The sequence below is a fragment of the Lepus europaeus genome, chromosome 9, assembly GCF_033115175.1.
Source record: "Lepus europaeus isolate LE1 chromosome 9, mLepTim1.pri, whole genome shotgun sequence".
Lineage (NCBI taxonomy): Eukaryota > Metazoa > Chordata > Mammalia > Lagomorpha > Leporidae > Lepus > Lepus europaeus.
Window position 1 is genome coordinate 24,525,515 of NC_084835.1, and position 63,992 is coordinate 24,589,506.

General features: G+C 61.0%; 7 protein-coding genes across 19 annotated transcripts; 3 read left to right on the top strand and 4 right to left on the bottom strand.

Annotated features, from left to right (window-relative positions):
* The first annotated feature begins 1,347 nt into the window (after positions 1-1,347).
* Positions 1,348-23,267, top strand: GNAI2 (G protein subunit alpha i2). Of its 3 annotated transcripts, none has more exons than XM_062200929.1 (9): positions 1,348-1,494; positions 13,994-14,036; positions 14,277-14,418; positions 14,601-14,761; positions 17,005-17,133; positions 17,546-17,675; positions 17,766-17,919; positions 18,509-18,719; positions 23,115-23,267. In XM_062200929.1, the coding sequence occupies exons 1-8, from the start codon at positions 1,377-1,379 to the stop codon at positions 18,697-18,699; spliced, it is 1,068 nt and encodes a 355-aa protein (XP_062056913.1). In that variant the 5' UTR covers positions 1,348-1,376; the 3' UTR covers positions 18,700-18,719; positions 23,115-23,267. The 3 variants fall into 3 exon arrangements, with proteins under 3 accessions (XP_062056913.1, XP_062056912.1, XP_062056911.1); XM_062200928.1 differs by lacking the exon at positions 23,115-23,267 and adding an exon at positions 19,315-20,257 and having other exon boundaries at positions 18,509-18,722; XM_062200927.1 differs by lacking the exon at positions 23,115-23,267 and adding an exon at positions 19,315-20,257.
* A 1,566-nt stretch (positions 23,268-24,833) lies between these two features.
* SEMA3B (semaphorin 3B) lies at positions 24,834-36,346 on the top strand. Of its 7 annotated transcripts, none has more exons than XM_062200932.1 (20): positions 24,834-24,918; positions 26,702-26,820; positions 27,006-28,746; positions 29,016-29,202; positions 29,857-30,014; positions 30,174-30,236; positions 30,574-30,693; positions 30,774-30,867; positions 31,030-31,149; positions 32,551-32,696; positions 32,796-32,907; positions 33,006-33,075; positions 33,149-33,293; positions 33,535-33,754; positions 33,868-33,959; positions 34,033-34,074; positions 34,295-34,452; positions 34,569-34,624; positions 34,716-34,855; positions 35,286-36,340. In XM_062200932.1, the coding sequence occupies exons 4-20, from the start codon at positions 29,094-29,096 to the stop codon at positions 35,697-35,699; spliced, it is 2,259 nt and encodes a 752-aa protein (XP_062056916.1). In that variant the 5' UTR covers positions 24,834-24,918; positions 26,702-26,820; positions 27,006-28,746; positions 29,016-29,093; the 3' UTR covers positions 35,700-36,340. The 7 variants fall into 7 exon arrangements, with proteins under 7 accessions (XP_062056916.1, XP_062056917.1, XP_062056918.1 ...); XM_062200933.1 differs by having other exon boundaries at positions 27,006-28,093; XM_062200934.1 differs by having other exon boundaries at positions 27,006-27,085.
* Positions 36,347-36,511: 165 nt separating this feature from the next.
* Positions 36,512-40,866, top strand: LSMEM2 (leucine rich single-pass membrane protein 2). Of its 2 annotated transcripts, none has more exons than XM_062200940.1 (4): positions 36,512-37,364; positions 39,800-39,910; positions 40,001-40,186; positions 40,314-40,866. In XM_062200940.1, exons 1-4 carry the CDS (start codon positions 37,343-37,345, stop codon positions 40,445-40,447), a joined length of 453 nt encoding a protein of 150 aa, XP_062056924.1. In that variant the 5' UTR covers positions 36,512-37,342; the 3' UTR covers positions 40,448-40,866. The 2 variants fall into 2 exon arrangements, with proteins under 2 accessions (XP_062056924.1, XP_062056923.1); XM_062200939.1 differs by having other exon boundaries at positions 37,294-37,364; positions 39,104-39,910.
* Positions 40,867-40,919: 53 nt separating this feature from the next.
* Positions 40,920-45,736, bottom strand: IFRD2 (interferon related developmental regulator 2). Of its 2 annotated transcripts, XM_062200937.1 has the most exons (12): positions 45,516-45,727; positions 43,586-43,705; positions 43,423-43,507; positions 43,188-43,312; positions 42,950-43,107; positions 42,748-42,798; positions 42,483-42,661; positions 42,286-42,391; positions 41,858-41,995; positions 41,642-41,770; positions 41,470-41,565; positions 40,920-41,345 (listed from the first exon to the last, which is right to left on the bottom strand). In XM_062200937.1, the coding sequence occupies exons 1-12, from the start codon at positions 45,571-45,573 to the stop codon at positions 41,265-41,267; spliced, it is 1,326 nt and encodes a 441-aa protein (XP_062056921.1). In that variant the 5' UTR covers positions 45,574-45,727; the 3' UTR covers positions 40,920-41,264. The 2 variants fall into 2 exon arrangements, with proteins under 2 accessions (XP_062056921.1, XP_062056922.1); XM_062200938.1 differs by lacking the exon at positions 42,286-42,391 and having other exon boundaries at positions 41,256-41,345; positions 45,516-45,736.
* Positions 45,737-46,135: 399 nt separating this feature from the next.
* HYAL3 (hyaluronidase 3) lies at positions 46,136-51,676 on the bottom strand. 2 transcript variants are annotated; one of them, XM_062200944.1, is made up of 4 exons: positions 51,608-51,676; positions 47,338-48,248; positions 46,904-46,993; positions 46,136-46,789 (listed from the first exon to the last, which is right to left on the bottom strand). In XM_062200944.1, the coding sequence occupies exons 2-4, from the start codon at positions 48,229-48,231 to the stop codon at positions 46,514-46,516; spliced, it is 1,260 nt and encodes a 419-aa protein (XP_062056928.1). In that variant the 5' UTR covers positions 48,232-48,248; positions 51,608-51,676; the 3' UTR covers positions 46,136-46,513. The 2 variants fall into 2 exon arrangements, with proteins under 2 accessions (XP_062056928.1, XP_062056927.1); XM_062200943.1 differs by having other exon boundaries at positions 51,272-51,616.
* On the bottom strand, positions 48,443-51,708 carry NAA80 (N-alpha-acetyltransferase 80, NatH catalytic subunit). The gene is made up of 2 exons (XM_062200945.1): positions 51,608-51,708; positions 48,443-50,042 (listed from the first exon to the last, which is right to left on the bottom strand). Exon 2 carries the CDS (start codon positions 50,040-50,042, stop codon positions 49,095-49,097), a length of 948 nt encoding a protein of 315 aa, XP_062056929.1. The 5' UTR covers positions 51,608-51,708; the 3' UTR covers positions 48,443-49,094.
* Positions 51,709-52,251: 543 nt separating this feature from the next.
* Positions 52,252-55,125, bottom strand: HYAL1 (hyaluronidase 1). 2 transcript variants are annotated; one of them, XM_062200942.1, is made up of 4 exons: positions 55,059-55,125; positions 53,605-54,632; positions 53,244-53,333; positions 52,252-53,070 (listed from the first exon to the last, which is right to left on the bottom strand). In XM_062200942.1, exons 2-4 carry the CDS (start codon positions 54,595-54,597, stop codon positions 52,756-52,758), a joined length of 1,398 nt encoding a protein of 465 aa, XP_062056926.1. In that variant the 5' UTR covers positions 54,598-54,632; positions 55,059-55,125; the 3' UTR covers positions 52,252-52,755. The 2 variants fall into 2 exon arrangements, with proteins under 2 accessions (XP_062056926.1, XP_062056925.1); XM_062200941.1 differs by having other exon boundaries at positions 54,973-55,109.
* Positions 55,126-63,992: the final 8,867 nt, after the last annotated feature.

A 63,992-nucleotide genomic window follows, 5' to 3' on the forward strand; every position in this document is an offset into this window, starting at 1 on the left:
GCGGGGGAACACTGGGAGACTTACAGGCCAGGGACTTGACAACAAGGGAGACATTCAGAGGGAGACACACAGACAACTCCCGGGAGAGCGGACAGACTCAGAACTGGGAGCCCGCTAGTGAGGAGGGGACGGGGGTGTGGGTGTGGGTGGCCACACACGCACCCTGCCTGGCATCAGCGATGTTCCCTGCCTCTGGGCCGGGCTCTCCCAGGCTCACAGCGCTAGGGCCGCTCAGGACGCCGTTCTAGGTGAAGTCTTTGGCAAGTGGCAACCCTTCCCACGTTCACCGGAGGTTGGGGCTGTGGGTTCCCCCAGAAAGCAGGATTGGAAAGACTTGAAAGATTCAGCTGGAAACAGTACTGCCGGCACCCCACCTTTGCCCAGCCAGAGGGGACATGGGAGGTGGTACTGACCGTGGAAGGAACAGGTCATAAGATACAAGACCACAGTCACTTTTGTTTCCAGAAGCCCGGTGGTAACGTCTCTCTCGTGTCTCTCTCTCTCTCTCCCTTTTTCCCGGTTGCTCGGCCCAGGCTGCAGTCCTAGGTGGCTGCTGCAGGACACCGTCTCCCAGCAGATCAGGGAAGTGTGCGTGAACTCTGATGTCTCAGAAAGACCGCTCAGGTCAAGGTGTGGAGCTGGCAATCGACTTATTTTTGTTTTTGATTTTGTTACTACCCAGAGAAAGAAAGGGAGGAAACCCGCTTAAGATTGAAAAGAGAAAAAACAAAACAAAACAAAACAAAACCAAAACCGCAGTCCAGAAAGGCTCTCGGGTTCTGCAGATCCCGAAACGAGTTTATTGGGTACATTAACTAACAAGTGAGGAAGACACGCCTCCTCCCCTCTCGCCCTACTTGAAGCGGCTCCGAGGGCGGGCTCGTGCTCGGCCCTCGGGGCACCGGCTCCCCACCCTCGGGTTACTCTACCCGCCCGCCGCCGACTCCGGGCGCCCGGTACCCAATGGGAGCCCGGCCCCGCCTGCAGCCCGCCCAGTGCCGGGTCTCCCCGTTGGACTCCACCGCTATCGCGGTCCCTCCGCGTGGCCCCGCCTCCACGGCCGCAGCCGGGGCTGCGCCTCACTTTGCCTCTCGCTCCTCCCTCGAGCCAATCGCCAGCCCCGAATCTCTTACGGTGCCGCCCCCCAGGCCCGCCCCGGCCCAGTCCCGGGCTGCGCTCACCGGGGCCCCACCCCTAGCCCGCCCCGCCGTCGGTGCGCGGCCACGGGGAAGGCGCCTCCCGCAGACGCTCGGAACTGCCGACCCGAGAGCTAACCCGCGGAGGGCCGGCGGCGGGAGCGGAGTGGGTCGGGCGGGGCCGAGCCGGGCCGTGGGCCGTGTGGGGGCCGGGCGGCGGCCGGGCCGGCGGACGGCGGGATGGGCTGCACCGTGAGCGCCGAGGACAAGGCGGCGGCCGAGCGCTCAAAGATGATCGACAAGAACTTGCGGGAGGATGGCGAGAAGGCGGCGCGGGAGGTGAAGTTGCTGTTGTTGGGTGAGGCCGCGCCCCGCGCTGGGACCCTTGACTTCCCAGACAAGACAGGGGCTTCAGACTCACCAGTCTGGATCCCATCTGGGCTTGAACCCTTAACAGCCTGGCCGAGACCCGCAAATAATGGTGGGCGATTCTGGGTTGGTCTAGACCTGTGGTCCTACCCAGAGACCTGGGTAGCTCATCCCAGACTCAGCAACCCCTAACCCAGCCAGCAGTGCCCCAACATCGCTGCCCAGACCCCTGCTTGATTGTCTCTCCCTACTGACCAGCCTCACATAGCTTTTCCATCCTCCGATAGCCGCTACCCAGACCCCGGCACCCCACTCTGCCTCCACCCTTGGGCTTCACCTGTTTCCCCTGTCTGTTCCCCGGATTCCTGTTGGACAGGAGCATCCGCAGGGCCCCACCAGCTCCCTGCCCCAATCTGTGTCCCATCCATCCTCTGAACCTGTGCCCTACACCTGTGCACCCCGACCCTCAGGGTGGGAGCCAACTGCTCCTGAGCCCTGTCTCCAGCCAGAACCTCTAGAGACCCACCTCTGCAGGCCTCCCTCGCCACACCTGTGCCCTTCCTCCCCTAAGTGCTGCCCCCTGATCCTCCACTCCCCCTGCACCAGGTGGGCCTGGCTCTGAGAAGACCCCCCGCCCCGGGGGGAGGGGACGTTTAGGCAAATCCTCCAAAGGGGCTGGACTGAGGCTCCACTGGTCCCTCTGGGGGAGGGGGCCAGGCTCAACTTTCCAGGGAGACTCCGCTCCCTGGGAATTTGTTTTCCCGTCTCCAAGGCCTGGCTGGGCTGCCGAGAGGGAAGTGTTCGAGGTGGGAGGGCATGTGGAGGAGGCTGGGGTTGTGGCTGCTTCCAAGGCCAGGGAAGATGGTGGCTGCTGGAGTGGTGGGGGAAGTGGAAGTGGTGAGACAGCCGACATGTTGCTGCCCCTGCGGGCGGGCCGAGGAGATCCGCTGACGGGGCCTGGGCTGTGGGCTCCGCGAGGGGGTGGGCCTGTCGGATCTTGGGGCTGTGTGAGGGGGGTGGTGGAGCTGAACGAGGGGTTGGGGGGCCAGCTGTGGTGGGTCAGGGTGCCCCCAGGCATCTGAGCTGGCCTTTTACAAAGATGTTGGGTCTGCTGGTTGTCCCCGGCCAGCCTCCTCTGGGAGCAGGGGTGGTGCCCAGTGGAAGCCTGGTTTGGGGGGGTTTCGGGTGGGGGCAGGCCCTCGGAACAGCGGTACAGGCTGGATAGTATGTGTGTGGGGGTGTGGCCCCTCTGCCTCGGAGCGGCCCGGGAGCCTCCAGGCTGTGAAAAGCTGGGCTTTTCACGCTGGGCCTGTGGCCCGGGAACAGCATGTAGCTCTATTATGGGCCCATCTGTTGACTGTCCCTGCGGGCCCGGCCTCAGGGGCACAGCCCCGGAGGTTTCAAAATGGCATCCGTTCCGCTGCTGCCGCGGGGAGGAAGAGAAGGGGCGGGAAGGGGCGGCGGCCCAGCCTCCTGGGCTGCCTTGCGTTGGGCGCTTGCCTCTTCCTGTCTGCAGCGAGTGCAGCGGCGGTGAGTGGGTGTCGACGCGGCGGAATGCCCGTCGCTGCCGGGCCTGGGAGGGCACTTCCGGTACCCGCTGCCTCCCCGCGCCCAGCCAGGAGCCTCTGGCCAGCCCTCCCTAGGCTGATCACAGCCCTTCTGGTGGCTGAGGGGACAGGGGAGTGGGCCGCAGGGTCAGGGGACACGGGATGCTTGGCCTGTTCTTTGCCCCGACTCTGAAGTGTCCCCGAGTCCCACCAGGCATGCCCCTGGGAGCCCAGCGAAGCTTTGGGGCCAGACCAGGTGGGCCCTGGCAGCCCCTCCCCCGCTGGGCCCATAGCAGCCAGGGTGCAGTGTCTGGCTCAGCACTTTCTGGCCTGAGGCGTCCATCCCGGTGTTAGGCCTCTCTGGCCTTTGTTGCCTCTGTAAAATGGGCTTCCTGGGTTTGGGCCAGACAAGTGCTGCCTCAGGCAGGACAGAGAGAGCAGGAGTTTGGTAGCTGTGCGAGCTAGGGACTGAGACCCTGCAGAGTGTGAGCTGCACGAGGCTAGGAAACCAAGCTCTGCCTGGACCGCAGGACCCTGTCCGCTGTGGCTGCCGGAGAAGGGTCCTGGCTTGAGCCATCCCTTCCCCTCCAGTTAGAAGGTGGCGGTGGGAGCCCGGCTGTGGCTGGTTCTGAGTTCTGGGCGCCTGTCTCACGTAGCGGGAGACTGTCCAGGCAACGGGCCTCAGGCTGGGTAACTGCCAGCCTTCTCTGGCTGCCAGAACCACGCCTGCTGCCCCACCCGCACGCTGGCTCCCTCCCGTCCCTGGTAGCCCTGCCAGGAGGCGGGCACAGTCGCTGTCACCAGGGCAGGGGCAGATGTAGTACACACTGGCAAGAGGGTTTTTCCTGGCAGCTTGATGCAGAGGAGCCGCTACCACTCCTGCTTCAGGGACGCCCCCCACCCCTGCCCAGTTCAGCTGAACTGACCAGCAAGACCCATATGGAATCTGGGGCCTGAGGACTGGCGCTTAAGGGGAAGGAAGTCAGAGTTGCTGGGGGAGGCTCAGCTGTAAGATGGGATTGTGTGTGTGGCCAAATGTGTGGAGACGTGGAAGTAATGAACAGCAGTTCCCTTTCTGCACCCAGGACTTTGCGTCTGGTGAGCCCCGCAGCCTTACTCAGGGTCTCTCGCAGCAGCCTTCCCCCGCCAGGGCAGGTCAAGCATCTCCCTGGCTCCTGGTTGCCTCCCTCATGGCTGCAGGGTAGGGCTGTGTCCCCTTCATTCCTGTGCCCAGTATGCAGCCTGGCACCTGTTGGGTGCTTCTCACCTGTTTGTTGCACGAAGAAAGTGTCCTCTTGGTGTGAGGACAGACCGGAGGAAGAGTAAGATGGGAATCGCTGGGCCACAGTGTGGCATGCCGTGGTGTGGGCAGGTGGCAGGGGCCCAGGGGACATTGAGAGCAAAGCTCTTCAGGCTTTTCCTCCTAGCCCACCACACGCTCTGTGGGTCCCTCCGAGTCAGCCATGTCCCCTGCAGAACTAAGTGCCGCCCAGCCTCAGCCTAGCCCAGTGCACAGTGCACAACAGGGAGGACCCCAGCTGTCCATGTGGGAGAGCGACTGCGTTTTTCCTTCCAATTCAGGCTGCTTGCTGGCTGCTGTGGAGCTGCTGTCTCTCTGTCTCTCACCCTCCAGTAGCTCCCCTACAGCCTGAGCTGGCTGGTCCTGCTGGTGGGGACTGGGCCTGCCCTCGGCCGTGGGGCACAGAGCTGCTGGGCCTGGCCAGCACAGAGCCTGCATGGAGAAAGGGCCTGCCAGGTGAAGTTCACGTGAGGAGTCGTGGCCGCTGTGCTGTGTCTGTAGCCCAGGGCTGTGCATACTAAGTGTGTGTGGAAAGAACAAAGCTGCTGAATATATCCAGGGATCCTGGGTAGTGGGCAGACTCTGTTGGTGCCTGTGAAGGGGGCTTCCTGGAGGAGAGGTCCTCTGAGTGGCCTTGAAAAATGAGTGCCATTTGCCACGGCTGGGCACTGAGGAGCCAGCTCAGCAAGGACCTGAGGCAGAAAGACCTTGCCTACACGGACTCCCAAGGCCTTAAATGAGTGCTGCCTGGCCTGGGGGAGGAGGCCCACCCTCCCTGGGCCAGTGCTTGGGGTCACACAGACCTGAGAAGCCCGTGCAGGTGAACCCCTGGCAGGAGTTTTGCTCTCCACCCCTAACCTGAGGCCAGGAGTGCCTGCTTGTAGCCACGGGCCTTGTGGAGAGGGTGCAGCAAAGCCTGGTGGTGGGAGAATGGGGAGCACCTTGTGCTGGCTTCTGCAGAGCCGAGAGAGTTCCCTGTGAAGGGGTTACCCCATCTTAGAGGCTGCCTGGCCCCAGTATGGTGACCCTGGGGAACCCCTTCCCCTGGCCTCTGGCAGCTGCTCAGGGCAAGTGGGGAGAGCACAGCATGCAAATAGTGCCAGCTGGAGCGATAGACTATCCTGGGGAGCTCAGGCCTGGGGCTGGGGGTATGTGTCAGAGCCCTCAGTGCCAGGTGGGCTGGTACCCAGCCGGGCCTCCAGCCCTGACACCCCCCCAAACCTGCTCCACCCCAGCTGGAGTTCATTAGCACTTGAATGGGAGGCGGGGCAGCTCTGGTCTCCAAGCCTCTTCTTCCCACCCCTCCCCCAGGCTTTGTCTTCAGGAGCGGTGGGGGACTGAGCTCCCACGACGGGACTGAGCTGGGGTCCAGGCCATTTCTGACTTCTGCCTGCGCTCCGCCCCTGCCCGTCACTCCAGTGTTGGTATGGAGTGGAAAGTTGCATCTCCAGAGTCAGAGTCAGCGATCTGGGAGACCAGGTGAACTAGGGTAGCCGTGGAGGAGGAAGTGATGCTGAGGCTCAGCGGGGCGTCCCACGCTGGCTGGGGGTGGGGAGAGGGAGTGGGCCAGGCTGGGGGCCGGGCTTCCAAGCCAGAGGCCCTAAAGCAGCATTGAGCCTCCCACTGTTTGAGTTGGAGATCAGGCTCCCAGTGAGGGCTGGCCTGCTCAGGGGCCCCTTTGGGCCTGGGCAGTCTATCAGAGCTTGGCCCTGGGCTAGCCTGAGGAGCAGGGTCACCGGCGGGCACCACTGGTGTCCCAGGCCTGTGAATATTTATTTGCCTAGGAAGTGGCAGCAAGTAGTGCTGGGAGCAGGGCGTGATCAGGGCCCAGTGAAGGCCCCAGGACTCCAGCATTGTGGCCAGAGGCTGGCACAGGCAAACCCTTTGGTCCTGTGTGTCTGGCCCTCTGTCTTAGTCCCTGGCTGCCCCAGCGGTCTCTAAAGCCCCCTATTCACCAGACAGGAATAGAGTGGAGAAAGCTTTGTCCACCCTTCTCCTAACCACTGAGGGACCAGGGCTTCCCGGCACTTTGTCCACACCCCTTTGGGCCGTTTCTTCCTGGTGGCTTGGGGCAGGGGGCAACAGGGTCTGGCCAGGTCATGGCTGATGGGCCAGGCCCAAGAATGCTCTTCAGGGTGCCCTGGAGAGGACGAAGAATTGGGTGCTTAGTGGTGGCCCTGATACCTGCCGCTCCTCTCCACTCCAGGTGCAGGGCGGGGTCCCCTGTGCTCAGCCCCACCCTGTTCCTCTAGCCTGGAACTCCTGTTCTTACTGTCTGCCCTCAACCTCGTTCCTGTTCTTGGTGATTTGGGAGGAATGATCCAGGGCTAGTGGAACCCTCGCCGGGCTGGGCCCTTGGTGCTGGCCTTCCGAGGATACTTTCAGGTTGGGAAGGGAGCGGCAGGCCCATCTGAGCGAGGGCCTCAAGGTGAGCTCCCATGGGGGAGGCATCCTGTGGCTCGTAGGATTCCAGGGGCTCCCAGACAGCCTCGAGCCCTGTGGAGGGGGTGTTGATGGCAGCACCTCTGTCTCAGGGAAGTGGCGTCCACAGCAGAGGAAAAGGAGGAAGCAGCTGGGGGAGGAGGAGCTCAAAAGAGGAAGAGGCCAGGGGGCTGCCTGATGCTAGGGCACGGGTGTGAACCCCAGGACTTTGCCACCTCGGGAGTCAAGGCGATGAACGGCTGCCCGGCTTGTCTGTGTGCTGTGGGCCGCCCTGCTGGCGGTCACTGGTTTCGGACCAGTCCAGGTAGCTCTGTCCCGTGTCCTGTCCCAGCAACTGCTGGACCCAAGGTCCCAGAGAAGGTGGCGCCTCTGAGAAGAATTCCAGGCCCCTCCTTAGGCCACAGGAAGTGGTGGCTGGGAGAGGGACGCCAGCAGGAGGGCTGGCAGGAAGGCAGAGGCTGCTCTTAGATTCCCGAGCGGCCATTGCCTTCCAAAGCCGGAAGGCCATCACAGGCTGAGATGAATGCCTGGAAATGGAGCAGCGGCCCCAGGATTAGCTCACTCTGGGTTTCCCCTGCTTGGGGGTAGACAGGGGGACCCTTGGCCCAGCATAAGGCTTCCCAGAGACCACCGTCTGGGCCTCAGTGTCCCCTTTGATGATAACAGCAGCTGCCTCTGATTGAGCCTTGACTGTTGGGTGCATAGTCTTATTCAATCTTGTGCAGCTGAGTCATTGTACCCATTTCATTGTTGGAGAAATTGAGGCTCATGGACATGACATGACTTAACTAATAAGTGGAGATGCCAGGAGCTGACCCTGTATGTGCTCCAACTGCTGTGGCCCCTCGGACCTGGCTGGCAGGAATTGGTCCGTCAGGAGGATGGGCGGATGCCGGGAACACCTGTGTTCTGCATCTACCTGGAAGGCCTGCCTGCCTTGGGGGCTTCAGCTCCTTTTTCAGAGTTTGTAAGGGGCTGAAAGGTGGGACACAGACCATGCACGAATCTCCGTGCTGATCGAAACCAGAAGCCTGCTGTGTGGCTGGGAATGACTGTCTGTCATGGGTGGCAGCTTAGCCCTGCACTGCGCCTGTTACGTGCTGGTGCCTCCCACAACCCCCAGCCTTTGGGGCACCGAGTCCAGGCCCGAGCAAACTTGGAGGCTGGCGAAGTCTGGGGTTTGGGGGCTCCCTGAGACTGGGAGTTGTCTGGACAAGTGGGATTGGGGGCAGAGTTCCTGAGGGGCTCCCATGGTGAGTGGGGCTCTGTGGTGGCCATGGCTGTGGTATGGGCTGGGGGCAGCTGTGACAGCTGCTGGGGCCACCAAATCTGAGTTTTGTGGCCTGGAGGTGCCCAGGGGTTCTTCGCTGTGTCTGCAGGCCAAGGCCAGGCCCTGGGACTAAGGCCCAAGAGAGGCTTGACACTTGCAGCAGCCAGAGCAGGAAATACGCACGCTTCTGTGCACCATGAGGCCCCGTCTTTTGCCTCCCATGCTGTGTGACCTATGGCCTCTTCCCTCTCTGGGCCCGGTTCTGGGCCCAGTGATGTCATGACTTAGCATGGACTCGCCAACAAGTGATGGCTTGTGTTGGGCAGGTGAGGGTGAGGACCCCACAGGGGCTGCTCAGGGCAGGCCTTGGGTCACCGTTTTCCCATGGCGGGGTGCATTGTGCAGTTGGGTCCACTGAGGCCCTTGTACCAGCCATCTCACCCACAGTCCACCACAATGAAACAGAAGAGAGGTGAGGGTTACTCGGGGGCCTTGAGAACAGCGAAGGGGTTCCTTAAACGAAGAAACTTCAGGAAGGAGGGTGTGCTGAGTGGCCCAGCTCCTTCTGTGACCCGCAGCTTGTCCGGCATCTCCTGGCTCCTGTCCAGGGTAAGAGCCAGGGCCTGAGGGGCCAGTGATGGACGGGAGCCAGCCTCCTTCACCCCAGACTGCCATCTGTCCTCACCCGGGGTCTAAGCCTCCCTCTGAGCCCTGGGCAGGACCCTGTTGAGAGAGGCACGCTCCACCCCACGCCTCAGTTTCCTTTGTAGAGAGATCACTACCTGTTAGTAGCAAGCCAGACTGTGGGTTGGAAGCCTCTGGAGGCAGCCCAGGTGGCCGAGGCTGGGGGGCGGGGGGGGGCTATTGGGGCATCCGGTGGAAGGGCAGGCCACATGCACCAGTGGCAGTGTTGCAGGCCCCACCCAAGACCCCATGTCCCTGCCCCCCACAGTGCCCAACCTGGACTGGGCCTCCTTGGAGGTATTGAGGGGCCAAAGAGCAGCACCTGGAGGAAGGAAGAGACGCCAGGGGTGGGGCTTAGAAGGCCTTTGTCTGGCGGGGGCCCTCTCCCCCGCCTCCCGCTCCCATTGTTCTGTGCATGCAGTCTTGAGGCTGGGGCTTCCCACGGTGGGGTGGTGCGTGAGGGTCCCAGCCACCTCCCCTGGCCGCCCCTAGCTGAGGCCGCTCTTCTGAAACAAAACATAACCGGACGCTGCCCAGGCCTTCCGTCCTCCCCTGTGTCCCTGGCTGCTGGGCTCCCCCTGGTGGTGGCTGGGCTGAAACCCTGGGGAGGCGCCAGCGCCAGCCCGCATGACAGCATCTGGAGCCGAGCTGGGAATGTGGCACTTTCTGGGGAGGAAAATAGGAGGTGGTGTCTGGGAAGCGTTTGGGGTGGGCTTCCCAGGGCTTACCCCACCTTCTCCACAGTGCCCCTGGGGCGGTAGGCCTGGGGTTTGTGGCAGGGTGGGCGGGCCCGGCGTTGTGGGTTAGAGCTGGGCGCTGCCCAAGTCTCCCCTGTGGTCCCAGGCGCTGCTTCCCTCAGGCCCGCCACGTCAGCTGGCTGTTCTCCCTGCCCCCTGTGTGCCAGGGGAGCCCACCGGCGTGGGAGCTGTCTCCAGGGAGGCCCCATACCCAGCCTGCCCAGCTTTCTGAGTGTGTGCAGTGAGGCTGCTGGGCACGAGGGCGTGTCCAGTGGTGCAGGAGTGCCAGGTTGTGTGGAAGGGAGGCGAGGAAGCCAGCAGCGGAGTGAGTGGCAGTGACTCCTGTCTGCTCCACGCGCCGAGTCCCAGCAGGGAGCCACCACGCTTCTGAGTCAGCCTGGGAGCCGCTGTTCACGGCTCTTCCTCTGGTCTGTATCTGAAAGCCTTCAGAAGCACTCCTTCAAATGTGCTGGCCACGGCGGCCACTCTGCAGGTTGCCATCGCAGTGACCAGCACAGCATGGTCATTGTGGGCTGCAGGAAGTGAGAGGTTCGGGGAAGTCTGTGTTCTTGAAGAGGACAGAAAAATAGCGATAACTGTGATCAGAACGCTCATCGTGAGCCGGGCACCAGGAGAACTTTGCATTTAATCCCCACCCGTTTCACAGATGCTGTTCCAGGACAAGGCAGCAGGGGAGCTAAAACTTCTGGGGATCTCAAGGGATCAGGGTGGGCGTCGGGACTGCGGTAGGCCTGGACTTCCCTCTGGGAGAAGATCTAAAGGCAAGAGATGGACAGGCTGGCCTCTCGGGGCCCAGCCACCTCTGCTGGAGAAGACAGCAGTCAGTGTGTCAGCCTCCCAGCGGACCTAAGCCTTTAGAAGGCCGAGGGCTGAGATGAACACACACCAGTGACTTGAATGCTGGGGCCTGGGAATAGCATCGCGCGACTCTCCTGTGGGCTTGTCCCACGGGCAGGAGCCTGCCGGCTGTGTTCCAGCAGGTGGGGTGGTGCCGTCATCCATCCCTCCCCTCCCCTCCCCTCCCCTCCTCCACGGGGACTCAGCACTCCTAGAGTGGAAGCAGCCGCTGTGATTACCACCCACCTGCTGCGGGCCCAGCAGCTGCACCACAGGAGGAGGGCTGTGGCCCAGTGGGAATGTCATGGCCACCCCAGGGAAGCTCGGTGGGCCCCTTTGGTCTCATCCAGCTGGAGGCGGAGGGCCAGGAGGGGCCGACTCCTGCCCCCTTCTGTTGGCTCAGCTCCCCGCCTAGCACTATTGCAGCAGTCTGGAGTCAGGTGGTGAAGATGCCCCCGGAAGGCAGGGTGCAAGCGAACTGGGCCACATGGCAGCATGCCTGCTAGGAGAGACCCGTCTGGCCCTGACGGAAAAGGGGACAAGCCAGAGTAGTGATGGGTGAGGCTACCGGCTGTGTGCCAGAGCCAGGGTCTTGGCGTCACCCACCCCTGTTCCTGGCCACCTTGTCTGCTCTCTCTGCTCCTGGGCCATGCCCCTCACTGTCCTGGTGTCCCCGTGCTTCCTGCCTGGCTACAGCACCACGCCCTTGTCCTGCCACTCACTGCTTCCCGCCTGAGTCACGCTGCTGGAAGGACAGAGGGACCGGCCGCAGCCCCGGGACACAGGCTCCCAGGCCGTGTCACCCACCTGTCCGATGGGGCTCCTTGCAGTGACCCCTGCTGACAGCAGAGAATGGCTTCCTAACTCAGCATCTGAGAGGCCTTAGGAGGGAAACCCGGTGGAAGGGGACAGAGAGGTGGGCCTTCAGCTGGCTTGGGTAGGCTGCAAGTGTCCTGGCTCACAGCCCAGCTTGCTCAGGTGCTGCCTGCCATGGTCTCTGCTAACCCTGCTAGGGAAAGTGGATGCAAAGCAGATTTACCCTGTCATCCCCACCGCTGGCCAGGGTCTCAAGGGGCCTACACAGCTGCCAAGAGAGGCATCAAAGGGCCAGACGCCCCCTCCACTCCCAGGGCCTGGCCAGGTGGGGAAATTGATGCCTCGGGTGGTCCGGGGTCCCATAGTCACACAGGCAGGGGCAACCTTTGCACTGGAGTTCAGGCCCCCTGTGCCCCAGACAGCTGCCCTCTGAGTCTCAGGTCACGTGGCTGGGGACAGCATGACTATCTGACCCCTGACCACATATTGGCCTCTGCTCCACAAGAGGGGGCAACTGGTAAGGAGAGCTGGGGCCACTGCTGCCCTCCCCGCCCTGATGGATGTTTGGGGCCCTGGGGGATCGGGCTCCACTGCCAGGCTTTCCCAGGCCCTGGGCTGACACTCGCACTTGGCTGACCAAGGAGCACCCACCTTGCCCAGGGGAATACGCTGGGCTCAGTGCCTCTAGTGCCAGAGTAGAGGCATCATGGCCCCAGCCGCTGCCCAAAGCCTGCCCAGCCCTCGCCTCCGTCCTGGGACCACTAGAAGCCCAGGGATTGTGGAGCTTGTGAGGCGAGCTCAGACCCTGCCACTGAGGGCAGCTGCTGGGACGTGGACTCCTCCTACGCCTCGTGCTCACTACCCCCCCCCCACTGTTGTGGGGGCCACAGCTGTGCCTTAGTTTCCCCCAGTAAAATTGGGTCTGAGGTCAGGAAGCGAAGATGGGAAGGCCTCAGTGCTGCTGCGCAGACTGGGCCAGGCTGGGAGGAGGGAGCAGTGGCACTGGGGAGGCTCTGGGAGGTGCCCCGTGGGGGGTGAGGTGAGCCACCTCCGGTCTCCATGTCGGGTGGGGGCGAGCACAGAAGCCACTGGTCAGGACTGCGCTGGAGACTTGAAGGACCCGTGGGGGTATCAGGAAAGGGGAGCCTCCGGCACGGGCGCTCCTCACTGCCTTGCCGCTACTATTACTGTTGCCGTCGTCGTTGCTGGTGTTACCACCGCTGCCTGCATTGAGTTGTCTGTGAGTGCCCTGGTCCTCAGAGGTTGTTCTGACCAGCCCCGTGAGGACAAAGTCCCCAGGCTTTACCTCCCACACACCCAGCCCGCAGGGCCACCCAGAGGGACAGTCCTGCCACGGTGCTCAGGAGAATCAGGATCCTGACAGGAGCCGAGGGAAGTCTGCGAAGGCCAGGAAGGGGCCAGGGCCCAGCTGAGCTCAGGCCCGGTAGCAGAGAGGCCCTGCCTCTGGTCCCTGTATCCCCCAGCCTGGTTCTTACTTCCCTGCGCAGACTCCCTGGGGACTGCAGGTTCCTGCGCCGCTGCTGCACTCCCCAGGAGCTGGCTCTGTGTGTTTGAGGTGGGGCCTGGGGATTTGCTTTTGTAAATGCCCTCCCAGGCCATTGTCCTGCAAAGTCTGCAAGGAGTTGTTGTTTTCCAAAGTTGTTGTTTTCCAAAAAGCTTTTATTTACTGGTTCACTCTAAATGCACTCAGTAGCCAGGACTGGGGTATACCGGAGCTAGGAGCCAGAAACTCCATCCAGGTCTCCCATGTAGGTGGCAGGGACCCAACTACTTAAGCCATCACTGGCTGTCTTCCTGCATTAGCAGGAAGCTGGAGTTGTGAGCAAAGCCTGGACTCAAACCCAGGCACTCTCATATGGGACACAGGGGTCCTAAGGGATGCCTTCCCTGCTGTGCCAAATGCCTGCCCTGGCCCTTACTTTGAAGGATTCTGGGTTCTGTGTAATACCTAGAAACATCTCCCTCAATAGAAGATGAATATTTATCATCTAATTTTTATTTTTAAATTTATCTTAAAGCACTATTTTTTGAAATATGTTCCTCCGGCCGGCACTGTGGCTTAACAGGCTAATCCTCTGCCTTGCGGCACCGGCACACCGGGTTCTAGTCCCAGATGGGGCACCGGATTCTGTCCCAGTTGCCCCTCTTCCAGGCCAGCTCTCTGCTGTGGCCCAGGAGTGCAGTGGAGGATGGCCCAAGTGCTTGGGCCCTGCACCCACGTGGGAGACCAGGAGAAGCACCTGGCTCCTGGCTTCGGATCAGCGTGGTGCACCGGTCGCAGCGCGCCGGCCGCGGCGGCCATTGGAGAGTGAACCAACGGCAAAAAGGAAGACCTTTCTCTCTGTTTTTCTCTCTCGCTCACTATCCACTCTGCCTGTAAAAAAAAGAAATATGTTCCTCCACATTTTTAACATTTTTTAAAAAAATTATTTGTTTATAAAAGATGGGGTTGCAGGAGGCACTTGCCTGCCAGGTCGGCCTGAGGGCTGTGTTGGTTCACAACAGCTTTGCAGCGAGGCAGGCCCGCGTGTTCGAGATCACCAGGGAATGCAGGCGGCCGCTATGGCTCCAGCCAGTGTAGTCAGGAGCTGTAGTGGACAGTGGAGCTTGTGGGAGGCAAAGCCTCCAGGGTCTGCTGGGGACCTGTGTGCTCTCTGTTGCACTGTGGCACTGCCAGCTGCAGCCCCGCTAGCTTAGCTCCCCGCCGGGCCCAGCTGCCTCCATCTCACTATGCATCTGCTGGGGAGTGAGTTCTGCCCCCAGGGCTACAGGCAGCTGGGCCGGCTCCTGACCGCCTGTGCCCTCTGTTGCAGGTGCTGGGGAGTCCGGAAAGAGTACCATCGTCAAGCAGATGAAGTAAGCGTGTGCGTGGGAGGCGGCCCCCGTGCCTTGATTTCCTCTCTCCTCTGTCTGGGCCTGGCCCATCCTAGCCAGGCCCAGGACCTTCTCTGAGATGGTTGTCCATCCGCAGATCGTGACGGGTCAGGGTCAGGTTCCCCATCTCTGCAGCAGGTCCCTGCAGGCCCATACAGCCCTGGGCAGCCTGGTGAGCCCCCAGTGCTCTACAGTCCCTAACCCCTGACCTCTGGCCTTCAGGATCATCCACGAGGATGGCTACTCGGAGGAGGAATGCCGGCAGTACCGGGCAGTGGTCTACAGCAACACCATCCAGTCCATCATGGCCATTGTCAAGGCCATGGGCAACCTGCAGATTGACTTTGCCGATACCTCCCGCAATGTATGAGCGCTCTCCCCGTCCCCCCACCCACCTCCCCAAAGCCTTCAGGGCAAGTCTTGTCCTGGGGAGCCCGAGACTGTCCCAGCCTGGGCCCCATTCCCTCTCCAGAGGTCTCCCTGCCTCTGACATTCAGGGTGCGGGTCCGCTCCTTCACCTGGCTGACCACCCACTGCTGTGTCCAGGACGATGCCAGGCAGCTGTTTGCGCTGTCAGCTGCTGCCGAGGAGCAGGGAGTGCTCCCTGAGGACCTGTCTGGCGTCATCCGGAGGCTCTGGGCTGACCAAGGGGTGCAGGCCTGCTTTGGCCGCTCGCGGGAGTACCAGCTCAACGACTCAGCCGCCTAGTGAGTGTCCCCAGCAGGGTCCCTGGTTCTCTGTGCAGCTGACTGCTGTTGGCCAAGGCCTTGGTGTTTTCTGGCGCGGGGCGGGGCGGGGCGGCACCACGCTCTTCAGTCTCTCTTCCTGTCCAACTGAGTCTTAGGTGTGTGTCTTCAAACGTTTCCGGAGAGCATTTGCTGCAGCCTGCTCTGGGCAAGGCTTTCCTGGACACTGATGAGTGGAGGAGACCGGTCCCCAAGCAGTGACAGCTTAGGGTGCCCGTGTAATGGTGGGAGCTGGGGGAAGCCCACGAGAGGAGCTGCTTCCGCTGAGCTCTGGGCGGGAGCTACACAGAGAGGAAAGGGAAGTGGGTTGCAGGCAGGAGCAGGACTTGTGCAGAATCCTAGAGCTGCACCTGCGACAAAGGATGTCCAGGCTGCTGGGAGAGGCTGCCCCAAGGAGGGAAGGTGACAAGTGAGTGTGCAGGCTGCAGCCCAGACCTCAGCATCACCCTCAATGGCCATGAAGCCCAGGACTCAGCTGGGGAGTCACGGGGAGTCCTGAGGGTCCCAGAGATGTGACAGACAAACTCCTTCCCGGCCACTCCACCAGATGCCAGGACTGGAGAGGGGTGCTGAGGACCCCATAGGGAACAGGACACGAGGCTGGCAGACAGTGACGCTGTGCAAGGCTCAGGGAACACCCACAGGCTTCAGTTGGTGCCGCCAGATAGACTGTGCTGCCGCTCCCTAAGCCCTGCTCCACACCGCGCTGCAGCCCGCCCTCCGTGTGGATCAGCCTCTGGCTCCTGCTGCCATCGCTCCCCAGCCTGTCCTGGAGGGCTGCACCCCAGTGAGGGGGCAGGGGAGGAGGGTCTTTCCTGGCCATGTCCCTGAGCCCTGCTCAATCCCAAGGACAGTCTCTCCCCACCCTCCTTGTGTGTCCCGAATGGCTGTGTGTCCCTTCCACAGGAACTGCAGAGTCACAGCCCGCAGTGTGGGGCCTCCAGGCCCCCCCTACCCCCACCCCCGAGATCATGGGCTCAGTCACAACAGAGTTTCTGGGCCCCAGGGACAGGGAGGGGTGAACCGGTCAACCATTGCTGCTTCAGTGCCCACAGCACAGGGCGGAAGTGGGGGATAGGCGCCCTCCGGGCCACTTCCCACTTTGCAGTCACCCTGTTTTCTCCTTTGCCCAGATAGTAAACACCCACTGTATGCCCAGCACTGTTTTGGGAGTGGGGTTTCGCTCTCCCAAGCAGGACTCTGCCTGGACAGGATCACCTGGGAGTAGGATGCAGACTGGGAAACCCCAGGGTCCAGCCCTCTTCCCAGCAGTCCTCCAAGACTGCAGTGGGGCAGGGGTCCCTGGGGTGAGTCTACCTGCTGGGGAGAAGGGAGAGGCTGGTGTGGAGCTCACCATGAGGCCTGCAGGCCAGGGGCTCTGTCAGTAGGGGGCGGGCCATGGTATGCAGGTCATGGCACATGCGTCACGGTCCCCCATGGCCCTTCCTGTTTTTCTGTTCTGTCCCTGTGTCTCTGAGATCATTTCCCTCTGGCCTGGTTTGGCCTGGCTCTTGGTGGAAGCCAAGGGCTGGCCCCAGGAGCGAGGCGTTGGGATGGGACGGCAGCATGGAGGCCTGGACCCAGCCTTTATTCACAGCGAGGATATGGAAGCAGGCACAGGGCTGGTCCCAAGACCCTGCAGGGGCAATGCTGGTGCTAATTAAGGGAGCTAGTAATGAGGAGCCCTTGGGGCCCCGCCAAGCAGGTGTCTTTGCCCGTCCCCCGAGGCGCCCATTTTATTGGGTGCTGGGCAAAGAGCCCACTGGGCCTGGCAGGCCCCAGCATGCCCAGCCCCACAGCGAGGGACTGCACCAAGCTGTTGTGTGGCGGGTGCTGTAATTGCACCAATTAGCATCCTGAATCCCTCGCTGGGGACTGATCTGCCCCTCCCACTGCCTTGCCTGTAGCACTACCTGGATCCTGTCTGAGGCAGGCTTGGCTCCGACCCTCACTGCTAGGGCTTGGCTGGCTGGCCCTGCAGCTGTACCTCCCTCCAGTCCCATTCTGCAAGTGGGAAGCAAGGAACTCCTGAGTCCTGGCTTCTGCATCTGAGCAATGAATGTAATGCAGGCCGGAGCTAAGGAAGCAAGGGTTTTGTCAGAGAAACGTGGGCACGGGAGGGAGGGGGCTCTCCCACCTTATCCGGGGTCCAGGCAAGGAGGCCCCATGCAGGTACCCACTGACCCGCCCCCCGCGCCCCGCAGCTACCTGAACGACCTGGAGCGCATCGCACAGAGCGACTACATCCCCACGCAGCAGGACGTGCTGCGCACCCGCGTGAAGACCACAGGGATCGTGGAGACGCATTTCACCTTCAAGGACCTGCACTTCAAGTAAGTGGGGGTGGGATCTGCCAGCCCTTGGGGCGGCAAAGGAAGGGGCTGGTGCGGAGACCCCCCAGCTCCACTCTGAGGTTTGCCAAGGCTGTGTTCTGGGGATGCACATCCTCACCACGCGAGGAGCTCCGGGGCCAGGATCCACGCCACCTCCCACCAGTAGCTCCCTGCTCCTCTAACCCCACCCCACAGATCGGCACGCTGGCCTGCTGCCCAGGCCCCCGACCCTACCGCCTTAGACGTGCCCTGGTTTGGCCCAGGGGTGTGCTGGGGAAGCGGGGTCCTTGCTGTCAAGGCAGCTATCCTGCTCTGGGCAAGCTCCTTCCTCAGTTTGCCAGCCTGCAAAATGGGACAGGGCACCTCCCCCAGGGCTCCCTTCCCTGGAGCTATGGTGAGCCTGTGTCCACAGGATGTTTGATGTGGGTGGCCAGCGGTCGGAGCGGAAGAAGTGGATCCACTGCTTTGAGGGCGTCACAGCCATCATCTTCTGCGTCGCCTTGAGCGCCTATGACTTGGTGCTAGCTGAGGACGAGGAGATGGTGAGAGGCTGGGAGAATGCTGAGGACGAGCCTCCTGGGGGCAGGCCCGAGCGGCCTGGTGGCTGGCGCTGACCTCTGCCCTGCCCCTAGAACCGCATGCATGAGAGCATGAAGCTGTTTGACAGCATCTGCAACAACAAGTGGTTCACGGACACGTCCATCATCCTCTTCCTCAACAAGAAGGACCTGTTTGAGGAGAAGATCACACACAGCCACCTGACCATCTGCTTTCCTGAGTACACAGGTGTGGGGCTGTGGGCACAGGGCCTCGGGGAGGAGCCAGTGGTGACGAGGTGGCCTGCGGGTCCCCCATGGCACCTCAATTAGGCTGCTGCAGTTGTCTGCACACGTGGGGCTCTTTTTAAAAAGATTTATTTGGAAGGCAGAGTTAGAGAGAGATTCCATCTGCTGGCTCACTCCCCAGATGCCCACAACAGCCAAGGCTGGGCCAGGCTGAAGCTTCGTAGGGGTCTCCCACGTGGGTGGCAGAGACCCAAACACTTGAGTCACCTTCTGCTGCTTTACCCAGGCCATTAGCAGGGAGCTGGATCAGAAGAGGAGCAACCAGGGCATGAACCCAGTGCCCGTATCGGATACTGGCATCTCAGGCAGTGGCTTTACCTGCTTGGCCACAACGCCAGCCCTGTGGGGTCCTTCTTCCCTGAGCACGTGCACATGGCATCCCTCCCAGGGCCCCTCCTCACGCACTCATCCTGTGCACACGCACACACACGTCTTGTGCTTGTCACCCACACACACAGAACCCTGCTGGCCAGGTAGGACGGAGCCTGCCCGCCACACACACACACAAGTTTTCGCTATGCCTTCCCCAGGGGCCAACAAGTATGACGAGGCAGCCAGCTACATCCAGAGCAAGTTTGAGGACCTGAACAAGCGCAAAGACACCAAGGAGATCTACACGCACTTCACGTGCGCCACCGACACCAAGAACGTGCAGTTCGTGTTCGACGCCGTCACCGACGTCATCATCAAGAACAACCTGAAGGACTGCGGCCTCTTCTGAGGGGCAGCGGGCCTGGCAAGGTGGTGAGCCAGTGGGCGCGAGGCGGGAGCTGGGAGGAACGGGTGGGGTGGGCTGGAGACTGAGAGGACCGGGTTGGGGGTGCCGAACCTGGCTGTGGCGGGGAGGGACAGTGGGAGAGCAGAGGACAAGATGGGAGCCTGGAGGATGAATCAGGTCAAGTGCAAGGGGTGCAGGACCCTGGCAGGTGCTTCAGTACCCAGGGGTCCGGAGGGGCACGGCCCGCCCCAGGACAGAAACAGCTGTCCCAGTGTGCCTTGGGGGACACTCAGCTGCTCACCCCCAGAGCCACTGGCCTAGCCTGGTGGCAGCTGGAGGCGCTGCACAGGCCCCACGCTCATCCTGAGCTGTCCGATCTCTCCGAAGGTCCTGGGTTCAGGCTGGCCTGGCCCCACAGGCCCTGGAACAGGTGGGGATGGCACTGCCAGTGCTCTAGGCTCCCCTCCCTCCTGTAACCCAGCCACAGAAACTGATTCCTGGGCAGCAACTGTGTCCCTGGTAACAAGTGGGTGGCCAAAAGGAACAGGGCCACCATCTAGGGGGGCAGGAAGAGAGTGGTACACACTGGCCAACTCCTGACCCATCCCCCACCTCCAGGGCCACCGCCGACTCCGCTGCCCCCAGCCCCGAGGAAGATGGGGGTGAGAAGACCATGCTCCCCGCCCGTGCCCCTGCCCCACCCCTTGGCCGCTTTCCCCCTCTCCTTCCTCTGTTCTCAGCTCCCTGTCCCCTCCCTCAGCTCCAGACCTGGGAGGGGCTGCCACAGGCCTCCCTGTTGGAAGCCTGGCCTGGTCGGAGCTGTCGGCAGTGGCCACGGTACCCCCTTCCTGGGCATCAGTTCTGGGGTGTGGGGGGCACTGCTGAGTCCCCCAAAGCCCGTGTCTGGAGCGGCACTCACTCCTCCAGCCTGGACCCCTGACCCAGCCCAAGTCCAGATGTTTACAGGGAGCCTCCTGCCCACCCGCCTCCCCGCCGCTCGGAGGCCCCAAAGGAAAAAGCACAAGAAGCGTGAGACGCCACCATTCCCGGAGACCACAGTCCACCTGCTCATTCTCGTCGCTTTTTAAAAAAATGAAAGTAAAGAAAAAAAAAAAAATAACCCTGCAAACCTAGAACACTTTTTAGAGAAAAACTATTTAAAACTGTCCGGTCCTGACCAGCACCCACCCACGCCCCTCCAGCGACTCCGTGCCTTGAGTGTGTCTGCCTGTTTACACCCGTCCCCTCTGAGGGCCGCCCCGCCCCACCCTGCCCCGCCCGCCACAGAATTGGGTTCCAAGGGCTGTTCCAGACAACTGCCAAGGTCACTGAGGGCCCCACCCTGGCGGCCCTGGACCCAGGCTCCATTAACCTCCATGTAGCTCCTTAGCGCTAACCTAGGAACCGCCGCTGCCTGCTGTGGGGCCCCGCCCCTCCCCTCGTGCCCTCGCCCCAGGCCCGGGTCCTTCAGCGTTGAACACTTCCTTGCTTTTTTCACATGTTTTATGGAATTGTTCACGTGGTTTGAAATAATAAAATGTAGAAAGAAAAAAAAAAAAAACTACCCAAAGTTGCAGGGTATTCCTTCTCCCATGGGCAGAGGCCCCGGGTCCCAGGCAGACCAGGGTGGTGATGGTGGCTGGGCCCTGGGCACTCAGCTTTCCGACTTCTTGGACCAGTGGGCACTGGGGCTGGGCCTCCTCCCGGGTGTGCCCTGGCCTTCGGTCTGGGCAGCCTTGGAGCAAGAGAGGTGCTGTGGGGTCTCCAGTGCAGGAGCTGGTGACTTGCATCCTCTTGGTACCCAGGCCCGGGGACTGTGCCGGTTGTTGGTCGTGGCATGACTGAGCAGAAGGCCAGCAAGGGCCTCCACAGGAGAGCCCCTCAACACCCAAAGGGTGGGAGCCTGGTGAGCCTGGGGGTCACCGGCCGTGTGGGCACTGGGGTCATGAATGTGGAGGGTGCCGTGAAGCCCTGGGAAGTGCCCGCGCGTTGCTAGAGGAGGAAACGGCAGAAGAAGATCTGCAGGGTGGTCCCTGAGTGCCAGGCGAGGCGCCTGGACTTCTGCCCATGAACTGTAGGGGCAGCCGCTGGCGGAGCCTACAGCCAGGGCTCGAGACAGAATGGCCTCTGAGGCCCGCGCCGCCGCCTCCGGCCGCCAGGGGGCGCCGCCGCCCTGCTCGGCTCCACCGGGTCAGTCACGAAGGCTGACGTCACTGGGCCCCCGCGGAGGCCGCGGGGCACAAAGACAGCTTTGTGAGGCGGCCTTGGCTCCGCGCCCGGGCCGGACAAAGCGGCGCGGGCCGAGGGTGGCCCGGGGTCGGCGCCGTGGAGGCGAGGAGGGAGGGGTTGGGTCGGGGACTCGGGACCCCGCCTCCACACACCTGCCAGTGCCCCGCCGCCGCAGGGGCTCCAGCCTGGCAGGAGATAAGAGGCCCCGGCCGGCTGTCCCTGTCGGAAGGCCATCAGCGCTCCCTCCTCAGTTCCTCGGGCCTTTCCGGGTACCTCTGCCTGCGAGGGCCGGCCGACAAGGAGAACAGGATCCCTGGCTTCCTGCAGGGGCTCAGGCCTGGACCTCGTTGTTCTCAGATGAGCAGGCGGGAGCGGCTTCCGTGGGGTGATGCCCGCCCTGCAGGAAGCAGGCACCGGAGATGGTTCCTTCCTCTGTCCTGAGGGGGAGACCTTGCACAGAGACACCATTGAGGGGCTGGCATTGGCTTGGCTGCCTGGCGCACCCAGGGCCTCCCTCCTGGGTGGGCCATACAGGACTCTGGCCAGGATCCCCCTTGTACTCGGCTTGGCAGTGGGTCTGGGTGGGGTCCTGGCAAGCAGGGGGGTCCCTGGGTGCTGACAGCTTGGCCCCAACCTGCCCTTGGCCCTCCTACCCCAGCTCTGACTCCCAGGGCATAAGGCTCCATTGTCCCAGCATTGGCGGGGGCGGCCTCTCAATTCTGCCTTGTCTTTGGTGATGGGGAAATTCCCAGCCATGGGGGGCGATGGCAGGAGGAACCATGCAGGTGTCCTGTGCTCCAACTACAGGGACTCCGTGAGATGGGCTTCTGGGTGCCCCCACTGCCTGGAGCTGCCTGGGCTGGGCCTCAGCCATTCCTCCTCGTGCGGGAGCAGCTGGCCGAGGAGGGCCAGAGGAGCACCGCTCTAGCTTTGTGTGCCCAGAGCCGCCACCCACTGTGAGAACATGCATCTTCCCGTCCCCACCCATGGGCAGCTGCAGACCCTTCGCAGGACATACAGAGGCAAGGAGGGACCCAGGCTGCTGCCCCCAGTGTGGCGGCGGCCACAAGGCTGATCCGCCCCCAGGAGGGCCTGACCCACTCCAAATAGTTGCTCCAGCTGCTGGGGCGGTGGCAGCCTGGGTATTTTTAACCCATTTGAGGGTTAGGGAAACAGCTGGCAGGAGAGAAAGAGACGAGCATGAAGAGTCAGAGAGGCCTGGAGAGGGGAGACTGGAGGGAGACCCTGTGAGGAGGAGCCCCCAGCAGGGGGGTAGAGGCCCAGAGGTGAGGTGCATAATGGGCAAGGGTCACTGCAGGAGCCCCTCCCCACCCAACCCAGAGTGCCAAGCTCACAACTGCCTGGCAGGTGGCATGGCCAGCCAGATCCTGTGGCCTGGGAGTCGGGGAAGGGCCAGAGCAAGATTGGGACTGCAGCTTCTTTCGGCTGAATTCCTGGTCTGGGCCTGCACTCAAAAAGCTGACCCGAATCCCTGTGTCTCCTGAGATCCTAAGGGTTCTTATCCCTGCCATGAGGATCTGCATTCCCTGAAGTGCCCCCTCAGACTCCCAGTGGGGAAGGCGGCCCCCACCATCCAGGTCGATGCCCCCAGCCAGCTGGGGTGTGCAGGCAGCTGTGGACTGCATGTGTGTGCGTGCCTGCCCAGCCACTCAGCCTTCATTCCGTCACCGAGTGCCAGGTACCAGTGCCCAAGGGGAGCAGAGGTCAAGGCCATGGGGTCCTTTTCTCTTCCCTGCCTTAGCTTCTCAACAGGTGCTCTTGCTTGGGAGGAAAATAGTAGTTTGGAAGCTCCTCCCATCGACTCTGCTTTTTTATTTTAAGGGCATGCATTCTAGTTTTAAAATTTTTATTTTATTTATTTGAAAGGCAGAGACGCAGAAAGAAATAGAGACCTTCTATCCACTTGTTCCCTCCCAAATGCCTGTCAACAGACAAGGCTAGGCTAGGGTGAAGTGGGAGCTGGGAACTCATTCCAGATCTCCCACATGGGTGGCAGTGTCCCAGGTACTTGAACCATCACCACCGCATTAGCTGTGCATTAGCAGGAAGCTGGATTGAAAGCAGAGCTGGGGCTGACGCCGTGGCGCAATAGGTTAATCCTCTGCCTGCAGTGCCAGCATCCCACGTGGGTGCTGGTTCTAATCCCAGCTGCTCCTCTTCCCATCCAGCTCTCTGCTATGGCCTGGGAAAGCAGTAGAAGATGGCCCAAATACTTGGGCCCCTGCACCCACATGGGAAACCTGGAAGAAGCTCCTGGCTCCTGGCTTTGGATCAGCATAGCTCCGACCGTTGCGGCCATTTGGGGAGTGAACCAATGGAAGGAAGACCTTTCTCTCTGTCTCTTCCTCTCACTGTCTGTAACTCTACCTCGCAAATAAATAAATAAAATCTTTTAAAAAATAGAAAAGAAAGAAAGCAGAGCCAGGACTCAAACCCAGGCACTTGATATGGGATGCAGGCACCCCAGGACGTCTTTACCACTTGTCAACACCTGCCCTCTGACCTCACTGGGACTTGAGTCAGGAGCTGGGGGTCCTGGAGCAAGGTCAAGGTGGAGCCTAAGATGTCCGTCCCTTCTCTATCAGGCTCCATCACCACTGAGGCCCAGCAGGCCCAGGGCGTATACAGGCGTCCTGCAGGCATGACGTCCCCTCCTCCCTGTGCCAGTCCTCTGCTGAGTCCCGTGAGGGTAGCCCCTGCTGCTGTCCCACAATGGGGAGCCCAGAGCCCTGCCTGAGGTTTGAGCCTTCACCCAGGAAGGCCGATAGCCAAGGTAGATGGCAAATGGTGAGAAGAGCCCAGCGGGTGACAAGGAAGAGGGCCTGAAGAGTGGCGGTCACAGCTCAAGCTAACTGTTGGCAGGGCAGGAGCTGATGCCTCCCGGAAGTGGAGCCACTGGGGCCCTGGCAGGGTGCTGTGAATGCCAGGCTGAGTCTGCCATGCCCCCGAGCCTCTGCAAGCTTTCTGAGTCAGGATGGGGGCAGGGTGCTTCAGAGGGGAAGCCAGTCAGGAGGGGCAGAATGACCACAGGGACACAGCGGGGGGCAGGGTGAGAGGGTCAGCTGCAGGGAGAAGGGGACTTGTCATTCATCAGCAAGACAGAGGGACCTCTCTGATCCAGGGGCTCTCTGGAGCAGGGGGCTTGGCCCTGTTCGGGCCAGACCTAGGGCTCGGGGGTCAGAGGGTGGAGGGATTAACTACTGGGGGGGGGGGCGCACGGGAGAAGGGGGCAAGAGAAGACCTGAGCCTGAGACAGGCTCCATAAAGCTGGACTGGAGGAGGCAGCCATGAAGGTTTCTCTGTGGGCCCTCACAGGCCTGGGTGCCCCAGGATGCCCCGAGCTGAGGCGCCAGCAAGGGCGAACACCTGCCACCCAGACTATTGCCTGATCCACCTGGCCCGTGTTCGGGGGGAGAGGAGAGCCGCGGAGCTGGAGACCACAGTGCCGCCATCCAACCCTGCCTCTCCCCGGAGCCACTGCACCACGAAGGACTTCATCCTGCAGCGGCCCTTGGTCCCCTACCCCAGACCCTCCCCATCAGCCAGCCCTCCTGGGGCCCTGAGCCGCTGCTCAGGGAAGGCCGCACTGATGTTAATGAGAATAGAGTCCTGGCTGTCCACTTTAGCAGCGGCATTCCTGGCCCAGCCCCCTCCACACACCCCCAGGCTCCAGAGAAGGAGAGGGAGGCCCCACCCCCAGCCCCCCTCCTCCTCACCCCTCCCTGCTGGGCGATGAAGAAAACAGGAGTGAAGAGCTGTGATGTGGCTGCTGGGGGGGGGGCTCCCCATCCCAGAGGGGCTGACCTCAGCCTGGGAGGAATGTGCAGGAGGCGGAGGGCAGGGGCGGAGCGGTGGGGGTAGGGCCACAGCCAAAGGCCCAGGGTTCCCGGTGGCCCCTCCCTCGCCCCTCTGTCTCAGCTCTGCCATGGCCCTCAGCAGGCAAGGAGGGGAGGAGCTGATCCCGCACAAAAGGTGGGCCAGGGATCTGCTCCGGAATGTGGAGGCCAGGCGAGGGGTGGGTGGGACAAATGCCCCGACAGACCCTTTTCGCAGGGGGGATCTCCTGGGCATTAAATCCTCAGGGGAGTTAGGCCCCAATGATGCCTGGAGGCTCTGCATGGCCACCCCACACCCCCACTCCCACCCCTGCCGCTGTGCCCCAGGCCCCAGGTGGCCCCGCCAGCCTTGATGGCTAAAGCAGGTGTGAGTGGGGGAGCCCAAGATCCCATGCAGCCCAGGCTGGGCACTGAGAGGGCTGATGTAGCCTTCCTCAGGCGGTGTCCCGCCCCTGCCAACCACCCAGAATCCAGGCAGGGTGCAGAGGGACAGGGGGAGCTGGGAAGGAGGGGGAGGCAGGTGCTAGGGCCTGGCCCAAGGATCCAGTTATTGCCAAGGCCAAGGCCTTGGCGGGCTGTCCCACTGACAGGCAGCTCCAGGCCAGGAACCCAGGCAGGCTTCTGCCCTGACTGCCCCAGCCCAGGGTAGAGGTCCCGGAGGCTGGGGTGGCCCCAGGGCAGGAGTCCAGGCAGGAGCAGGGACTCCAGCTGCCTCTCTTGGTTTGCCCCACTCCTTGGAGACCTGGCCCAGGACGCCTGATTCCAGAGAGTCCTTGGGGGCCTTCTCCAGTGTGACCATAACCTCTGTTCTTGGACCGCTGCCTTCATGCTGCCCGTGGCCTGGCACACTTGACTTGTGGCTAAGGAGCAGAAAGGGAGACCTGTTGGGGTCAGGGTTGACAGCAGCTGCCCATCCCCTGAGGACTGACCTCCCTGCTCCAGGAGGGGACACATCTGGAGGAGGGACAGTGCATCAGGCTGGGGAGTGCGGGTCAGAGACAGCCCAGTCCCTTTGGCTGGGCGCTGAGTCCCAGGCTGTTGGAAAGATGAGGGACTCCTGGTCCCTGGTACGAGCACAGAGCTAGGTGGGTGGGTAGGGGGCGCTGGAACAGACTGGGACCTTGAGCCTTGAGAAGTGAAGGCAATGGGGGCAGATGGGGCACAGCTGGGGTACATAGGGAACTTCAAGGGCACTTGCTGATCTTGGCTGCTTGGGTGGAAAAATTGTAAACAGCTGAAGAATTTTGTTTGCTTGCACTGGGCCAGCGGAGGCTGCCCAGGTCCAAGGCACGAGGCAGCTAGTTCAGGAGTAGAGGAAGACCACATCCTGGAGGTGAGAGCGCAGGCAAGGGCGCACCCCTCCACTCCTCTCCCCAAGGCCCCAACGTTCACCTGCCTGTGGCCAGGTCAGGCCAGGAGCACCAGGTCCTGAGGAAGAGGAGGGGCACAGCCTCACCATGGACTCCGGGGGGACTTGGAGGATCTCCCCTTAGCTCCATCCCTGGCCTAGCTGGCCGGCACCCAGGGTGTGAGCACCAGAACTGTGTGCCCTTGAAGCAGCTGCGCAGCCTCCCTGTCCCCTCTGAGCTGCCCCTCAGCCCTGGGGACAGGCCCTGGTTTGCTCATCCAGGTGGACCTGAGGGCTGCTGCACTCTGCCATTGTCATGGTCACCATCCAGCCCCTCCAAAGCAGTACTGCTCGCAATGCACATAGGGTGTGTCCCCCCAGGACAAGATGCTCCAGGACAAGATGCTGGGCCCTTCCCAGCCATGCCTGGGTGTGCGACTCCATCGGGCACTGTCTTTGGGTGTGTGTGATGGAAGTGATTCGTCCCACCTGGCCCTGGTGTGTGATGGAGGTGATTCCTCCCACCTGGCCCTGGGTGTGGTGGGAGTGACTCCTCCCACCTTCAACCTAGGAAGAGCGACTGGAGTCAGGGAGGTCATGCAGTGCGCTCCCCGGTCCAGACAAGCAGGACTCCCCTCCCTGTCCAGCCTGGGGGCCTGGGGTGGACCCACACTCTGCTGCAGAAGCCAGGTTTGCTGGGCCTTCCCGCCCCCTCGCCCGCCCCCGCCTGGCTGTCTTCAGTGTTGCTGGCTGGTCAGCTTTAGTGCTCAATGGGCCGTCAGCTGAGGAAGGACAGGGAGGGGCTGGGGTCCCGGGGCCCCTCAGAACTCCAACTGAGACTTCCCCTCCCCCACCCTCTGGCCCTCCCATCCCAGCGGCTCCCGGGAACCGGAACCGAGGTGGCAGCTGAGTCCCCCATTTTCACTGCCCCAGCTCCGCAGCTGTGGAAGGTCAGGTGAGGAACGGGAGCCCTGGGGGGACCCCACTCGCTGTTCCCTATGCCCGCTCTGCACAGCCGCCTGGAGCTGCAGGTCCCTGTTGCCGAGCAGCCACGGGCCTCTGGGACCCCCTCAGGGCACCCTTCCACCTTGCGCCCTGACAGGAGAGGGTCCTCTCGCCCCGCCCCTCCCTTGTGCCCATTCCACTCTGGCCCGCCGCTGTCTCCAGCCGGTCCCGGCTGCCTGCCCAGTCACCCGACCCGCCCTTCAAACTTTACGGCAGGCAGGCAGGCGGCAGGCGGCAGGCGGTGCGTGTGGGGCGGTGGCAGGCCTGGTGGGGGCGGGGGCTACTGCTTAAAGGAGCCGTCGGAGGGTGCCCTGTGGCCCCCAGCCTTCTCCCCCTCCCGGGATGTGAGTGGGCTGGGGCAGGGAGGAGCCTGCTGGAGTTGGGGCAGCCAGCGGTGTCACCTCGCAGACCTGCAGAGACTGAGAAGAGGCAGCCTGTGGCAAGTGTCAGCGGAAGGAAGGAGGGAGGCTGGGGTCCTCGCAGGGGAGGGTCCAGGAACCCGGGAGCTGGGCTGCAGCCTGTGTTGGGGGAGGCGGCTGGGACCTGCCACGGTTACGGCACCCCTTGCTTAATCCCGCCTCTGGACCGTGCTGGAGCTCCTGTGCCCAGCACCTGCCCAGCTAGCCGGTGGGAGGGAAGGTGGGCATGGCAGCCCCATGTGAGGGGTCCGGGGAGGGTCTCTGGTCACAGGATGAAGGAACTCAAAACGGGGGAGAGGCTCATGGAGGCTGAGGGGACCCCAGAGGGAAGGACAGCTGGCCCAGCCGGGGGGGGGGGGGGGCTGAGAGTGACAGGCCGCCTTACCGTCCCTACCTGCCTACCCCGGGTGCCCCTGGAGTCTGAAGCCTGACCTCACTGACTGTCGGTGGGTCCCCAGCCCCTTCCTTGCCCTGGAGCCGCAGGGCTGCTGGAGCTGGCTCAGGAGCAGCCCTCAAGTCGCAAGGAGGCAGAAGTGGAGGTGACCGCCCAGCCCAGGGGCCCCGAAGCTCCCAGGCAGCGCTTACCCCTATTAGGAATGGGTGTCCCAGGGTCCGAGGGAGTGACTGATGCTGCGGCTGTTTGCCCACTTGCACGCCCCCCCCACTCTTGCATGTGTGCAGATGTGCAACACATGCATGCAAAACATGCACACATCACACACAGTGCCACGTGTGCGTGAAGGAACACATCTATGCACTCAACACATGTGCAAGGCAACACGCACCATCTGTTGGCACCCAGATATACACATGTGCACGCCCACACACGCACGCTATCCACACACACGCATTCACACAGGGACCCTCGGAGACACACCGACAGGCACCCACACTCGGCGGCAGCCCCAGAAGTACCTCTGTGTTTCTCTGTGGGTGCGCGGGCACCTCCGGAGGCCTGACTCCTTCAACTTGCTGCCTGACACTCTCGGTCCTGTCATCCTCTTGAGCCGCTTGTTTTGCTCTCTGCACTTGGCGCCCTCTGGAATGACCTCACCCATCGGACTGCACTCCTCATTGGCACTCTGCCTCCTCCCGCTTGGGGACCTCGTCTGGGTCTGCCAGTATCCCCAGTCCTAGTCCCAGGCTGGCACGGTGTGGGCATGCGGGGTTTGTGAATGAACGTCTGAGTGCTGTGAGTGTGTGCAAGGGAGGGACGGTTGCCGGGGAGGTGACGTGGTGGTGGCGCGGGCGCGTGCCAGTGCAGGGTGACCCTGAGGGTGTGCCCGGCCGTGGGTGTGTCTGATTGTGGCCAGGCGGGGCACCCTCGGAGGGGAGGGCTCTCGGAAGCGGAATGCGACCCCCCAGCCTCTCTCCCCTAGGGGCTGTAATCCGATCCCCGGGGACTCCCCCCTAGCCTCCCGCCCTCGCCCTCGGCTGGGCTGCCGACTCCTTCTCTTCCAGATCCCAGGGCAGAGTCCAGGGCGGCTCAAGGCTCCTCCACACACGCCCGCTGAACCCTGAGCGCCCTGAGCTGCCGGGATGGGGCGGGCTGAGGCCGCCGCCATGATCCTGGGCCTGGCCCTGCTCTGGGCAGAGGGGCTGGGGGGTACCACCCCCAGCCCCCCACGCCTTCGGCTCTCCTTCCAAGGTAGGTGCACCTGGCAGGTGGGAGGGCTCAGCATGGGGTGGGCAGGAAAGGGGCCCAGCGTGGCTCTGTGTTGGCTGTTGCCCTGTGTGTGTGCTGGTGGGACGGGAGGCTCCAGTTAGCCCGGACCTCAGTCCCCAGCCTCTGTCTGCATTCTGCTGGCGCTTTCCCATGGAGAGCCCCTGTCTCCATAGCAGCAGACTGCCCCATCTTGTCCCATCCTCTACGCCTCACCAGGCCAGCCCCCTGGGCAGGGCAGCAGGGAAGTCAAGTTTCACGCCTGCCGCAGTGGGACAGGGCAGGTGACTGTGTTTGGCACAGGCATGGGACTTCCAGCCTGGGCTCTGGCCGTCTCTACATGCCCAGCTCCCCCAGAACCCTGGCATCCGCAAATCTGGCTTCCCAGTGCGCACGCCTGGAGGGAGACATCACTTGTCCAAACAAGCCTGATTTCAACCTGCCTTCCCCTTCCTGGGGGCCGCACTGCCCACCCTGGCAGCTCTGCTTAGGCATCCAGGTGGGCCTGTCTCTGCGTGTGTAAATCCATATGCATGTCAACTCACATGTGAGGACCAGATCACACGGACCACCTCCGTCCACAAGGAGGCACCCACGCAGGGCCTGGGAAGGGTCCTCAGCAGCGTCCCCACCCCACAGAGCTGCAGACCCGGCACGGGCTGCGGACCTTCCGGCTGGAACGGACCTGCTGCTACGAGGCCTTGCTGGTGGATGAGGAGCGTGGCCGCCTGTTCGTGGGTGCTGAGAACCATGTGGCCTCCCTGAGCCTGGACAACATCACCAAGCGGGCCAAGAAGGTGCCAGCTCCCCAGCCGTAGGGAATGAGCCCTGGGACCCCACCTCCGACTGCTTGCAGAGACCCAGAGGGCTGGGCCCCCTGTGTGAAGAGATGCCCGGGAAAGAGAATACCCCAGAGCTGACCTGTGCCCCCTCCTCCTCCTCCAACCTTGCCGTAGGTGGCCTGGCCAGCCCCCGTGGAGTGGCGAGAGGAGTGCAACTGGGCCGGGAAGGACATTGGCGTGAGTGCTGGCTCCCCACCCTGGGTGGGAGGGTGGAGGGCAGCCCCCGGCCTGAGACAGGGCAGTGCTAGGAGCGGCCTCCCTGTTCCGGCTGGGATCCGGACTTGGTGAGTCAGGGTAGGGGCTCGTGTGATTCTTCTGGGGGGGGGGGTCTCTGTGTCACGGGGGTAGGGCTGCGCTGGTCACCAAGGCCACCCAGGTCCCTGGAGCCCATGACAGTGCTTACCTGGGCAATACAGAGGACAGGAAGGCAGGGGATGCCACAGGCCAGCTGGGACCTCCCAGGGCCGCCTCCCAGGGCCGCTCACGGCGGAGCCTGACCCTGCCCGCCCACTAGACGGAGTGCATGAACTTTGTGAAGTTGCTACATGCCTACAACCGCACCCACCTGCTGGCTTGTGGCACAGGGGCCTTCCACCCAACCTGTGCATTTGTGGACGTGGGCCACCGGCCTGAGGTAAGGCCAGCTCTGGGTGGGGAGGGTGGCTGGAAGGGTGAGCCAGGGCCTGTCAGCGACCGCTCCCCCGGCTTTGCCAGGAGCCCACGCTCCGGCTGGACCTGCGAAGACTTGAGGACGGCAAGGGGAAGAGTCCTTACGACCCCAGGCATCGGGCTGCCTCCGTGCTGGTGGGTGAGTCCAGAGGCTGGGCCCCCAACAACAACTAGGACCCCTTAAAAACATGAGACCTTCACCAAGTGCCAAGGCCTCCCTGGTGGTGCCCCCCGTCGCCTGCTGGCATCTCTGAGAGCCCCTGGACGCCCCAGCACTAAGCAGCCCTTGCCTTGTCTGCAGGGGAGGAGCTGTACTCGGGGGTGGCAGCAGATCTCATGGGCCGGGACTTCACCATCTTCCGCAGCCTGGGCCGGCGTCCGAGTCTCCGAACAGAGCCACATGACTCTCGCTGGCTCAACGGTGAGAGGCTTGGTGGGGCTGGTGGGAGGGGCAGGCGCCAAGCAGGAGGAAATGAGCAGTGGGAGAAGGGCGGTCTCACCAAGGACCCACCCTACGCAGGCCTGGCACAGGGCCTGGGGTCACTGGCACAGACGGGACAGGTGTGGTCAGTGCCCTCCCTCCCTGAATTCGCAGACCTCAGGACACATGCATGATACAATTCTTTTTTTTTTTTTTTGACAGGCAGAGTGGACAGTGAGAGAGAGAGAGAAAGGTCTTCCTTTTGCCGTTGGTTCACCCTCCAATGGCCACCGCGGTAGCGCGCTGCGGCCGGCGCACGGCGCTGATCCGATGGCAGGAGCCAGGTGCTTCTCCTGGTCTCCCATGGGGTGCAGGGCCCAAGCACTTGGGCCATCCTCCACTGCACTCCCTGGCCACAGCAGAGAGCTGGCCTGGAAGAGGGGCAACCGGGACAGGATCGGTGCCCCGACCGGGACTAGAACCCGGTGTGCCGGCGCCGCAAGGCGGAGGATTAGCCTAGTGAGCCGCGGCGCCGGCCATGCATGATACAATTCTAACGGGCAAGATAAGGCCAGTGAGAGGAGAGGAGCTGGGGGGGAGGGTAAGAGGTTTGCGGCAGCCACTCCACCGAGGGGAGCTGAGAGCTAATTCCCGAAGCACAGGAGAGCCAAGCACCAGGACTGAGACAAGGGTGTTCCAGGCAGGCAGGACAACCAAGGCGAAGGCCCTGGGGCAGGTATAGGAGAAAGGGCAGACTCACTCCCAGCGGGACATCAGCGCCTTGGGGCAGCCTATTTCTTAAAATATTTTATTATGTTTTTGCTTTGAGATCTGTATTTTTAATTTACATTATAGTCGAGGCTCATTGGCTCCACGAAATAAAGAGTTTAACAAAAAAGGGAAAAGATCATAACCCAGCAGAGGCTATATACAACAATCAAAGAAAAAGATACACAACTTCACCCATACAAACTTTTCTTACGACTGAGGGAGTTTATTAACCCAGCGTGCCCCACTAGATTTAAAAATAGTCCCGAAAGCATTAAAACAACAGTGGCATAGGGGGTATGGGATCCATGGGAGGATCGGAAGCCGGATACCCCACTTCTCTCCTTCTGCAGCCCACAGGCCTGGGCTAATTATGGGGGTCGCGGTTCCCTAGTGTGTGCCAAGGTAGCCGCGGTCTCTGCTGCCCCCTCGTGACCGCTTCTTGCCTCACAGGCCCTAATCCTTGGGAGTCGGCCCGCGCCCAGGGCCAGCTGACTGCGGACCTGGAGGCAGAGTGGTCATTTGCAGCCCCAGCTAAGGCCACTTCGAGGGGGAGTGGAGACAGGGCTTGAGTCGCTGTGGAATGGGTGGCAGGGGATGGCCCTCTGACTGCTCGCCTCCTGTTGTGGCCAGAGCCCAAATTTGTGAAGGTCTTTTGGATCCCGGAGAGCGAGAACCCAGATGACGACAAAATCTACTTCTTCTTCCGTGAGTTGGCGGTGGAGGCTGCGCCGGCCCTAGGGCGCCTGTCGGTGTCCCGCGTTGGCCAGATCTGCCGGGTGAGGAGTCCCTGGGCCCCTCCCGTGACCCCGCCCCGCCCCTCTGCCCGTCGGGGGTCCCATGCTCATGCCCCCCCCCTCCCGCCTCGCCCCTGGCAGAACGACGTGGGCGGCCAGCGCAGCCTTGTCAATAAGTGGACGACGTTCCTGAAGGCACGACTGGTGTGCTCAGTGCCTGGCGTCGAGGGTGACACCCATTTCGACCAGCTCCGTGAGTACCTGCGGTGAGGGACGGGCAGGGAGGGCGCAGACGTGGGAGCCGAGCAGGTGGGGCTGTGCGCCCTCTCCAGCCGGGCTCCCCCCCTGCAGAGGATGTGTTCCTGCTGACGTCGCGGGAGCGCCGCACCCCACTGCTCTACGCTGCCTTTTCCACGTCCAGGTGAGGAGTGGGAGGTGGGGTGCGCTGCTGGGGCGCCCGGGGCGCCCTCACCCCGCTCCTGTCTTGCCCGCAGCGGCGTCTTCCAGGGCTCAGCCGTGTGTGTGTACAGCATGGATGATGTGCGCCGCGCCTTCCTGGGACCCTTTGCACACAAAGAGGGGCCCACACACCAGTGGGTGTCCTACCAGGGCCGCGTTCCCTACCCGCGGCCGGGCATGGTACGTAGCTGGGGGACCCCTGCCACAGCCCACCTTAAAGCCTCGGGGGGGGGGGGGGGACTTGGTCTGGGTGCTTTCTTCCTTTTGCTGTATGAGGGGTCAAGTCACCACCATCAGTGCGAACCTCCTGGAGCAAGAAAGAGGCTGGCAGTCGTCTCTCCAATCCTCAGGGTAGGGGGCTCCAGTACCTGGGTTGACATCCAACCCGCATACCTATATCCCCGCTGTGCCCCCTCTCCAGTGCCCCAGCAAGACCTTTGGCACCTTCGGTTCCACCAAGGACTTCCCTGATGACGTCATCCAGTTTGCCCGGAACCACCCTCTCATGTACAACTCGGTGCTGCCCGTTGGGGGGCGCCCTCTTTTTCTACGAGTGGGCGCCGGATACACCTTCACCCAAATCGCGGCCGACCGCGTGGCAGCTGCGGATGGCCACTATGACGTCCTCTTCATTGGCACAGGTGCGAGTCCCACCACAGCGACCGATGGTCCCCAGCTGCTAGATCAGCCCCACGTCGTGTCCAGGGCCGCGGGTCCCCTTTCCGCGCTGCCCTGACTGTCCCCCTCCACGCAGACGTAGGCACAGTGCTGAAGGTGATCTCCATGCCCAAGGGCAGCCGACCTAGCGCGGAGGGGCTGCTTCTGGAGGAGCTGCACGTGTTCGAGGTGAGGCCTTGTCTCCATCACCTGGCATTCCCCACCCCCCTAAACCTTGACTCCAGTGTCCCTCCTCCCTCAGGACGCAGCCGCTGTCACCAGCATGCAAATCTCCTCCAAGAGGGTGAGTGAGCCCCAGAGTGGGGGGTGGGAGTTACCACGCTGGTGCCCCCCACCCATGCCCTGCCTGCCCGCGCATCTGGGGGGTTCAGTATAGGCTCTGCCTTTGCTAGACCGTGTGGCCTGAGACCTTAGTGTTCCTCCTGCCAAGTTGGGGAAGGGAGCGCTGACCGATGGGGAGGCGCGCGCGGGCCGCCGTCGGTCATGCACCCCTGTGCCCCCAGCACCAGCTGTATGTAGCCTCGCGGAGCGCTGTGGCGCAGATCGCGCTGCACCGCTGCGCTGCCCACGGCCGCGCCTGCGCCGAATGCTGTCTGGCGCGTGACCCCTACTGTGCCTGGGACGGGGCCACGTGCACACGCTTCCAGCCCAGCGCCAAGAGGTGAGCACTGGCGTGTACGGGGTGCGGGGTCCGGGTCGCCGGGAGGGGGACAGAGAGTCTTTGCTGCTTCGGGCGGGCTCGAAGAAGGGCTCACCGGGGTTCCGATGTCCGTTCAGGCGGTTCAGGAGACAAGACGTAAGGAACGGAGACCCCAGCACGCTGTGCTCCAGCGGTGAGTACCCAGTCTGACCCGCACTCTCAGCCGCTGAAGCCGCCCCACCCTTCCCTGGCATGCTGGAATGTGACGTTTTCCTTGCTCCAAGACTCGTCCCGCCCCACGCTGTTGGAGCGGAAGGTGTTCGGGGTGGAAGGTGGCAGCGCGCTTCTGGAATGTGAGCCCCGTTCGCTGCAGGCACGCATGGAATGGACCTTCCAGCGCGCAGGCGAGGCGGCCCACACCCAGGTGAGCCCTCCCCGATGAGGCTCTCGCCCTTTGCCCAGGTGCGCCTCGCTCTGCCTAATGAGTCCCTTGGCATGCACCCCATGTCTAGATGAAGTCTAGCCCAGAGAGGTTCCAGACAACCAGACCCTTTAGCCACACCATCCCCTTTGGTCCCTTACTTGCACGTCGTCTGTGAGGCCTCCTAACATCCCACAAGGTTCCCGACCCGTCCCCACTCTCATCCAGAAGAAGCCCTGGCCCCTGCATTCAGGGGAACCCCTGCCTCATTCGGGTCGCCACTTGGCCACCAGCTTCCAGGCACTCAGCCTTCAAAGGCGCACCTGTGCGCGGGCCCGTCCCACGACCCAGCTCCCAGCGACCCCTGGCCTGCTGGGAAACGCTGTTCCCTACTTCTGCCTTACGCTGCTCCCCCCTCCTCCCGCCCCCGCAGGTGCAGGCGGAGGAGCGCGCCGACCTCACCGCGCAGGGCCTGCTGCTGCGCGGGCTGCGGCGCGGGGACTCGGGCGTGTACCTGTGCGCCGCCGTCGAGCAGGGCTTTTCGCAGCCGCTGCGGCGAGTGGCGCTGCACGTGCTGAGCGCAGCGCAGGCCGAACGGCTGGCGCGGGCAGAGGAGGTTGCGCCGGCCGCAGCACTGCCGGGCCCCAAACTCTGGTACCGGGACTTCCTGCAGCTGGTGGAGCCGGGCGGCGGAGGCGGCGCGAACTCCTTGCGCATGTGCCAGCCCCAGCCGCAACCCGCGGCGCACGCCCCGGCCCCGACGGCGCGGAGGAAGGGCCGCAACAGGCGGACGCACACCTCTGAGGCGCGTGCGGAGCGCGGGCCGCGCAGCGCTGCGCACTGGTGACCGGGCCGACCCCGCCACGCTGGGGACCAGGCAGGAGACGAGGGGCGGGAGAGGGGGCGGACAGAGCCGGGGAAGACGACTGGTTGGGGCCAGGTACGTTGGGGTCCCTGGCCGGTGGAGACGCCGGCCGATAGGCCTTGGCTTATTTATTAATTAACAGGATAACTCTTGGATGTAGCGCGGGAGAGGGCAGCCCCGGCCCGGCGCAGGCTGTGGCCGGCAGGATGGGGGCGGAGAAGCGGGGCTCCAAAGCCACGAGCAGGGCTGGGGAGGTGCCCTAATGGCCACCTCGGAGAGGGACGGCCGTCCGTGGGCAGCGAGCAGGAGGCTGTGAACAGGCTGGGCTCCTGGAGGCAGGCCGACTGTATTAAAGCAATGCAATAAATATGTTATCGGTGGCAGCTGGAATGGCCCCGGCGGACAACCGCTAGCCCTAGACCTTGCTATGTGGTCTGCGGCGCCTTCCCAGCAGCCTCGGGGCCTGCGTTTCTCCTGTCCAAGGTTGCTGGGTGGGGATTCACGGCGCTTTCGACGTGACCGAGTGGGTTCTGGGGGGGGTCTGTGGGGGTACCGCCAGGCACAGTGCACGCTGCATGATACACCTGAAGACTTAACGCTGTGAGGGAAATAAAACCGGGCGATGTGGAAAAGAACCTGAGCGGCAGAATTCATTAGAGGGGCGGCGAGCGGCCACTGAGTCGAGAGATAGGAAGGAGCCCTCCGCTCGCGAACCTGGAGGTGGAAACAAGGTGCCGAGTCTGAGGCCACCATGGCCCAGGGCAGGGCTGGATGCGGGGTGTTGAAGGCGGCAGAGCCATGGCGGGCCTTGGTCCCAGGGAGGTGGAGGGACACAGGCTACAACCACAAGCAGTGTACAGCTGGACCACTGGCTCCCGCAAGGGTCGGCAGAGCTGTGCTTCCTGACCTGGGGTAACCTGGAGGTCCTTGGGCAGAGGGCAGAAGGCAGAGACCGGGACTGCTCTGCCTTAGCTGGTCTGGACGTGAGGTTGGCTTTCCATTCTCGGTGGACTCTGCCAGGGGGGAGCTGTGGGTCCTGTGCTGTACTACAGATGAGAAGACTGAGGCCACACAGGGGTGGTCCTGTACCTAGGGCTGCAACAAGCTTAGCAGTTCCACTGACCGGCACGGCCCATCTCGGAACCCTTGTTTTCTGAAGCCACTGGGCTCTGGCTGCCCACCGCCTGCAGTCACTGGTGCTGGCAGGTTGTACCGTGGTGGGTAGCCACTCGTTTTTTGCTGGGAGTAGCAGAGCAGAGCGTGTCGTGGCTGCCACGTGGACAGGCTGAGCCCAAGCTGGCTGTTCCGGGTGAGAAGCCCAAGACCTCTCCGTGTTTGGGGAAGTGAGTGTGCCTCCCCGAGAAGGCCCCTGGGCACATGCGCTGGTGGAGGCGTTGGCTGACTCCATCACCTGATAGTCCAGGCTGGCCCATGTGGGTCACTCCGCCCCTTCCCCTGGCTGAGTGCTGCCCCCTCTAAATATAGCCCAGTGGACTGAACTCAGGCCTATTTTAGGCCCCGGCTGGGAGGTGGTGGCCGGGCTCCGAGAGGAGCCACTGCTGCCTTTGTCCGGTCCTGCTGCTACTGAGCACCCTCATCTGCCCCTCGACTGCCCACCAGCTGCCATGCCCGAGGAGACCCAAGAAGGTAGGAGAGAATGACCATGAGGGAGGGCAAGGGCCCAGCCCTGTGACCCTGTGGGACACACCCCCTCTGTCCCACTCCCCTCACTGTTGAAACTAGCCATTAGCTTTTTAAAAAATTTAGTTGAAAGAGTTAGAGAGGGAGACACACAGAAGAGATCTTCCATCTGTTGGTTCACTCCCCAGATGGCCATAGTGGCCAGGGCTGGGCCAGGCCAAAGCCAGGAGTGAGGAGTTTCTTTCAGGTCTCCCACGTGGGTGGCGGGGGCCCAAACACTTAGGCCATCCTTAGCTGCTTTTCCCAGGCCATTAGCAGGGAGCTGGACTGGAAGTTGTGCAACCAGAACATGAATCAGTGCCCATGTGGGATGCCAGCCTTGCAGGTGGTGGCTTTACCTGCTATGCCACAGTGCCGGCCCCCATTAACTCATGTGGAGCTCAAGTCAAGGGACCCAGCCCATGCATGGAAGAGCATGCCATGCCTGCAGCCCTCCCCGCCTCCAGCCCTGCTTGCTTCCCTGCTGAGCACAGCAAGGAGGATTAGGGGGAGCTGCCTGCTAGGGATAAGTCAACTGTGGGCTGTGCCCAAGTGGGTGTTGGCATCCGGGCAGCTGCCTGGCTATTAGCTTTCTTCAGGGAAGAAGAGAGGCTGGGGTTGGGGGTGGGCATTCGTTCCAGGAAACATTTGGGCACTTGGCCAGGGACTGGGAAGTAGAGAGGCTTCTGGCCTCCTCCAGTGTGGGCCTAAACATCCCCCACTAGCTCAGAGTTGGGGTCCCCTGGCCTGTTCAGAGACCCTCAGCTAGTCAGAAGCCTGTTCCCACAATGCTTATGGGTCCACCACATCTCAGTGCTGAGGCTCAGAGGGGCCACAGCAGTAGGGATCCGGAAGCTAAAGGAAAGTGCCAGGGGGGCGGGGGGGAGGTGCCTGCATAGGGCTCCCTGGCCCACAACTGCTTGGTGTGACTGGCCAGCTCCTCACAGCACATTCTCAAGCCTGCACTGCAGGAGGGGGCCTGGCCCTGGTGGTGCTGTTTGCTTTCATTTGGGGTCTTAATCTTTACTGTGTGTTTTTCCTGTAGCCGACTCCCCAGTAGGATTTACAAAGTGTGGGAAAGCATAGCAAAATGCAGAGAAGGAGCTGCACGCGGGTCTCAAACCAGCATCCCGACAGTGACGTACTCCGGAGCAGGGCGAGGCATGGCTGGGACCTGGTCGGGAGGGTTGAGTTACTGGCCTGGGCAGGACGGATCCGGAGCTCCCAAGGCTGTCCCTGCACTCTCAGGAAGTGTCTGCTCACTTTGTTAGCTAGTCTCTAGGTGTGCATCTGGAGCTCTTAAAGGACCCAGATTTTAAAATTCAAGTTGACAGCCAGAAGAGAATGTAATTAAATTATTTAGAAATCACAAACCAGACTTCAGTGCACCTAACGATGAAAGTCACAAGGGAAGTACACAGACCTCAGGGACTACACAGGCCGAGGTGATGAATGGATCATCAGGATGTCTTCTCTCTCCCTCTCCCTCCCTCCCTCTCACACACGGTGTGGTCACATTCCCTAGGCAAAGTTGTCCGATCAGACTCATGGAGAAAGGCTATTTCTAGTCTTCCAAATGAGCACATGTGCACATGCAAAATATTTTCTCAGTGGGGATGCTGAGTGGTGGCGGTGTTGCACTCTCTGGAGGGCTGTGGACAGCTCCTGTGGAGGACAATCTAATGAAAGGTTTCACACACACGCAGGAAAACCTTGCTCTTGGATCGGTGTTCCACTTCTGTAACTGTCCTTAACTCTGGGGAAACAGAGGCGCCTGCACACTGAATGGTGGGTGTGAGGGGGTTGTTGATTTCCAAACGGAATTGCAGACAACCTGAGGGCCTAGGTAGCTGACAGGGATGCCTGGAGGGAGAGCGGAGGCCCGTGAAGCAGCTTAAGAACCAAGGGTCCTGCAGTGAAGCCGAGTGGACCCGGCAGGCCTTGCGGAAGCACAGCAGCATCACGGCAAGGCTGTTAGACCAAGGCTGGACCGAGGCCAGGAGGAAAAGGCACCACCGTGGCTAGAATGGAGCTGCTTCCCAGAAGGTGCCGGGCACGGGGCTGGCCTGATGGCTACCTCACAGGGTCTGTATGGACTGTGAATTCTGCACGCGTGGATTGGTCCTGCAAGGCTGACCCACTGCTGGAAGGAGCAGGCACGGAGTACCTGAAGGCCCTTGTGTGGGAGCAGTGCACCTCCTGTCGCTGTGCAGAGCAGGCTGACAGGGGTCTCTGGTTGTCCTGCATCTCAACCGAGGGTTGTTCCTTGATCAGTTTTAGGGGATGTAGAACCAAATGCCTTCCTATTCCCCATCTTTGCAAGCCCTTGCGGCTTGAGGCCACCTGGGAGAAGGGAGGGGGTGAGCTATACCAGCTGAATCAACCTCACACTGCCCCTGCAGACACTGTGGCATCAGTGCCAAGCCAGAGGAGCAGGGGGCCGCTGGCCCCCAACCACGTACAAGAGGTGTGCCTGCACCGAGTGGAGTCCATCAGTGACCTGGACAGCGGAGGTGAGGGGGCAGAGGCGTGGGCTGGAGGCACCGGGGGCAGGGAGGGAGCAAGGGCACTGCCCCCACCCCGGTGTCCTGTTCACCCCACAGGCTCACTGCACCCCTACCTGACTGAAGAGACTCGACCTTGGGACGAGCTGCTGGGTGTCTTGCCCCCGTCACTGTGTGCCCAGGCTGGCTGCGGCCCCCTGTGTGGCCGTGGGGGGTTCCTGCTGCTGCTGGCGCTGTTGGTCCTCACCTGCCTGGCGCTTGCCATCCTAGCCGTCTACTTGAGCGGTATGTACGTGGAGCGGGAAGGTGGGGTGACAGTGGGGACCAGAGCGACTGCAGGTGCTGCAGCAATGAAGGGCGGGCCGGGCGGCCTGAGGCCTGCAGATCCCGACTCCCACTTGCCCATCCCCAGTGCTGCAGAGTGAATCCTTGCGTGTCCTGGCGCACACGCTGCGCACGCAGGAGGAGACGCTGCTCAGACTCCGCCTGGCCAGCCTCAGCCAGCTGCGGCGGCTCAACTCCAGTGAGGCCCGAGCGCCCAGCTGAGACACCACTTGGACCTGGGGCCTGGGTGTGTGTGTGGGGGGTGGGAATAAAGCAGCCACTGGCAGGTGTTTGCCATGGTCAGCCATGTCTACTTGAAGTCCTTGGTGAGATTTTATATACACAGGTGCCCGTGCCCCCCGACTTTCAGGCCAGGCCTGGCCATGCTTTCTGGTGCGTCCTGCTTGGGTGGCCCCAGGTCAGAGGAAGGGGCGCCAGCCTCCGGGGGGATGTCTCTACTGGCCTGTCAGTGTCCTCTGGCCACCCCTGGGTGGTTCCGAAGTCTAGAATTATCTGCCACTCTGCTGGGCCTCCCAGCGGGGGTCCAGCCTCAGCTCTCAGAGACGGTAGGAGCCGGGATCACCTGAGGAGATGCTGCCTTGCAGGGCAAAGGTGAGACTGGGGAGACTCCAAGCCTGGGGTATGGCTGGGGAGGGAGGGAGGGCTGGCAAAAACACCAGGAGTGAGGAGCACGGAAGCTGAGCATTCTTTTAATTATCTCGAATCATCTTTAAAAACGTACAGATGCAGTCCAGCTAGCCTTGCCTCCCCGCTGCCATCCCCCTAAGGAAGTGGGCCACCTCGGGGAGCAAGGCTTGAGAAAGGAAAGGGACAGCCCCCTTCTGCACAGGCCTCCTGAGACAGTGCAGGGGCAAAGGGCCAGGTCCCGAGTCCTGGTTCTCAGCTGCCCACCCTATGTCTATTTTTGGTTCTGTCATTAGAAAAATAAAGTGACAATTACTGGCAGAGGCCAGCTGTTGCACTGTCTTCTGTTAAAAACGTGACAAGGGCAGGCACAGTCTTCCCGGCTGGTCCCCCGTCACAGGATGTCTGCCCGCTTGTCCCGCACGCGGCTGCGAGCCTTGGTCCGGGCTTTGAAGGCAGCGGCGTTGTACAGGTGCTGGGCGGGACAAAGAGTGATGGCCTGGTAAGCTGTGGAGGGGACAGCCCCCGGGGTGGGGGCTTCTTCCCAGCTCCTGGAGATGGGAACGGGGGGGAGGTCAAAGGTGCCCAGGGACGCAAACCTTCTCGAAGCGTGAAATCTTGCAGGCTTTCAGGGCGGTGGCATCCAGCACCAGCACAGGGCCCAGGCCAAAGATGTCCCGGAGCAGCTCGTTGTTCTGGGGGCAGAGAGGATGGGGAGCTCAGGCCTGTCCGAAGCTGCGGAGCTGGGCGCCCCCCGGGCCGTCTCCCCACCTGGAGGTGGTGGTGCATGCCCGAGCCCAGCACTTCCTTGAAGGAGGTGTAGACCCGGTGCCGAGCCCAGCTGTCCACGTAGAGCACCTCGAGGCCGAAGCGGACCGTCTCCTCCTCGCATTCGCCGCCCTGCAGGGGAGAGGGGCGCACAGGCTGGGCTGAGCTGCCGTGCCTGGGGCTGCGCGCTCCCGAGGACACGCCTGCTCTCACACACACCTCAACATAGTGCAGCACAGCACGGAAGGTGGAGCGCTGGCGCCGCCGGTCGGCCTTGGCACGGTACTTGTTGCTGTCGGTGGCCAGAGTGCGCAGGGTGTTGCAGAGGGCCTCCATGTCCTCGTACACAAAGTCCTCCTGCGGGGGGGGGGGGGGGATGTGGCTGAGGCTGAGCTCTGCCGGCTGCCAACGTGGGGCGCACAAACCCTTTCCAGGGCCCTGCTCCTCTCTGCCTGGCCCCTCATGTCCTCGGGTCTCTGCCTGGGCAGAAACGGCCCTGCTCAGAGCCGTCACGGCACCCAGCACGCCAGTGTGCGCTGGGGCCGCCGCCGCCGCTGCCGCCGCCACTGTGGCAGCCCTGCCTCGAGCCTGGGCCAGGCGGCGTACAGCAGGCACTGGCCCCCTGCCTCCCCACCTGCCCCTCGCACCTCAAGGTCCCGGGCGAGCTCAAAGAGCAGAGCGATGGTTTCGCCAGCAGCGATCCGCAGGTTCACACTCTCACTGGATAAGAGCTGAGGCAGCCGGGGCAGCTGCCTAGGGAGGGGGCAGGCTGAGCTCCATGCCTGGGTTGGGGGCCTCTTCGGCATCCCCTCTGCCCCCCTCCCCAGTGGACAGCCGTCCCTACCTGTCGAGGATGTGGCTGATGTGGGCACTGGGGCAGATGGTGAGTAGCAACGCCCAGGCCTGCAGGGCAGCACAAAACACACCATGCAGGCTGGCAGGGGCCACGTGACTGGTGGAGCTACCCGTGCCACAGGACCGGCTAAAAACGCCTTCTAGGCAGGCAAGGCAAGAGACCAGGTCCTAGGAGCACAGGGAGGAAGGAGAGTGGCTCAGGGGTAGAGCTAGGAGTCTAGGTGCTCTCCCACCTGTGTCCAAAGGCCACTCACCTGGACATCGGCAGCAGCGACATAGCAGCCCAAGCCAAGAGCCGAAGCACACTGTTCGGAGGACAAACCCAGCGAGGGGGTGAGCTGCGGGTCCAGCCGTGGGGCTCACCCTTCAGGCGGGAAGTGAGGAGACAGACGGAAGCCACCACCCAGGTAGGGGATCAGGTGGGGGGTGGGTTTCCCGGGGCACAGGGACACTCACATGGAGTCGGGCGGCGGGGCTGGCTGTGCTATCGCTGAGCACAGAGAGCAGCAGGGGCTGTAGGCTGTGGAACAGCTCCTCACCCTTGGGGCCAGGGCCCAGCTGCACACAGAGCAGGCCCAGCACGGCGGCAGCCAGGGCCTGTTCCTCGCCCTTCCCTGTGGGAAGCTTGCCAGTCAGCCCGGGCAGCGAGGGGCAGCACCTGCCCAGTTCAGGTCCCCACGCACCCCCGCCCGACCTTTCTTGAGGCACTTCTCCAGGGCATCGGCCAGCGTGAAGCGGCGTTCCAGCAGGAAGTCGGGGAGCAGGTGGGAGGCCAGGGCCAGGCGCAGGCTCTCCAGCGCTCCTTGCCGCGTCTTGGCACTGCGGGTCAGAGGGGAGGTCACGTGGGCAGGCCTCCCTTGGTCATGCCTGGCAGGGGCTGAGCAGGGGTCAGGGAGCCAGGAGGGGAGCTGGCTGGCAGCGCGGGGTACCTCTTGTCTGTGAGGCCATCCACATACTCCTTCAGCTTCTCCTCGAGGTCCTCCTGCGGGCCCTGCTCATCCACAGTGTCCCCCCCTGCAAGGCCAGCTGGTCAGCACCGCTTCCTGCCTGCACCGGGGCCGCCCTCACCGAGCCCCTGCCGCGTGCTCTCACCGAGGCTGTCTTCCGCTGCGGTGCTGAGGAGGCTGGGGCACTCGCTGGTGGTGCTGCGGGCCTCACTTGCTGCCTCATCCTCACTGGACCCTGAGTCAGCCTGGGCACTGCTGCGGGCACCTGCCGAGGGGAGAACGGAGTACTCGGCATTGCACCATTGAGGAGGGGCGGCTGGGGCACCTCCTCCCCGGTCTCACGATGCTGCAAGGCAGAATGTGCCCCCAAACCAAAGCCGAGGCTGGCAGCAAAGAGGCTGATGCCGGGGACTTGGGCCAAGAAGCCAGAGAAAGGGAAGGCCGTCTGACCGCTGGACAGCACCAGGCACGAGGCCCAGGCAAGGGATTAAGTTGGCAGGCTTGGTGAGCAGTGCCTCCAGGAGGCCCCAGCCTGCTGCTGCAGGGCACTGGGAGCCAAGGGAAGGCAGAAGGCGCTGCACAGGTCCCCCTAGGACCTGCGGCCCCAGCCGAGGTGCAGTGTTTCCAGGCAGATGGGCATGGAGTTCAGCTGCCAGCCTGGACTGTGCACCAAGGCAGGCGGTGTAAGGGCCCAGGGGCTTCGACGGCAGAGACAGGCAGGCGGGGTTCAAATCCCAGCTTCACATATGGAAGAGGTCAAACCCGGTCAGCTGCCCAGCCTTCGGAGCCTCTGTTCCTCCACCTGAAAAGCACGTGCAAAAGCACCTCTTTCAGGGGCACCAGGTAGAGACCTGTGACTTGTTACAGCCCTGCTGTGGTCAACAAACTCAACTGACCACCCTTCAGCTCTGGGGCATCGCAGGAGCTTCAGACTTAACTCTTCTGAGCTTCCGCTGGTCCTTCCAGGGCCTGCGCCTTGGGTGAGGGACACACAGGTTCCCTCAAACCCTGGGAGGAACAGATAGGGCAGAGCCCTGGCTGTACAAGCCCAGAAAACAGCTGAGCACAGGGGAGTCCGAGGGGCAGGAGGGCGGAGCACTCCTGTGTGTAAGTTCTGTCCAGGGCCTAGGGCTGACTTTGGCACTGACATGCTTTGCCTGCATGACGAGGTCCAGCCCACAGCTGGTCCCTGCTCACCGCTCTCTCACTAACCTGGCCACGGCAGCCCAGCCTCCCCCTCATCTGCTCCACTGTGCAGCGGCCCCTCCAGCTGCCAGGCCTTTGCACGACTTGCTGTCTGTACCGTGCTCTCTCCCACCTTCTCCAGACCCACTCGGAAGCCCCTCCCCGTGGGTGGGGGTGGGACTCCGGTTCCCCAGTCTGGGGCTGACACTGCTCAGTGAACACTTTCCGGCACCAGCCCCTCTGGAAGTGTCACTACTTCACTCCCCTAATTAGGCGTTCCCTCACCCAAGCCCGACCAGGGCGGTGGCCAGGTCAAAGCTATGTCTGGCAGGCACCCCATCCTTACAGAGTAAACATATGTGTTTACGGCACCCGGACGGGCTCTTGGTGGATGCTGATAAGCAAGTCCCAAGCCTGCCGCAAGGCTCCAGGGTACTCACCTACTCTGTGAGGCCAGGCCCAAGGCTCCAATCCTGTAGCTTCCCATTTGCCCCCTCCCTGAGTCCTCTTGAGCAGGCCAGGCCTCCGCCAACTTCCTTGACTAGTCAGATGACCACGGCTTGCCGAAGGGAATATAGTTCCCTGCTATATCCCCTCCAGCAGACAACTGGGGTGGAGGAGCAACGGGGAAACCGAGGCCCGGAGGTGCTGGCGAGGTCACCTGCTGGGAGCGCGGCACCCGACAGGCAGCGGTCAGCGCGCTCAAGTTGGGCGCACACGTGGCCAATGCCTGCTGGGGCACGTGCTGGGCTCGGCAGAGTTCCGGGACAGTGCGCCGGGCTGGCCGATGAGGATTTCCCACCCTCGGACCCCCGGGGACCCAGGACCCTCGGGGACCTACGCAAGGTGCCCGCTCACCACTCACCAGCTGCCCGATGCCCCCCACTCACCTCCTCCACGGCGCTGGCCGCCCTTGCGGGGCGTGTTGCCCTTACGGGCGCGGGGCATGCCGGGAACCGGGGGTGGAGGGCGCACGGGGCGCGGGGGCGCGGGGTCAGGGACCCGGCGGGCGGGGGCTCCAGACCAGCGAGACGCCGGCCCGTCTGCTGCGCTCAGACTTAGGCAGAAGACCAGAGCCACACGCCGCGCGCGCCACCATCTTCATGAGGCGCCCCGCCCTGCTAAAGGGGTCGCCGGGAAGGCGAGTTCTCTGCCATTCGGCTCATGGCCGTATCCACGCGGCTGAAACTACGATTCCCAGGGGGCCACACGCTCAGATTTCGTCCGCCGGCTGGGCGCTGAGCACTATGGGAATTGTAGTTCACTCTTGGGGACCCACCAGCCGATTACGCTTTAGCTGAACTATGCACCCACAATGCCTTGCGCTCCCATCTCCGGCCCGCGACGTGCACAAGCGCGCCGTCGTTAACTCTGAAATTTCCTTTCCCAAGTGAAGCATTCTGGCGGGACGAGCGTCTCGGGATTTGAGGTGGGGCGCTCGCTCCGAGGTCCAGGGGTCATGGGAAGAGTTTGGGGCTGGGAAGAACTGAGGGAAGCCAAACTTCAGGCAGCGAGAGACAAAATGACTTTATGATGAAAGCAGAGTACAGACAGCAGCTTCGCCCTTCACAGACCTCAGCCCAGAGCTTCGTGGGCCCCGGACGGGTCTCCTGTGATCTCTGCATGGACCCAGCGAGGTGCGGGAAGAAAGCCTTGAGCTGGCAGCTGGAGCCCTGACTCAGCCCCGGGGCTGCCTGCTTGTCAGGAGGAGTAAGATGATCTCAGAAGGCGTCTGGTTTTATAAGCATTTTCCCCCCTAGGCCCCTTTGAACCCGAGAGAGAAGCGGGGTGTGTGCTTGGGAGCAGGACCCCAAGAGTGGAGCGGGATTCCTCCAGGACTGGAAAGCGGAGGCAGAGACAGGATGAGGCAGGAAAGGGCCTCCTGGCGTCACGCCGCTGCTTCAGGTGCAGGCCCGAGCCTGGGCTCCTGGCAGCCAGGGCCGGCCCAGCCCCAGTAACAGCGGCATCTGAAGGACTGCCAAGCTCCATCGCTGCCGTCGGGCCCCAGGTGCAGGAAGGCTTCCTTCTGTGCTGGATCTCGCCGGACACAGCGCCCGTGGCCGTGACACCTCTGGTGACTGCACGCCATGGCTGCCCTGGTCACATTGATCACATAGGGGCCTAGGGTGCCCACCAGGTAGTCATGGAGACGCCAGCACTCCTCCTGAGAAGGGAAGGGGTGTGTCAGTGCTCCTGGTGGCTCGGACAGACGTGTAGCCTCTCCCCCAGCTGGGGACCCAGCACACCCTCATGGCAGGCCTAAGGGGGCCATGATCACCTCAGAGCTGGAGAGGCTCAGGTCCCCCCAGAGCACCACGCCGGCCGCTCCCAGGGCTGCGCTCACACCAATGGTCTGCACAAGGTCATCCTGGAGGCAGAGAGCTGCTAAGTGGGGCCTCGGCTCACTGCCGTGAGCTGGCCCTACCTCTGGGTGGGTTCGGCTCACTGCTATGAGCTGGGCCTACCCCTGGGTACCGAACACCTGGCTTCCCGGGCCTTCCACTCAGACAACGTCTCTCCTCAGACCAGGCCTCCATGGGCTGGGCCTTGCGTACTCTTCAAGGTCTTCAAGAGCTAAGCCACGCCTCCCTGGACACTCCAGGACAGGGCCTTTCATAGCTGCTAGATCAGGAACCTCCCTTTTCAAATCCCCGGGAAGACCAAGCCTCCTGACTCAGACCTTGGCCTCCCGAGGGCTCACCTTCCACTTACCTGGGCCAGGAACCTGCCAGAGCTCCGGTATGTGAGACGGGCATAGGCCAGGACAGGCAGGGGACGCGCGCGCCCGGCCAGGGCCATGCGGAAGGCCTCCTCCAGGCGATGTCGCACGAAGGCCTGGTGGTAGGCAGGTGGCAGTCTGGGTGGGAGGTAGATACTGGGGAAGAGGGCACTGGAGGCGGCCCAGAGCCAGTGCAGCTGGGTATTGCGGGCAAGGGTGGCTGCACGGCAGTGGCCTGTGTAGTTGGGAGCCTTACTGTGCCAGCCATTGCCACAGGCTGGATAGCGATAGAAGCCCCAGAGCCCATGGGGCCGGAGTGCCTGGCCCAGCCGCAGCGTGTCCTCCATCAGCGCACGGGCTGCCTGCTCAAACCCAGTACGGGCTTCACGGAGCTGCTTCCGAGGGTCCCAGTCGGGGAACATTCGCTGAGCCCAAGCCCGGGACGCTGCCTGGTAGGCTCGGCGGCGGCCCCAGTTCCCAGACCAGAGTGGATACCACTCCTCCCAGTCCAGCACTGCCAGGCCAGCAAAGCTGGGCCTCAGGCTGTGGCAGATCTGGTAGGCAGCTCGCACCAGGTGGAGGTCAAGGGGCACAGCCTGGGGGATGCCCCCGTTGTGAACCGTGCCCCTGGGCCCCAGGTAGGGATACAGGCCGAACTGGTTCTTGTAGAAAATGGTGACATTCTGGCCACGGAAGTGCTGGCCCCAGTTGACTGTGATGCCCAGGGCATTCAGTGGCAGCTGCACACCAAAGCGGGCCTCGCAGTGTGCCGAGGGCACGTTCCACAGCACGGAGAAGGGGCGCTCCGGGGCCTGCAGCCAGCTCTGGCCGCACCCCAGGCACACAGCCACCCCCAGCACCAGGGCCGGGCCTAGCTGCATGGTCATGCCCCAGGGATGGAAACCTGCAGGAGAGGGGGGGGAGAGAGAGAGAGAGAGAGAGAGAGCGCGCTCAGAGGCCACAGCTTTTCCACACAGCAGGAAAAGCTTCCAAGCTCCTCCCAAGGCTGAGGGGCTGGGGAGAGCATGGTTCCTGAGGGGTCCTGGAGGCCTCTCGGAGCAGCCACACTGCACTGGCCTGGGTAGTGCCCCTCGTGCGTTCTCCATGAGCGGAGACACCATGTGTCCTCTGGTCTCTCTCCCTCACACAGCTGTCTCGATCGCCTTCCTCCCTCTGCCCCCAACAACTCAGCTCCTCCCGCTCCTTGCTGGCCTGGCCTAATTCCTCTGCAACACTCAGGTCTCTGCTCCTGCAGCCGCTGGAGTTCCCTTGTGCCAGCACGAGTCCTGCCACTGCTTGCCCGACTCCCTCCCTATCTGTCCGCCGGGGTCAAGACCTTATCTGTCTCGTTCTCCATTTCCTATGTCCAATTCTGGGCCTGATACCCAACAGGTGCTCCTGAATGGGCAGGGAACAGCCACCTGGGAGGCAGAGTGGGCGGGGTGAAGGCCAGGTGTCCCCCATCGATGGTCCCGGGGGCCAAACTGGGTCTACAGAGATGGGGACCTGCGAAGTGAGGGGGGGGCAACAAGAACTGTCACAGCCACACCTGATGGAAGCCTTTATTCAGCCACATGGATGGCTCTGAGCCAGAGCTACAGAGCCAGCTCCTGGCCCTCCTGGTGTCCGGGAAACACGTCCAGGCTAGAGCTGCCCCCCAGGGGCTAGGGACTGAGGTATGGACCGTGGGCTGTGGCCGGCACTGTGCTAGGCAGTCCAGGTGCCCAGAAACTGTCTTGGCCTGGTGCTCTCAGATGTCTTTCTCCATCCAGAATATGGGGCATCCCTTCAGGTCGTGGTACTGCGTCCCCAGCGGACTTTCTGAGGGGGACGCTGCTGAAGGCAGGGGTGAGGTGGTCAGGGGCTCAGGTAGCGGAGGGGGTGGTGGCGGCAGTGGGGGTGCCTTCGGGCCTCTTGGGGCAGCTTGCACCGGCAGGCTGGGAGCCTTGCAGGGCGGCCGAAGGGGAGGGGCCCTGGAGAAGGTGCTGAGCAGGGCGGCCGGCAGCCGCCGGCTGGTGAAGGCCAGGCCCTGCACGGGCATGCTAAGCCGGTAGCCCAGGTGGGCATAGAAGTGCAGCTTGTCGTGGGTGGTGAGGTGCAGCTTGCGGAAGCCCCGGGCCCGAGCAAAGACCTCCAGGCTCTCCATGAGGCGGCGGCCGAAGCCACGGCCCCTCAGGGCCCGGGCCACCACCACTGTCTCCACTAGGAGGCTGTGGGGCTGGTCCAGCACACGCGACAGACGGGCATGGCCCACCACAGTGGGGACTGCTTGCGGTGTGTGGCCGGGGCTCAGCAGCATCAGGCAGAGGGGGAAGGCGTCTGAGGACTGGCCCAGGGAGTGCAGGCGGGAGGCACGGCTGCGGGGCCACTGCTCATTGATGAGGTCGGCACACGCGTCCAGGAGCTCAGGTCGGCAGTGCACAGGCTCCAGGGTCAGCTCAGCCAGCTTAGGGGTTGGGGTCTCCTCTGGCTGCTGTTCAGGATCCAGCGTCAGCCCAGCTGGGCCAGGACCGAGGGTCATCTCCGGATGGCATGTGGAATCCGGGGTCAGCTCAGCTAGCCTGGGGCTCAGGGTCAGTTCTGGCTGGCGTGCAGGATCCAGGGTTAGCTTGGTCAGGTTGAATCTCAGGGTCAACTCTGGCTGGCATGCAGGATCCAGAGTCAGCTCAGCTGGGCTGGAACTCAGGATCAGCTCCATCTGGTGTATAGGGTCGGGGGTAGAGGTCAGCCTGGCTGGGCCGCTCAGTCAGCTCTCGTCTACATGTAGAAGCTAGGCTCAGCTGAGGCAGGTTGGGAGCCAAGACCACCTCCTAACAGGCTGCAGGTGGCTCGGTGCTAGACTGGAGGTTGGGACATCTTCTCCAGGGAGTAGCACCTCCTCAGGCCACAAGGGCGCTCCTCCGAGGCTGGTGGGGGACTGGGCTGGGGCAGGGAGGGGCTTCTAGAGGGCAAGGTGGGTCATGCATCCTGGAACTGGGGAATGGTGGGCTGTATCTTGCTCCACACTCTGCTCACGGCACAGGTGATCTCAATGAGGCCCTTCCCCTATATCTGTGGGAGCTGATGCAGGTGGAGAGCAGGGCGGGAGGCCTCACGTATCTTGCTCCACGCCAGAAAGATGGCGCGCTGCAGGGCCCAGAAGTCTTGGCTCCAGGCAGCTCTGGCTACAAATCTGTCCTCCCGGGGACCCTGCTGCACCAGGACAGCGGACGCAGCCTACTTGCTGACCATCTCGTCTCTAGCACTCCACCGCCCTGGCTGGCTGGCCGGCCTGAGAGCAGCTACAAATCAGGTAAGAGAGCTGCCACTTAAAGCGCCCGGGCTTCAGAGCAAGCACAGCCTCCGATTTGCATGCCCCGGTTCCTCCCTACGCTCAGCTCTGCTTCGGCGCCTCTGTGCCGTGCCACTGCCTGAGCAGCCCTGGGTCCCCACTCACCCCCCACATCGGGCTCAGGTTGCCCCTCGACCGCTCTTCCTGGCTACGGCACACCCAGGTCTGCCCAGCTCGGGACACTCTGGCCGTGGACCCACTGGCCCACAGTCACACAGCCGTACTGCCTGTGCAGGCCTGGCTCCCCCCCAGCCTGAGTTTCCTAGCCACCCTAGATAACGGCCACAGCTTCCTTCCTTTATCCACAGGGTGCCCAACGGCCACCAGGTCGGGGGCCCAGGTCTCCTGTGCCCAAACCCCACTGTGTGACCCCCCTCACTCCAGGAGGGTCTGTGCGGGGATGGGGGGATTTCTTGCAGGTGCTTGGGGCACCTGACAGCTGCACCTGCTTAGGCACTCCAGAGGGGGCCGCCTGCCTCCCCTTCCCAACCTCCCCTGAGCTTGAGGCCAGTTCAACACTGGTCTGTAAAGGGCTGCTCCCCTCCCCAGCCCCACCCCACCAGTAACACACCCACTGAGAGCTCTGAGAACCTCACCTGAGGCAGCCGCACTCCTGGGCTGGGAGGGAAGCAGCCCAGGGCTTCTCGGCGGGCTTAACCCCTACAGTGCCGACCCCACCCACTGTGGGCGGAGCGAGGCTCCGGCATTCTCAGGGGCTGATCGCTCCCGTGCCTCGGTTCCCCCCTCTCCTAATGAGGCACAGATCGTACAGCTTTTAGGCTTCGAGAGCTGACTCTGGGTGCGTGTGGTTTGACATGCTCTGGGAGGGAACGACCGACGCAGGGAGGGTGTGCGGGCGGCAAGGCCACCGGGGGGCCTCCCGCGCACGGAGAGACGGACAGGGAGCCCGTGGGGAGGGGGGCGGTACTGACATGTTGATGCTGGGCTCCGGGACGAACCGCGTCCTCGTTCCGCACGGTTTGGGATCTCGCGGGCTCGGGCTCCTCCGTCCGCCCACGCTGGCCCCCAGCGGTGCGGCGGACGCACTGCAGCGGTCGCGGCCCCGCGGCTCCCCTCTTGGGCCTAGGTCTCCCGGGGCGGCTGGCCCCCGCCCCGGCCCCTGGGCGTCACCGCCGAAGCCCCGCCCACGGTTCTGCGCGTCACAGCGCTGATCGGGCGCAGACGCGGTCTCTGCCCGGCTCCGGTTCTGCGCCTCCTGCCGCGGCCAAGCCGGGCCTGACATCCGGTTGACCCCTCCTCCTCCCTGCTCGGCCCCATACAGGCTCCGCCTCTGGTTTCTTGCATCACGTTTAGGTCCCGCTTCGATTGGTGGGGGGGACCGACGCGGCCCCGCTTCCGCTGGTAGGCCCCTCCCCCAGCTACGCCCCCCACCCCCAGGCTCAGTCAGGTCCGAGTTTTGTTGAGGCTCCCGCCGGCTTCTGGAATGAAATGGAGAGGAACTTCCTCCTGAAATTCGGGTCCCACCTGGGAAGCTGTCACCCTCAGGCGGACAGGGGTCCCGGGAGAGACGAACCATTCCTGCCCGTTGTAGGTGCTACATAAGCAACTCGCCAAGTCCGTCTTGACTGCTTTATTTGCTGGGGGTTGGTGAACATCACACAGTAAATCCACAAGGCCGTCTGCAACTGGGCCCTCAGCTTCGCCCTGTCTTTGCTGTGTGACCTTCGGCAAAGGGCTTGCCCTCTCTGTTGGTGCCTCAGTTTTCTCATAAGCCTAATTGTGAGGATAAACCAAGTCCTCCTAAAATGACAAACGTGGAACTTAAGGAGTAGGTGCTTGGCGAATAAGGGCTTCTGCGATTGCTGCATTTCAAAGACTGGCGTAGTGTCTGTCCTAGCGCAGCAGGTACCTGTGAACAGTGCCTGCCCGTGGCTGTAACTGTGTCTACTCTGATCCGTAGGCACGCCTGAGTGTCGGGGCACGCGCCGTGGTGCTGGTGCTGGCTGAGTGTACTCCTGTTACTGTGTGGCTGCGCCTGGTTCTGAGGAAGCTGTGCCCAGGCCCGCCTTGAGTGCACGGGGTTCTGGGTGTGCACAAGGTGACGACGACATGTGGCCCATCACCGCCTAACCTGCTGTTCACACTGAGCTCCCCGCCACCCACGGTAGCAGTGACATTGGAATTCCATAGCCATTTGCGCCCGATCTTTGAGTGAGAGGGCACCCTGCAGGGTCAGGGGTCCACCGGGCTTGAGCTGGATGGAGAAACTAGCCGGACTGAGGACGAGGAGGGCCTCGGGGTGGCTGGGGTGGCGGGCACAGCGGCCATGGCCCGAGCACAGGGCTCGACTGCAGAGGAGAGCCGCGCTGGTCACATTCAGGATGAAGGGCCCCAGTGTGGTGTCCACGTATGTCTTGATGGCCTGGCAGGATTCCTGGAGGAGAGGGGGGAGCATCGGATACCACCACTATGCACAGGCCTACCTGGGTCATTGAGGCTTCCCCTGCTGGCCGGCCAGGATTTCCGGGGTGGAGAGGGTGGGCCAGGGTCTCCTGGTTACCGTGGCCGCCCGGTCCCTGCTCCTGGCCCCCAGAGGCCCGAGCTCACCTTGGTTTTCGTGTTCTCCGAGCTCACCCAGAGTACCACTCCGGCTGCTCCCTGAGCCATGCTCTCCCCGAGGCTGTGCTCCAGCTCCTCCTGGGGAAGAAGACCACGCAGCTCTGAGGGTCCTCCCTCCCCACGGCTGCTTGCTGTGACCCATTGCGAGGGGCACACGAGCCCCAGCCACTACATGAGGCAGCACTGCCCAGTAAGCGAGCCTATCCCCGTCTCGCCTGCGAGTGCCTTGCAGATAACACTGCCTCTTGTGCCCAGCACAGAGCCTGGCACAAAGTAGGTGCTCAGTGAGCAGGTAGGAGTGCCTGACGGGAAAGGCTAATGAGGGTGTGGGGTCCTGAGGAAGGCTCACCAGGGGCAGGAAGTGGTTTGTCAATGCATAGAAGATCTGGGCGTAGGGTAGCACTGGCAGAGTGGGGTTCCCGGCAGCCGTTGCCACGCGGAATGCCTCGCTCACACGGTGCCGCACATACATCCTCGCTCTCCCTGTGCCCTCCAGCGCTGCAGGCATGTAGATGCTGGGGTAGAGGGCGCAGCTGTGGTTCCACAGCCAGCCCAGCTGGTCATTCTGCTCAGAGGTGCCTGGGGCACACTGGCCTGTGTAGTTGGGGCTTAGAAAATCAGAGTTGTAGCAGTCGGGGAAGCCATAGAAGCCCCACAGGCCGCCGGGCCGCAGCACCCGCCCCAGCTGGAGGGTGTCTGTCATCCAGGCCTGCGCGGCCCCCTGGAACTGGTCCTGGGCTGCCTGATCCACCCGAGCAGCCGGCCAGTCAGGGTGTTTGGCCTGCACCAGCGCCCGGGAGCGCTGCCGGTAGATGTCCTTGGCATCCCAGTTGAAGGCCCAGCGCGGGCGCCAAGCCTCCCAGTCGATGACTACCAGCCCTGAGAAGTCGGGTGCAGGCATGGCAGCCAGAATGTCGTGGAAGGTGCGGGCCAGGTGGGCATCCAGGCTGGCATTCTGGGGCAGGCCACCAAACACAGGCTCCCCAGCGAGCGTGTAGTACGGATAGGTTCCCAGCTGGGAGCTGTAGAAAATGGTCATGTTAGGGCCGCGGAAAGCCTGTCTCGGGTTGACTACCACATCGAAGACACTGATGTCCACGTCCACGCCGTGCATCTCCAGGCACCACTGGGTGTCTGCGTTCCAGACCGTGGTGAAGGGCTTGGGGGGTACTGTAGAGTCCCCAGAGCCTCGAGGAATGGCGAGCAAGATCAAAAAGAGGCCACAGATGCGAAGCAGGTGGACTGCCATGGCACAGGGAGGGCCCAGGGAAACCTGGCCGGGGAGGCAGAGCTGAGAGCAGGCCTTGATCTCCGAGAGCCCAGCATGAAGCGTAGGGGCCATACCCCTTGCTACTCTGGTTCCTGTTAAGCACAAATCTGTAAGACGCAGGGAGGTTAGAGAGCAGAGGTGAGATGTGGGGGAGCCCTGGGCGCACATCTGCGTCACCTCTAGGGTTGGGCCCCTGCAGTCTGCCTCCCCTTGCTCTGGCCTAAGCTTGCCCACCCCCTTTCCCAAAGGCCACTGAGGTTCTGGGAAGAGCCAGGTCCTGAGCCTCAGGCTGACCAGGCTGACCTGACTGATGGAGGAGGGGCTTTCCAGTCTCTTTGAGCAGAAATGCTGGCCACCCACTGGAGAAAGCCGTGCTCTGTGAACAGACACTGGCCAGCCCAGCCCTCCTGCTCAACCCGCCAGTCTGCCCGCTTTGTCCCCGCTGACCTCAGGGCCGAAGGGCCTCATCCTCCAGACTTCCTGACCCCAGGGTGGGGGCCAACGCAGGGCCAGGGCGGATTCTCTTCCCTTACCCTGGCCTCGGCTGCACCAGAGGAGGAAGAAGCTGCCTGGCAACTCTTTGCTTTTGTAGGAGTTGCACCACCCAGTCCTGGGGCGGGCCAAGGGGCGGGCCCTGGATCTGGAGACCAGTCTGGGAGGCCCCGCTGCCTCCAAACCTCCAGCAAAGTGCTCTCAATGGGGGGCGGGGCTGAGCAGGCAGGGCTTTGGCTCTCCGGGCACTGGAAGGGGTGAGCAATGACAGGCACTGGAGTCTTGAGTGCTCAGGGAAGGTGCTTTCCCCTCGAAGCTGCGTTAGGACCTGGGAGGGCCCTGGGCACTTTTGCCTTCATGGAGAACTTTTCTCCGTAAAACAATCTCTATTGACTCATTTGTTAATTTTAAATGTTTGAGGGGCCAGCGCTGTGGCGCAGTGGGTAAAGCTGCTGCCCACAGTGCCAGCATCCCTTATGGACGCTGGTTCGAGTCCCAGCTGTTCCACTTCCGATCCAGCTCTCTGCTATGGCCTGGATAAGCAGAAGAAGATGGCCCAAGACCTTGGGCCCCTGCACCCACATGGAAGACCCTGAAGAAGCTCCTGGCTTCGGATTGGTGCAGCTCTGGCCATTGTGACCATCTGGGGAGGGAACCAGCAGATGGAAGATCTGTCTCTGCAAGGTGTCCGGCGCGTAATCATCTTCCCAGTCAGATGAATCAATCAATTCACAAGTGTTTGTTGGGATTCTGCTCCTGGGCAAGGTTCACCGGTCCCCACAGAGCGGGGGCTGGGGAAGTCCCACGTCAGAGGTTGAGAGAGCTCCTTTTATAGATACAGGGCGTGGGGGTTAAAGGTTGACGCAAGTCTGATCCTCACTGGTTGACCTTTAGGCACCGTGGGAACCTTGACAAGGACTTTCCATTCCCGGAAGTGTAGGCCTTCTCTCCTTGCGGGTCCCAAAGCTACCAGTCTCTACCTCTCACTGTAACTCTGTCTTTCAAATAAATAAATCTTTTAAAAAGTTTATTTGAAAGGCAGTGATGGAACATAGACATAAGCCTCAGCCATGCTTGCTCAGTGCCCCAAAGATGGATAAATGGAGTTTATTCTGTGCCCTTGAGTCTCAAATTGGGTTTCACACCCTATTGCCTTCATACCTGACCCTGTATTGTTTCCAGGTTCCCAAAGCCCTGCCTAGTTCCAGGAATTCACCTCCTCCTGCTGTCTCTACCCCCAGCCCCTGCCCTCCTAAAATATAAAAAGGCCTGGCCCCTGGAGGTCAGGGCCTTCTGCCCCGTGTTCCATCAATGTGCAGGCCGGCAGCTGATCACCTACCTCTGTGAATTTATTTTCTCTGAATACGTTTGGTCTGGCTGTAAATTCATACACTCCCTCCTCTATGTTCTGTGCCTTTTTTTTCCTAACGGGGAGTAAGAAAGAGATGGAAATCTTGCATCCACGTGTTTGTCAAGTGCCCGGAACAAGAGGGGTTGAGGCAGGCAGGAGCCAGGAAGTCCATCTGGTCTCCTACATAGATGGCAGGGTTCCAAGCACTTGAATCATCCCTGTCCCCCAGGATACAGGTCAGCAGAAAGCTGGATCAGGAAGCAGAGTTGGGGACTGAACTTAGGCACCCGGACAAGGGATGGGCACATCCCAGTCACTGCACTATTATAGAAACCCGGGATGGGGAAACTCCCTTCCTTCAAACAGGCACCGGAGTCTGTGGAGGCTTGAAAGCCATTGATTAATCCTGGCGGGCTCAGTGGGAGTCATTTCCTGAGGCTGAGCCCTGAGCCTAGGTTTCTTAGAATATTTATAGGTTCATCAGCATCATACCTTAGCATTACAGCAATGATGGGTTTAAATTGCAGCCTACATGACTTAGGACCACACTTGGCAGTGGTCGGTGGGTCTGGTATGTTTATAGAGGAGATGCTGGGACAGGTTTGGAGTTACAGAAAGCAGGGCTAAAGAGGCATCTTCCCTCCCTAGACAGGATCACTGAGGGAGCCGCTTGTCAAGGTTAGTGTTGGGGGGGCCTCTACCTTTGTGGGTTTTTTTTTTTTTTTTTTGACAGGCAGTGTGGACAGTGAGAGAGACAGAGAAAGGTCTTCCTTTGCCGTTGGTTCACCCTCCAATGGCCGTTGCGGCTGTCGCGCTGCGGCCGGTGCACTGCGCTGATCCGAAGGCAGGAGCCAGGTGCTTATCCTGGTCTCCCATGGGGTGCAGGGCCCAAGGACTTGGGCCATCCTCCACTGCACTCCCGGGCCACAGCAGAGAGCTGGCCTGGAAGAGGGGCAACCGGGATCGGAGGATTAGCCTATTGAGCCACAGCGCTGGCCTCTTCCTTTGTTCTTGATTGTGGCCTTACTGCCTCTACATTCCCCCCACCTTGAGTGCTCTCTTAACCTTTCTAAGGGGTACCATCTTCTGTTACATCTTCTAAATTAATTCACTGGTAGCTTTGGAGGAGCACTTGGAACTCTACGGCCTCAGGTGAGCAGAGATGAATCGGTTTAGCATCTGAAGGATGCTGGGACCAAACGGGAGTTCCGGAAGGCTCACGAGGAGAGGTCCAGACAGCGGGAGGAGCCAGGATGCCCCACTTCCTGTATTCCAGAAACTCCAAGAATGAGCTATTTTTTCCTCTCCTTTTTCTGGCCCTCCTGTTCAGTTGCCGGACCATATCTCTTAGTACCCTTAACTCTAAGGGAAAGAATGTGGATTGGTGACGTCTCCCACAGGGCACCAAAATGTAGGGAAGAGAGGTGCAGAACAGAGAGGGGCAAGATAAAACTGACAGGCTGAGTTACAGACTGAATTTCTCCAGAGAGAATCTGTACAGGTGACCAACTGCCAGTGCGTACGTTGACGGAATACGTGGCGGGAGGCCCCGACCCCAGGGCCAGGGCCTTTTTTATATTTTAGGAAGGGTGCAGGTGGGGGGTAGGGGGCAGCAGGCAGAGGTGACTTCTTCCATACTGGTCTTTCTTTACTTTTTTTTTTCCTTTTTTTTAAGATTTATTTTTTGGAAAGGCAGGGTTACGCAGAGGCAGAGGCACAGAGAGAGAGGTCTTCGATCGGCTGGTTTACTCCTCTGATGGCCACAACGGCCAGGACTACACCACTTCGAAGCCAGGAGACAGGAGCTTTTTCCAGGTCTCCCACACAGGTGCAGGGCCCAAGTCCTTGGGCCATCATGCTTACCCAGGCCATAGCCAAGAGCTGGATTGGAAGTAGAGCAGCCGGGACTCGAACTGGTGCCCATATGGGATGCCGGGACTGTGGGCAGCAGCTTTACCCAGTTTGCCACAGTGCCAGCCCCATACTGGTCTTTTAAGTGGCCTCAGAACCTACAGGAGAATGTGGTGGTGGTGGTGGTAGGGTTGTAAAGATAAAAGAGTGTGAGACCAAGTTGAGATTTCAGGGACAAGGGATAAATTACCTGCATTTTGGAGAAGGAGTGAGAAGGGCTGAGGTTTCTGTCTTTTTCTTCCATGAGTCCTGAGTGTAGAGAAGGAGAAGGGGCACTGATTTCTTGCTACTTCCTGCTGATAAGGGGCATAGACCTGGGGCAAGGATTTGAGCGAGTATTTGTGTTTGGGATCAGGTTGATTGAAGAACAGTTTTATGTTGCTTCTGCAAGATGGCTTGAGATCTAGCAATTATTGGCCCTGCAAGAACCTTTGGAATAGTTAACTATACAGGGCAGAAATGGGAGCACTATGAGGTCAAAAGGAGATATTAGAGACATTGCTCCTGGCAGAAAAGATGGCCAAGATGAGGCAGAGTTACTTTGTGAATACATCTCTTTCTATTTTAGTATCTTACTTATTTGAGAGGTAGGGTTGTGGACAAGGGAGAGACAGTGAGAAAGTCTTCGATCTGCTGGTTCACTCCCCAAATGGCCAGAGCTGAGCCGATCCAATGGCAGAAGACAGGAGCTTCTTCAGGGTCTCCCATGTGGGTGCAGGGGCCCATTGACTTGGGTCACTTTTTTTCTCCAAAATATTAAGATTTTATTTACGAAGCTTCTTGTTGTACAGAAAGTAAAAATGCTGTTAGTCTCGGTGTAACAGGTAGCCACGGGCGGCAGACTTGCCAGTCACGGCTGCCCACGCTACATCGAGTCTCACACACAAACCTAACAATGCTTACAGTTTTGTTGGGGTGAGTCCCCAAGCTTGATGGTGGGTGATTGGGTCATCTTCTGTTTTTCCAGGCCACAGCAGAGAGCCAGAAGAGGAGCAGCCAGGACTAGAAGCAGCACCCATATGGGATGCTGGCACCACAGGTGGAGGATTAACCTGCTGTGCCACAGCACTGGCCCCATGAATACATCTCATTAGCATGTCTTTTTATGTGTTTGATACCATATTTTAACACACCTGTTTTGTTGGTGTAAAAGCAACATTCTTCACCCAAAAAGAGGCGAAATCCTCCTTGCCTAGTGCCTGGCAGTTTGGAGAAGTGCTGCCAGCGAGTCCACCTGGTCCCCGAGGTGAGACAGCTGCTGTGCTAGGTCATTTCTGTTTTCTTTGAGACTGAGAGAGAAGCTCTTGGTTTTATTTGCCTCGTCTACTGAAATGGCTAGTCCAGTCTTCTCTGTTGCGATTCCTATCAAGATACTTAGCCGGATTATCAAGGGGGTGAGTCCAAAGCCCTTCTTGAGGTGGTGGGTTATACGGGCAGAAAATAGATTGGTCTAGAGTAGAGAACCGAGGAGGAAATCGGAAGGCAAGTGTACAAGACTCTGCCCAGTTGGTGGGGAGGCAGGTGTATGCCTGCTTACCAAAGAGAAAGGATGCCTCTATTTCTGGTCCTGTGCACACAATCATAGGGTAAGAGAGAACTTCTATGCTCTCATGCTGCAGGGGAATATGTGGAGTAAGTGCCATTGTAGCTGCTTTCATGGGGTGTGAGGAATAGTGGTTGCTAGGAGTGGGTGGGCTTGGGAGAGTGACAAGTAGGCCACAGGTGTTGTGGGGAAATGAACCCATATTACGGGAAGAGGAAAGGAAGCGCCCGTGACGCCTAAAGAGGCTTGACTGATGAGTGAGGCAGTAGCAAAAATGCCTTGGACAGATGTAATGGATGGGGTCCTCCAACGTTCTTTTCCTGTACAGTACCAGTGTTTCTTCCTCTACCATGCTGACATTTCTTCCTGGGAATTTCAGAAGAGATAATATGTCCTGGGGTTCTGCCAGGAGCATTCTGGTTCTTGTAAAATAAACAAGTCTGTGGGCCTTTTCCCAGACCTGGGAGGGAGTAGGGAGGGCTTGCTAGCCCTTGGGGGAGGAGTGTATGTAGATCCAACATGAAGAGATATTGGGATTATCTTTAAAAAAAAATAGGCTAAAGGAAAATGTTAATGAGAGAGAGGTAAGATTTTGGGGAGGAAGTGTTGGTGAGAGGTATGTGGGGGTTTGGAGCCACAAGAAGGGATCAGGCTAGAAGTAGGAGATGGCAGAAAAACATCGTATGGAGAAGAGGACCAGTCAGTGGGGGCAGTTGGTGTCCAGCCTATGGACAGAGTCAGGGCCAGGATTGCAGCTGCAGACCATAACAGAGGGTGACAGTGCCTCACAATAGGAAGTGCAAACAGAAGGTAAAAAGGGTGTCTGTGTGGGTGACGTCAGATCTCTCTGGAGCCAGCAGTCTGAGAGGAGGTCGGGAAGGTAGATCGGTGGAGATGAATACCAGTAGCTTTCCTGTAGAATAATTTGGAGAGATCTGTGGAATTCGGGAATTGTCAAGGACATGAGAAGGTGGTTCTTCTGGTGTCGCAGGGAGCTGCGTCAACCTGAGAGCGATGGGTCCTGTGGAAGCAGGCTTACGTGATGGAGATGTTAGTAGTTTTAATGAAGTAAAATGTACGGGGGCGGGGGTGCTCTTTGAGTTTGGCAGCAGTGGGGTAGTCGGTATCACCTGATAAGGCCCACTGCATTTTGGCTTTAGAGCAGCCTCATTTTATCTATCAGGTTGAAAGGCGTATAGTCGGTAGGTATAGAGTGAGGTTTGGGTCGATGTGTGTCTGTATAGGTCCACAAGTGAGTGCAAGTCAGAGGAAGAATAGCTTCAGAATTGTGTAGGGGAGAGAAGTTAGGTGAAAGAAGAGGCCCTCCATAGGGAATTTCAAACAAGCACTAATGGGTTCTGGGCAGGAGATCTAATTCTTTTTTGTTTGTTTTTTGTTATATTTTTTTGAAAGGCAGAGAGACAGAAAGGTCTTCCTTCTTCCTTTGGTTCACCCCCCAAGTGGCCGCTACAGCCGGTGTGTTGTGGCTGGTGCGCTGCTCCAATCCAAAGCCAGGAGCCAGGTGCTTCCTCTTGGTCTCCCATGTGGGTGCAGGGCCCAAGGACTTGGGCCATCCTCCACTGCCCTCCCGGGCCACAGCAGAGAGCTGGCCTGGAAGAGGAGCAACCAGGACAGAATCTGTCACCCCAACCAGGACTAGAACCCGGGGTACCGGTGCTGCAGGTGGAGGATTAGCCTAGTGAGCCACTGCACCAGCCAAGATATCTAATTACTACCTAAAGGAAGGAGTTTTACCTAATCTGAGTTTAGTTAGAGCTTGTTTTACAAAACCGTTCAACCGTTCTGAAGAGTAGCAGATACTATCTAAGTAATTTGAGAGCTAAACTCTGTTATCTGACTGAATGGAAGCTGGTAATGCAAATCTTGGGATATTATTTAATAGTGTAGAGGAAACCATGGAAGCTCTTACATTAGTAGAGGAGAAAGTTTCCACTCACCTTGAGACCATCACCAGAAGGTAATGTGTTTGCTTAACTGGTGGCATATGGGTGAGGTCAATCTGCCAGTCTTCCCCTGGGAGCGATCCACAGGCCTGGTGAGTGGGGGATAGGGTGGCCTGATATTAGGGTTGGGGTTAACAGTTTGACACCTGCTACATGTCTGAGTATGTTATACAGAGTTTCTTACATTGTGGGAGTTAAGTGCATGTGTGATCTCAGGAAGTGAATAAGAGTTTGGCAGAAAGGGAGGTTTTTCAGAAAGGTAACTAGTTTTTATCTAGAAACCACCATGAGGTCTTCCCAGATGCCCCCTGTAGTTGGAACTGAGATTTCTAAGTGTGAATATATAGAACCAAAGCTAAAGAGAAATGACGGTATGGTTTCCCCACAAGCCACTGCCTCAGCTTGCGAATCAGCCTGGTTGTTAGCTTCAGACAGGCACTGTTTATCTTTCTGGTGGCCTTTGCAGTGAATAATAGCAGCTTTTGTTGACAGCTGGGCAGCATCAAGAACTCTAATCAGCCTGCCATTTGTTAAAGGATTCCTCAGGCTGTCAGCCCCTTTCTTGCCATATCTGGGCATATTAAAGGCATATTAGGAATCTCTGTATATATCGACTGCCTTTCCTTGGGCTAAGGTGAAGGCTTGAATCCAGGCCAACAACTCAGCCTGTTGGGAGGTAGTGCCTTGAGGTAGGGGCCTAGCATCTATTACCCTAAGGGGGGCACCAGAAGAGGCATCGTCATGGTACCCCTCAATTATTGCACATTCAGTAGGGAAAGCGGGAATTTTGGATGCCCTGCCATCAGTGAACCAATCCAGGGCTTTAAGGTGAGGAGTGTCTGTGAGGTGGTGAAATGTAGTCAGGAAAGAATCGAGAAAGGATAGGAATGGGGTTCAAGGGGATCAGAGAGGGTAGCAGGGTGGAGAGTAGCTAGGTTGAGAGAAGAGCAGTGATGAAAACTAACAGTGGGCTGGAGAAGGGGAGAGTGGAGAACTGGGATGCGATATGGTCCTATAGATTGAAAAGCCCAGTGGCTGAGGTGGTTTTGAAACCCATGTGAGGACCAGATTTGTAAGGGATTGGTAAAGGGTCAACTTTTGGGCTTCAGGTATGAGAAGGCCTGGAATGGCCAGGACTTGCAGGCACTGGGGCCAGCCTTAATAAACCCCATATAATTTTTGGAGCGATAAGCCACAGGTATAACAGTCTCTAGACTTTTGGGCCAGGAGATTGAGTGCTTGCCCCTTAGAGCTATGGATATGGAGGAGGAATGGTTTAACTGGGTTCTGAAGGCCCAGGATGCGTGCTTGTAGAAGAGCTTTCTTTGGGCTTGGAATAGGGTCTCTCTCTAGAGGGGACATCTCTTGTAAGGGCTTGTCTAAATCACCCTTGGTAGCTTTATAGATTTAACAATAAGAGAAAAGTTTGAAATCCAGATGAGAAAGTATCCCACAAGTTCCAGGAAAGAGAGGAGGTCACACTTAGTTCCCAGGAATGGAAGACGGTGTATTGCCTGTTTTCCAGCTGGAGGAATTGTGCGAGTGTCTGGCATCACGACAAGTCCCAAGACGGTGACAGAAGTGGGAATTAGCTGAGCCTTCCTTTGGGATATCCTATAACCTTTTGCAGCTAGAAAGTTCAAAAGACTAGTGGTATGTTGAAGACTGGTGTCTTGAGAGGGGCTACAGGTAGAAGATCATCAAAATACTGAAGCAGGTTACTGGGTGAAAGGTTAATAGAGGCTAGATCTGCCTGGAGAGCCTGTCCAAAAATGTGTCCACCGTCCCGGAAACCTTGGAGTAACACTGTCCAGGTGAGCTGTTGAGTAAGCCAAGTATCAGGTCAGACCAGGTAAAGGCAAAGAGTAGGAAGATGTGTCGAGGGATCTGAAGAAACCATCCTTTAAGTCCAGGATGGAAAAGAAAGAAGTTGTAGGGGGAATATGGGAGAGGAGAGTGTAGGGTTTGGCACAACTGGGTAAGTGGGCTGGACAGCAGCATTACTATGTCAGAGGTCTTGTCCTAAGCGATAAGAGCCATCTGGTTTTTTGGCCAGAAGAATAGGTGTGTTATGGGAGAGTGAGCGGGAGTGAGTATATTAGATCGGAGGTAATGGTCTGTAATAGGTTTTAGACGTCTATGGCCTTCTGGGCTTAAAGGATATTGGGGAACAACGATAATTCTTGTAGGGTCTTTCAGATGTGAA

What these genes read in the sequence shown, in the direction of transcription:
- LSMEM2 (XM_062200939.1), top strand. Translation starts at nt 39,424, where the DNA reads ATGGAGCTGCTTCCCAGAAGGTGCCGGGCACGGGGCTGGCCTGATGGC. An exon ending in CAGTGACCTGGACAGCGGAG is followed by an intron (nt 39,911 to 40,000) that starts GTGAGGGGGCAG and finishes TTCACCCCACAG; the next exon opens with GCTCACTGCACCCCTACCTG. An exon ending in CCTAGCCGTCTACTTGAGCG is followed by an intron (nt 40,187 to 40,313) that starts GTATGTACGTGG and finishes GCCCATCCCCAG; the next exon opens with TGCTGCAGAGTGAATCCTTG.
- NAA80 (XM_062200945.1), bottom strand. Translation starts at nt 50,042, where the DNA reads ATGGAGCTGATCCTGAGTTCCAGCCCAGCTGAGCTGACTCTGGATCCT.
- GNAI2 (XM_062200929.1), top strand. Translation starts at nt 1,377, where the DNA reads ATGGGCTGCACCGTGAGCGCCGAGGACAAGGCGGCGGCCGAGCGCTCA. An exon ending in GGTGAAGTTGCTGTTGTTGG is followed by an intron (nt 1,495 to 13,993) that starts GTGAGGCCGCGC and finishes CCTCTGTTGCAG; the next exon opens with GTGCTGGGGAGTCCGGAAAG. An exon ending in TAGCTGAGGACGAGGAGATG is followed by an intron (nt 17,676 to 17,765) that starts GTGAGAGGCTGG and finishes CCCTGCCCCTAG; the next exon opens with AACCGCATGCATGAGAGCAT.
- IFRD2 (XM_062200937.1), bottom strand. Translation starts at nt 45,573, where the DNA reads ATGCCCCGCGCCCGTAAGGGCAACACGCCCCGCAAGGGCGGCCAGCGC. An exon ending in TCGCTGCTGCCGATGTCCAG is followed by an intron (nt 42,662 to 42,747) that starts GTGAGTGGCCTT and finishes CTGTGCTCCTAG; the next exon opens with GACCTGGTCTCTTGCCTTGC. An exon ending in CTGTGCTGCACTATGTTGAG is followed by an intron (nt 41,771 to 41,857) that starts GTGTGTGTGAGA and finishes TCTCCCCTGCAG; the next exon opens with GGCGGCGAATGCGAGGAGGA.
- HYAL3 (XM_062200944.1), bottom strand. Translation starts at nt 48,231, where the DNA reads ATGACCATGCAGCTAGGCCCGGCCCTGGTGCTGGGGGTGGCTGTGTGC. An exon ending in CTGGCAGGTTCCTGGCCCAG is followed by an intron (nt 46,994 to 47,337) that starts GTAAGTGGAAGG and finishes CTCTGCCTCCAG; the next exon opens with GATGACCTTGTGCAGACCAT. An exon ending in TGAGCCTCTCCAGCTCTGAG is followed by an intron (nt 46,790 to 46,903) that starts GTGATCATGGCC and finishes TTCCCTTCTCAG; the next exon opens with GAGGAGTGCTGGCGTCTCCA.
- SEMA3B (XM_062200930.1), top strand. Translation starts at nt 29,094, where the DNA reads ATGGGGCGGGCTGAGGCCGCCGCCATGATCCTGGGCCTGGCCCTGCTC. An exon ending in GGCTGCCTCCGTGCTGGTGG is followed by an intron (nt 30,868 to 31,029) that starts GTGAGTCCAGAG and finishes CCTTGTCTGCAG; the next exon opens with GGGAGGAGCTGTACTCGGGG. An exon ending in TGACTCTCGCTGGCTCAACG is followed by an intron (nt 31,150 to 32,550) that starts GTGAGAGGCTTG and finishes TGTTGTGGCCAG; the next exon opens with AGCCCAAATTTGTGAAGGTC.
- HYAL1 (XM_062200942.1), bottom strand. Translation starts at nt 54,597, where the DNA reads ATGGCCCCTACGCTTCATGCTGGGCTCTCGGAGATCAAGGCCTGCTCT. An exon ending in CAAACCACTTCCTGCCCCTG is followed by an intron (nt 53,334 to 53,604) that starts GTGAGCCTTCCT and finishes CTTCTTCCCCAG; the next exon opens with GAGGAGCTGGAGCACAGCCT. An exon ending in CGGAGAACACGAAAACCAAG is followed by an intron (nt 53,071 to 53,243) that starts GTGAGCTCGGGC and finishes CCTCTCCTCCAG; the next exon opens with GAATCCTGCCAGGCCATCAA.